This window comes from Oryctolagus cuniculus, chromosome 16, assembly GCF_051225735.1.
Source record: "Oryctolagus cuniculus isolate XC-2025 breed Fujian yellow rabbit chromosome 16, ASM5122573v1, whole genome shotgun sequence".
Lineage (NCBI taxonomy): Eukaryota > Metazoa > Chordata > Mammalia > Lagomorpha > Leporidae > Oryctolagus > Oryctolagus cuniculus.
Genome location: NC_142882.1, coordinates 26,716,720 through 26,788,808, shown reverse-complemented (window position 1 = coordinate 26,788,808; position 72,089 = coordinate 26,716,720). Strand labels below are relative to the sequence as shown.

At 41.3% G+C, this 72,089-nt stretch overlaps 1 protein-coding gene across 1 annotated transcript; it reads left to right on the top strand.

The window, feature by feature from the left end:
• The first annotated feature begins 25,967 nt into the window (after positions 1–25,967).
• On the top strand, positions 25,968–57,375 carry LOC149121629 (uncharacterized). The gene is made up of 4 exons (XM_089315061.1): positions 25,968–26,406; positions 50,005–50,131; positions 50,375–50,467; positions 53,531–57,375. The coding sequence occupies exons 1-4, from the start codon at positions 26,074–26,076 to the stop codon at positions 55,738–55,740; spliced, it is 2,763 nt and encodes a 920-aa protein (XP_089171187.1). The 5' UTR covers positions 25,968–26,073; the 3' UTR covers positions 55,741–57,375.
• The last annotated feature ends 14,714 nt before the right edge of the window (positions 57,376–72,089 follow it).

Sequence of the window (72,089 nt, the reverse complement as noted above, 5' to 3'; positions counted from 1 at the left end):
AAGTGCACAGTGACTCCTGTTGTTGACTTTACAAATTGACACTCCTGTTTATGGCATCAGTAATCTCCCTATGCACCAGTCATGAGTTTCCAAGGCTATGGAAGCCCCTTGAGTTCTCCGACTCTTATCTTGTTTAGACAAGGTCATAGTCAAAGTGGAGGTTCTCTCCTCCCTTCAGAGAAAGGCACCTCCCTCTTTGAAGACCTGTTCTTTCCACTGGGATCTCACTCACAGAGATCTTTTTGCCAGAGTGTCTTGGCTTTCCATGCCTGAAATACTCTCATGGGCTTTTCAGCCAGATCCGAGTGCCTTTTGGACTGATTCTGAGGCCAGAGTGCTATTTAGGACATCCGCCATTCTATGAGTCTGCTGAGTATCTCACTTCCCATGTTGGATCACTCTCCCCTTTATTTATTCTATCGGTTAGTGTTAGCAGATACTAGACTTGTTTATGTGCTCCCTTTGACTCTTAGTCCTTTCATTATGATCAATTGTGAACTGAAATTGATCACTTGGAATAGTGAGATGGCATTGGCACATGCCACCTTGATGGGATTGAATTGGAATCCCCTGGTATGTTTCCAACTCTACCAATTGGGGCAAGTCAGCCTGAGCATGCCCCAAATTATACATCTCTTCCCTCTCTTATTCCCACTTTTATGTTTAGCAGGGATCACATTTCAGTTAATTTTCAACACTTAAGAATAACTGTGTGATAATTACAGAATTAAACCAGTCATATTAAGTAGAACAGACAAAAAAAATACTAAGAGGGATAATGTATTAAGTTGTCCATTAGCAGTCAGGGCTATGCTGATCAAGTCACCATTTCTCATAGTGTCCATTTCACTTCAGGAGGTTTCCTTTTTGGTGTTCAGTCAGTTGTCACCGATCAGGGAGAACATATGGTATTTGTCCCTTTGGGACTGGCTTACTTCACTCAGCATGATGTGTTCCAGATTCCTCCATTTTGTTGCAAATGACTGGATTTCGTTGTTTCTTACTGCGGTATAGTATTCTAAAGAATACATATCCCATAATTTCTTTATCCAGTCTACCATTGATGGGCATTTAGGTTGGTTCCAGGTCTTGGCTATTGTGAATTGTGCTGCAATAAACATTAGGGTGCAGACCACTTTTTTCTTTATCCATTTAAACTCCTTTGGGTAAATTCCAAGGAGTGGGATGGCTGGGTCGAACGGTAGGGTTATATTCAGGTTTCTGAGGAATCTCCAGACTGATTTCCATAGTGGCTTGACCAGTTTGCATTCCCACCAACAGTGGGTAAGTGTCCCTTTTTCCCCACATCCTCGCCAGCATCTGTTGTTGGTAGATTTCTGTATGTGAGCCATTCTAACTGGGGTGAGGTGAAACCTCATTGTGCTTTTGATTTGCATTTCCCTGATTGCTAGTGACCTTGAACATTTTTTCATGTGCCTGTTGGCAATTTGGATTTCCTCTTTTGAAAAATGTCTATTGAAGTCCTTGGCCCATCTCTTAAGTGGGTTGTTGGTTTTGTTTTTGTGGAGTTTCTTGATCTCTTTGTAGATTCTGGTTATTAACCCTTTATCTGTTGCATAGTTTGCAAATATTTTTTCCCATTCTGTTGGTTGTCTCTTCACTCTCCTGACTGTTTCTTTTGCAGTACAGAAACTTCTCAATTTGATGCAATCCCAATAGTTGATTTTGGCTTTGACTGTCTGTGCCTCCCGGGTCTTTTCCAGAAATTCTTTGCCTGTGCCAATATCTTGAAGGGTTTCTCCAATGTTCTCTAATAACTTAATGGTGTCAGGACGTAGATTTAGGTCTTTAATCCACGTTGAGTGTATTTTTGTGTAAGGTGTAAGGTAGGGGTCTTGCTTCATGCTTCTGCACGTGGAAATCCAGTTTTCCCAGCACCATTTATTGAATAGACTGTCCTTGCTCCAGGAATTAGTTTTAGATCCTTGATCAAATATAAGTTGGCTGTAGATGTTTGGATTGATTTCTGGTGTTTCAATTCTGTTCCATTGGTCTATCCATCTGTTTCTGTACCAGTACCATGCTGTTTTGATTACAACTGCCCTGTAGTATGTCCTGAAGTCTGGTATTGTGATGCCTCCGGCTTTGTTTTTGTTGTACAAGATTGCTTTAGCTATTCGAGGTCTCTTGTGCCTCCATATGAATTTCAGCATCATTTTTTCTAGATCTGCGAAGAATGTCTTTGGTATCTTGATTGGGATTGCATTGAATCTATAAATTGCTTTTGGGAGAATGGACATTTTGATGATGTTGATTCTTCCAATCCATGAGCATGGAAGATTTTTCCATTTTTTGGTATCCTCTTCTATTTCTTTCTTTAAGATTTTCTAATTCTCATCGTAGAGATCTTTTACGTCCTTGGTTAAGTTTATTCCAAGGTATTTGATTGTTTTTGTAGCTATTGTGAATGGGATTGATCTTAGCAGTTCTTTCTCAGTCATGGCATTACTTGTGTATACAAAGGCTGTTGATTTTTGTGCATTGATTTTATATCCTGCCACTTTGCCAAACTCCTCTATGAGTTCCAATAGTCTCTTAGTAGAGTTCTTTGGATCCTCTAAGTACAGAATCATATCGTCTGCAAAGAGGGATAGTTTGACTTCTTCCTTCTTGATTTGTATTCCTTTGATTTCTTTTTCTTGTCTGATGGCTCTGGCTAAAACTTCCAGAACTATGTTAAATAGCAGTGGTGAGAGTGGGCATCCCTGCCTGGTGCCAGATTTCAGTGGAAATGCTTCCAACTTTTCCCCATTCAATAGGATGCTGGCTGTGGGTTTTTTATAAATTGCTTTGATTATATTGAGGAATGTTCCTTCTATACCCAATTTGCTTAGAGTTTTCATCATGAAAGGGTGTTGAATTTTATCAAATGCTTTCTCTGCATCAATTGAGATAACCATATGGTTTTTCTTCTGCAGTCTGTTAATGTGGTGAATCACATTGATTGATTTGCGAATGTTGAACCATCCCTGCATACCAGGGATGAATCCCACTTGGTCTGGGTGGATGATTTTCCTGATGTGTTGTTGTATTCTATTGGCCAGAATTTTATTGAGGATTTTTGCATCTATGTTCATCGGGGATATTGGTCTGTAATTTTCTTTCAGTGCTGCATCTTTCTCTGGCTTAGGGATTAAGGTGATGCTGGCTTCATAGAAAGAATTTGGGAGGATTCCCTCTTCTTCGATTGTTCTGAATAGTTTGAGAAGAATTGGAGTTAGTTCTTCTTTAAACGTCTGGTAGAATTCAGCATTGAATCCATCTGGTCCTGGGCTTTTCTTTGTTGGGAGGGCCTTTATTACTGTTTCAATTTCTGTTTCAGTTATGGGTCTGTTTAGGTTTTCGATGTCTTCCTGGTTCAATTTAGGTAGGTTGCATGTGTCCAGGAATCTATCCATTTCTGATAGGTTTTCCTGTTTGCTGGCATACAGGTCCTTGTAGTAATTTCTGATGATTCTTTTTATTTCTGTGGTGTCTGTTGTTACGTTTCCTTTTTCATCTCTGATTTTATTGATTTGGGTCTTTTCTCTTCTTTTTTTAGTTAGTTGGGCCAATGGGGTGTCAATTTTGTTTATTTTTTCAAAAAACCAGCTTCTCGCTTGGCTGATTTTTTGTAATGTTTTTTTTGGTTTCAATCCTGTTAATTTCTTCTCTGGTTTTAATAATTTCTCTTCTCCTACTAGATTTGGGTTTGGTTTGCTGCAGTTTTTCTAGGTCCTTGAGGTGCGCTGAAAGCTCATTTATTTGGTACCTTTCCAATTTCTTGATATAGGCACCTATTGCTATAAATTTGCCTCTCAATACTGCTTTTGCTGTATCCCATAAGTTTTGATATGTTGTGTTGTTGTCTTCATTTACTTCCAGAAAGTTTTTGATTTCTCTTTTGATTTCTTGAATGACCCAGTGTTCATTCAGGAGCATGTTGTTCAGTCTCCATGTGTTTGCATACTTTCTGGGGTTTCCTGAGTTGCTAATTTCCAGCTTCATTCCTCTATGGTCTGAGAAGCTGCATGGTATGATTCTAATTCTTTTAAATTTGCTGAGACTTGCTTTATGGCCTAGTATGTGATCAATCCTAGAGAAGGTTCCATGCACTGCTGAGAAGAATGTGAAGTCTGTAGATGTAGGGTTGAAAGTTCTGTAGATATCTGTTAGATCCATTTGGGCAATAGTGTCAATTAAATCTGCTGTTTCCTTGTTGATCTTCTGTCCGGATGATCTGTCTATTTCTGAGAGTGGAGTATTGAAGTCCCCCAGTACTATTGTATTGGAATCTAAATCTCCCTTTAAGTCCCTTAACATATCTTTTAAATAGACCGGTGCCCTGTAATTAGGTGCATATACATTTATAATAGTTACATCTTCCTGTTGAATTGAACCCTTAATCATTATATAGTGTCCCTCTTTGTCTCTCTTAACAGTTTTTGTATTAAAGTTTATTTTGTCTGATATTAATATGGCTACACCTGCTTTTTTTTGGTTTCTGTTGGCATGGAATATCTTTTTCCAATCTTTCACTTTCAGTTTGCATGCCTCTTTGTTAGAGAGATGTGTTTCTTGTAGGCAACAAATAGTTGGGTTGTGTTCTGTGAGCCAGTCAGCCAAACGGTGTCTTTTAACTGAAGAATTCAGACCATTAATGTTCAATGTGACAATTGATACGTAGTGACTTTGCCCTGCCATTTTCCTGGAAATATTTTCTAGTATATGCTTTGAGCTTCCCATGCTCTTTTACTGGTAGGTGTTCTTCCTTTCCCTTCTTTCATATTGATGGCCGTGTTTCTGTGTTTCTGAGTGTAGCACATCTTTAAGTATCTTTTGCAGGGCCGGACGAGTGGCCACAAAGTCTTTCAATTTCTGTTTGCTATGAAAGGTCTTTATTTCACCTTCATTCACAAATGAGAGCTTACCAAGCATTTTTTAATGTAGGTTTTAGTGACAGCATTATATTTCTTTCCATGGTGTACTGAAAATGATTTGAACAATAATCTTTAAAAATATAAATTAGTTCTCTTCAGCTCATTGCTTTTATTTCTCAGCTCATTCTGTATTCCTTGTTCAACACAGTATGATCTTGCTTAGTGCAGTAGAATGTAAGAGCAAGCCAGATCAGCTCGCTCACAACTCCCTCCATTCACCTTCCTTTACAGATGCAGTTCTAGAGACCTCTACATGTCTCTGAGATAATGAAGACATCGCCAGTAAGTTCTTTATTAACTTATTCCTCCATTGTTTTATGTTGTATTTTAGGAGATTTAAGAGGTTGTGATAATTAAAATGGAAATGTAAAAGTAATTAAAACTCACTGTTACAGAATATACATAAACAAGATAAAGTTATGTTTACAACACACTAGAACCATGTATTCTAATTGCAAATTGCCCTCTGGTTTTTCTGATTACATAACAAAAAGACCATTCATTACATAATTCAAGCTGATACTTAGAGCACTCTTGTGGGATGTAAAACCTGAAATAGTCTTTTTTGGTCCTGTAGGTGATATAGTGGACAGTGGTTTTCTTAAAGAACTCTCTTATACATTTCTTCCAGCCATGCTGGAGCTAGTGTAAATTTATATATTTGGGCAATCATTCTATTCTTCATTTGGAGTTTAACCTACTCAAAATTGTCAAAATTCATTTCTTCAAGTACTTACCAAGAATATACGGTCAAAGCCTATATATATATTTGAGAGGTTGACAGAGAGAGGGGGAGATCAAGACAGAAAAAAAGAGACAGAACTCAATTGACTCAGTTCTGAAATACCCAGTGCAGCCAGGACTGGCCTAAGGCTACAGCTGAGAGGCAGGAATGGAGTCCTTACCCACATTGTCCAGTTACTTGAGTTATCACTACTGCCTCACAGCATCTGCATTAGCAAGCTGCTGGAATCAGGAATCGGGGTTGGGAATCAAACCACGGCACTCTGAATTTGGATTAGGGTTTCTCAGCTGACATCCTAGACACTAGTCTAAATGCCTACCCTCTTCTTTAATTTTTTCTCTGCAATATTTGAAACCAATGTGAGTGATCTGCTCCTGAAATTTTTGTTTCTTTTTTCTTTCTAACATGACCTCACTGGTGATTTCTCATCTTTCTCTTTGAACTCTTCTATTTTCTTCTCCTTAACAACACTCATCCAGGAACCCATGTGGTCTCCCAGTCAACGCTCACTGCATGTCCCATCACTAATATGCCCCAGATGTCACTGTTATGGGATCATTTGTTCAAAATACTTTCTGATTTACCTTGTGAGTTCTTCTCTCACTCATAGATTATTTGGAATTACATTTTTTCATGTTTAAATATTGGAGATTCTTCTGGTTTTCATTTTTCTTATTGACTTCTACCTTGAAAGTATGATCAGACAGAATGTTTTATTATTTTAGTCCTTAATTATGACTCATCATATGTTTTGTTTGGTGATTATTTTTCACAGAGTGGCCTATGGATATTAATTAGGTCAATATGCTGTCATTCACATGTATAGTTGACTGGTTTTATGTTTTAGTACTAGAAGAGATATATTAATTGTCTAATATTGTGTTTTTTTTTTAATTTCTTGTTAAAATGTGTGAATTTTGTTTTCTGCCTTTTGAGGCTTTGTTTATTGTACATTAACATTTATAATTGTTATATCATCCTAATATATAATCCATTTATTATGATGTAAAGCCTTTCTATATCTGTGGTAATATATTTTTTGTTGAAGATATTTTGTTTGCTGCTAACTAAGTTGTCAACTTGAGCTTTTTCTTTTTAGAGACATTTTATTTATGTGAAAGCAGAGTTGCAGAGAGATGTAGAAGCAGAGAGAGGTCATGTATATGCTGGTTCACTTCTCAAATGACCACAATGTTCAGAGCTGAGCTAATCTGAAGCTGGGAGCCAGGAGCTTCTTCTGGTCTCCCATGTGGGTGTGTAGGCCCAAGGACTTGGGCCATCTTCTGCTTTCTCAGGCCATAGTAGAGAGCTGGAATGGAAGTCAAACAACAGGACTCTAATGGTGCCCATATGGTATGCCAGCACTGCAGGCTAGGGCTTTAACCCACTGTGCCACAGTGCTGGCTCGAGCTTTTTTTATTTTATTTATTTATTTGAAAGGCAGAGTTACAGGTAGGTAGAAAGAGAGTGAAAGAGGTCTTCCATTTGTTAGTTCACACCTCACATGGCCACAATGTCGAGCTGCTCTGATCTGAAGCTAGGAGACATAAACTTCTTCTAGGTCTCCCACATGGGTACAGGGGCCCAAGGGCTAGGGCCAGCTTGTACTAATTTCCCAGGCCATAGCAGGGAGCTGGATCAGAAGTGGAGCAGCTGAGACTTGAACCAACGCCTACATGGAATGCTGGCACTGCAGCTTCTACCTGCTGCACCACAGCGCTGGCCCCAAGAGCATTTTATAATTAGTTCTTAAGTCAACAACAGGAGTCACTGTGTACTTACTCCTCATGTAAGATCTCTGTACTTAATGTGTTGTTCAATGTGAATTCATGCTATAACTAGTACTGAAACAGTATTTTACACTTTATGTTCTGTGTGGGTGCAAACTGATGAAATCTTGACTTAATATATACTAAATTGATCTTCTCTATATAAAGATAATTGAAACTGAATCTTGATATGAATGGAATGGAAGGGGGGCAGAGATGGGGGGTTGTGGGTGGGAGGAAAGTTGGGGGTGGGGAAGCCATTGTAATCCATAAACTGTACTTTGGAAATGTATATTAACTAAATAAAAGTTTAAAAAAAAGACCTCTGTCTCTGTCTCTTCCTCTCTCTGTAACTCTTTCAATAAAATAAATCTTTGACAAAAAAATAAACCTTATTTTATAGAACAAAAGATTATGAGTTATAGAAACATTTCATCACTATTCCAAGGATGTATCATCCACTATATAATAAATTTCACTTGCCCACCTGTGCCAGAAAATTTTATAAGGATGTTAAGATGCTTGGAGAAAGATCAATTTCCTTGCTGTTGGGACCTACTAGACCCATTTTAAGAAGAGAGTGAAGAGCTAGCACTGTGGCATAGTGGGTAAATCACCAAATGCAGTGCTGGCATCCCATATGAGTGCTGGTTCGAGTCCCAGCTGCTCCACTTCTGATCCAGGTCTCTGCTATAGCCTGGGAAAGCAGTGGAATATGCCCAAAGTCCTTGGGCCCCTGCACCTGCAGAGGAGACCTGGAAGAACTCTGGGCTCCTGGCTTTGGACCAGCCCAGTTCCTGATATTGTGGCCATTTGGAGAGTGAACCAGTGGATGGAAGACATCTCTCTCTCTCTCTCTGCCTCTGCCATTCTGTCACTCTGCCTTTCAAATAAATCAATACAACTTCAAAAAGAATATAAGAGAGTGAATGAACCATTAAATGGAGAGACCTTGGAGTCTTTCCACTGCAAGATTAGCTCTTCCAGGTTGTGTCATCTTGTGATTCAGTTTTCCCTCCATCAAATGGAGGAAGTGTGATTCTACCTGTCCTTATGTCACCTTGTGAAAGTGGTAATAGGGAACATTGGTGTACCAGATATTCTCAATAAGGGACTTCTCTAGTCCTCCAGTCCAGACTAAAGTTATTTCTCCCATACTCCCATTGTATATTGACACAGAATGTTTTTACTATTCAAGTTATAGAGAAGGACTGAATTCACATTTCATGACAAATATTCTACACATGCTTTTTACTCAACTTAAACAGGAAGATATCTACTTTCAACACATAAAATATGCCATGCAGTAGGGTTGACATTAAATTCTTCACAGTGAGAAGAAGGGTAATTGTGGGGAACAACCCGGACTGGACTGAGTTACTGGAATTAAGACTTATTCTATGCATCTGCTCTCCCACAATATGGCGCTGGGAGAGAAGAAAACAGCTTCTACGCAGCTGCCTCTTGCCAACTTGAGTGATGACCTCCAGGAGCTGATCCTGCTCCTGATTGGAGGAGAGCAGCGTACTCGGCGTGTGGGCAGCCGAGTTAGGATTGGCAGAGGAGGACTATAAAGGAGGAGAGAGACGGCATGCACCAGGAACATCTAAGGGGAACATCTATCTGAAGGAACACCTGTGCAGCCCCCGAGAGAGCCGGCCAGAGGTGTGCTGCTCCCCCGCGGAAGTGGGGAATGTGGCAGGGGGAACCGCCCTTCCACGGAGGTGGAAGGGACGGTAGCCAACCCGGGAAGAACCAGCAGCAAACCTGGGGAGGGCCGAGCAGACAAAAGAACAGTGCAGGGTCCTGTGTCATTCCTCCATGAAGAGGGGGAGCGACAGTAATCATTAAGCTGTGTGACTCTGGATCAACTTTCATTCTGGGCTGTGAATTCATTGTCCTTTCCAACAGAGTTTGGTTCCTTCATGACCTTTGTGCTCTCACATTTTCAGACATAGCAGTTGATCCTTCACAGTGGAATTTTTTCCATTAACCAACTGTGAAGACATCTTTCATTTGAAATGCCAAGGTTCCCTTGAATTCTTTGGAGTTGAGTCTATTGTCTGTATCTTCTATCATATGCATCTGTGCAATGCTGAAATTAAGGATGCTTTGCTCCTCTCTGCTGTAATCTGGAGTATTCTTTTGCACTCTCACACAATATGAGTTGTGGCTACTTGGTGTTGTCAGGTAGAAAGTGGGGCATGAAGTCTTTTATCTTTTTCCTTTGTGGTTATGTATTGTTGGCAGTAGTAGATGGCCTTGAGTTTCAGGAGGAGGGAAAGAGATTCCAGGTTTCTAACTAATTGAGAATGTGTCCTGCTGCAGGTAGAAATAATAAAGTATTATTTTCTGGGTTATTATTTAATATATTCCTATTTTCCAAATAAATCTCTCATATTGAAAATTCACATGAAACATTAGGTGGGTAATGAACAGAAGGAGGAAAACCAAAAGTCCATATCTGCAGATGACATGATTAGACCCTCAGAAACAGCTCCACAGCCCATCAAAAACCTGTGACAATGGATGAACTATTGCAGGAGGAGGTAGGTCAGGTAGTCCATACCTAAGGTGGACTCGGGCCGCTCCACCCACACTGACAGACCCCGGACTGGGATTTCATCCTACCCACCATTTTCACACCTGATCCTGCTTCCCAAACGAGAAGGAGTAGGCCTTCTTCCGGGCCGAGGCTGGCGGCCACCTCTCACAGACTCCGAGGCCTGAGGAACCCGTGGCAGCTGTTGCAGCCACAAGCCAGGGGCTCAGGGCTCTTCTCTGAGCTCACAGTAACTGTTGCCAAGCAACACCTAATACACAAGTGTGCAGGCGTGCCTTGCTCTGGAGCTCTGTGGGCTGCACATGCGCACAGAAGCCTGGTGGCCAGAAGTGCTCAGTGTGCATGTGCAGGGGGAATCGGAGCATTTGGGTTGCTTTCCAAGATCAGTGGGACTTGCTAAGCCTTGGTGATGTTTTGGAAAAGCAGTCCCTGCAATCCGGCATGACCAAGCTGGCGCAGGGTGTCAGGCGCTGAAGGCCTCATGCAGAGTCAACTCCCTGGAAACCCCTCTCCCAGAATCAACTGATCCCAAAGTGGATTCCCCCTCCAGATCCCCCAGGGTCCTAGTCGGTTTCCATGGGAATGCAAGAAAGGAAGCCATGATTTCACACACACACACACATAGTACACATACCACAGAGGGAGTCACACATTTCATTTCTAGAAACGGTTTCTACTGCTGATACACTACTAAACTAAACTTTTGTTCCTGTCTACCTTTCATTTCACATTGGGAGAATGATTGTTCAAACTCTAACCAGGGTTAGTCAGTTCCTCAGAGTCCTGGGTTGATAACATTCTCCTCCTCTTCTCCTAACCCTCCTCTGGATGTCATGTCTATAAAATGTTGCTACTGATCCATTCGTGATAACATTGATTCCTGTGAATGTGAAATCGATGCACACACCTATCCTCTATTCATGAATATTCCAATACAGAAAAGCAGTCCCAAGAAAGACATCCAGAAGTATAAAGCAGTTAAAGAAGTAGAAGTTGCAGCAGGCATGAAGGTGCAGCAGGTGAAGCTGCCAAGAGAGACAATGGCATCCATATGCAAGTGCCATTGGGAGTCCTGGAGACTCTGTGTCTAATCCAACTTCTTGATAATGCACATGAGAATGAGGTGGATCCTGATCCTAGTCCATGAGTCCCTGCCACCGCCACCCAAGTTGGAGACCTGGATAGAGCTCCAGGATCCTGGATCCCACCTGGCCCAGCCCAAGTTCTTGAAGGAATCTGAGAGAGGGAACCTCAGATGTGAGATCTCTCATTCACTCCTCCATTGAAGCAAATACATGTCTGAGAAAATGAGAAAAATGTTACAAAGAATAATTTCTAAGAATAATATAAAAAAGCAATGAACATCCTATTGGGATCTGCCCACTCTAGTTTTTTGATCCTTTAAGCATAGAGAAAAAATGTATAGATATCTAATGAATTGCACCCAGATTATCTTTGCAGGTTTAATCAACTGAAGTCAATTTATCATTCTTTCCTTTTCTCACAGACAATTTTCATGAACGTCCACATTTTCCCAATGACTGGCCACTCGTTCCCATAATAGGGCAATAATACGACTTCAGGAAGCATTGTTTTGATTCACTCGTTTACCCACTCACTCAGGAAAGCAACACTTCCCGGGACTATCAAGTCACAGTCACAATCCTGAGAGAAGCCTAAAGGATGAAAGCTTGATTTTACCCTATATTCATGTAGAGGAACAGAGGGAGGAAAAGTAGAAGAGCAAAGTCATCTGTCAGTACCCCTCAGACCTGGAACCAGACAAAGATATCAACTCCCACCACTCTTATTTCATGAAGTATTGGAAGCCTCATCAAGAGCAGTCAGAAAAAGAGAAAGCCAGCAGGAGTCAGACATAGGGCTGTCACTCAGAGGGGGGCAGGACAAGAAGGGCTGTCACTCTCCGGGATCAGGACAAAGTAGGGTGGTCACTCCCAGAGGGGTGGAACAAAGCAGTACTGTCAATCCCAGGTGTTGGGAAAAAGCAGGGCTGCCAAGCCCAGAGGGGCGGGACAAAGCAAGACTGCCACAGCCATAGGGCCAGGACAAAGCAGGGCTGTCACTCTGAGAGGGGCTGGACAATGCAGGGCTGTCACTCCCAGGTGGCAGGACAAAGCAGGGCTGTCACTACCAGGGGTGGGACAAAGCAGTGCTGACACTTCCAGAGGGGTGGAATGAAGCAGTCCTGTAAATCCCAGGCATGGGGAAAAGCAGGGCTGCCAAGCCCAGGGGGGCGGTACAAAGTAGGGCTGCAAGAGTCCAGAGGGGCAGGACAAAGCAAGACTGCCACAGCCATAGGGCCCAGACAAAGCAGGGCTGTCACTCCCAGGTGGCAGGACAAAGCAGGGTTGTAACTCCCAGGGGGCGGTACAAAGCTGGGCTATCACTCCTAGAGGGCCTGGACAAAGTAGGGCTCTCACTCCCAAAGGGGCAGGATAAAGCAGCACTGTCATTCCCAGGGGTCAGGACAAAGCAGGGCTGTCACACCAAGAGGGGCATAACAAAGTATTACTGTCAATCCCAGGGGGTGGTACAAAGCAGGGCTGTCACTCTCAGGGAGCAGGACAAGGCAAGGCTGTCAGTCCCAGGGGGCAGGGCAAAGCAGGGTTGTCACACCAAGAGGGGCGGGACAAAGCAGGGCTGTCACACCAAGAGGGGCAGGACAAAGCAAGGCTGTCACTCCCTGAGGGGTTGGACAAAGCAGGGCTGCCAATATCAGGAAGCAGGACAAAGCAGGGCTGTCATTCCCAGGGGTCAGTACAAAGCAGGGATGTCACTCCCACAGGGGCGGGATAAAGCAAGGCTGTCACATCCAGGGGCTGGGAAAAAGCAAGCCTGTCACTTCTGGAGGGGCAGGACAAAGCAGGCTGCCACGCCCAGAGGGGCAGGACAAAGCAAGTCTGCCACAGCCATAGGACTGGGACAAGGCAAGGCTGTCAGTCCCAGGGGGTGGTACAAAGCAGGGATGCCACACCCAGAGGGGCAGGACAAAGCAAGACTGCCACAGCCAGAGGGCCTGGACAAACCAGGTCTGTCACTCTGACAGGGGCTGGACAAAGCAAGGCTGTCAGTCCCTGGTATGTGTAACTGCTCCAGTCTGTAAAGATGGAAGAATTTAACAGCCAGATTTATCTAAATCTTAGGGGAGTATAGTTAACATTAAAAAAGAAGAAGAAGAAAAAGCAGAGCCAGGGCCATGGCATAGTAAGCTAATCTTCTACCTGCAGCACCAGCATCCCAATATGTGTGCAGTTCATATCCCAGCTGCTGCACTTCTAATCCAGTCTCTGTTATGGCATGTGTAAGCAGTGGAAGATGGTCCAAGTGCTTGGACCTCTGCACCCATATGAAGACCAAGAAGAAGCTCCTGGTTCCTGCCTTTGGATCAGCTAAGCTCCAGACATTGTGCCCACTGGGCAATGAACAAGGAGACAGAAGACATTTCTCTCTGTCTCTCCCTCTGTCTGTAAGTCTGCCTCTCAAGTAAATAAATAAAATCTTAAGTAAGATTTGTTACTCTCCTCCTATTGAATCCACTCTCACCTGTTCTAACACTGGATAGCAATCTTTAGTAATATTCATGAAGCACCTGACTCTCCCGTGTCTTTGGTCCCCTCTTCTTAACCATAGTACTCATTACTGAAGCTCAGGGCCCTAATATCAGTACCTGGTATATTATTACAGCTCTGAGTCACCCAAATCATTCAAAACAACATGCAACACTGACCTTCACCTGTAGATGGAGCTCTGAAGGTCAAAAGAGAGAAGGGAGCAAAACCTGTGGACACATTTTGGGTGGCAATGGTTCACATTAAAGCTCAGGGGAAATGTCTAAGACTCTCCTCAGCCCTATTACCAATCACTCACCACTGGCTTTCCTATCTTGATCTGATAACCTCTTCACAGCTGTGGGCAGCCACAGGCAGTCACTCCCTTTGTTTACACTTAACCATATGGATGGAGACTTCCTGGCACAGACAATTAGACTAAGGAGATTCTGGGAAGAGGCAGAAGAACCTTATCTCACTGCTAAGCCTCTCACAAGAGATGATATAGATAATCAGTCACACCTGAAACCTGCATTAATCACCTAAGTGTAATCAATAATTAAGAACCTTATCTGGAACTCTTTGTAACCTTAAAAGCCTTTTTGATATGTAAATCTTTTGTGCTCCTTCTTGTAAACAACTGGTCATGTTTAAATACTACTGGATTTGTTGAATAAACAAACAAACAAAAAAAGCCTTGTTCAGGACTTGTCTTGGCTCCATTCTTTTTCTCCTTGTCCCTGCATTCCCACTCTCTGTTTCAGGAAACCAGGTTCTTTGTGCTGCAGGCCTGCACGCACAGAGTCTTCCCTTCTCCAAATGTGAAAGCAATGTCCACCAGAGCAGAGTTTGCTCAGGACATTCTGGCAATTTCTCAACCCCCTATACTATAAGATAGCACTTTGGGAGACCGAACAAGGCCTAAAGATGTCAAGTAAACACAGTCTTAGGACTTTTCTTTTGCCAGCTCCAGACACACACTCCCATAGAGGCCCTGAATGACTGTAGGACTTTTTAAATGCAGCAAGGAAAAGAAAACACAAATGCAGTAGTAACAGGAACATTGATAAAAGTCTAGAAAAGTTTTCTGAATGTGTGAAAAAAGTTATTTTCTCTTTACATTTTTGTTTGAAATTTGCATGATGTCTAGTCCTCAGAGGCCTAACCAAAGTTTTAGTTATAAATAATGCAAGTTTCCTAAAATAGAAACAAATAAAGGTAAGGCAGAAAGTTTGCCTTTCCTCCTTTTAAATCCAGCTCCTAAATTTCTCACTACTTTAGTCTTTAAATAAAAACCTCACTGCTCAGAACAGAAGTGGTCTCATTCCAACAAACACAAAGGCTTGTCTCTGAATGGCTGCCAGCTGGCACCTGGCTACTCCCATCCAAGGTAGAGGAGATAACACCCAGTGAAGTCCACAGAATGCTTCAAAGGCAAACAGCCCACTACCACATGCATGGAATGGACAATGCCAAGTGTTACTTTTTTTTCCAGCTTTCTTCTTTCTCATTGAATTAGCCACACTCACCTACATCTTGATAAAGCTATGTGCTAATGTAGGTCTTCAAAGTACCTGAATTTCTAGTGAGAGCTCATGGTGATTCAGTAGTGGTAAGGCTGAAAGCTATGTTAAATTGTTTCTGGGTCCTACAGAAGCACAGCACTTGTTTATCCCACTGTGTTATAGCTCTCTAAAAATACAGCCAAAATCCCTTTGCCTGGGTGTGCAAAGGTTGCCTTGTGTTTCACTCTTGAATCCCTAGGAGAGACAAAAGGGCCACATCCCTTTGGAAAACAGAAAGCGAATTAACTCTTTACATCACCCTCTTTTGAAGGTTAGCTGAGATGGGAGACACTCAGGTTTCTCATTCAAGGTGTGATGCAAAGTCCCTTAGTGCCTCAAACTCTTCTCTACTCTCATCAGCTTAGGTCATATATAAGGCCTTTTGAAAGACTTAACCTTAGGCTAGTGCTATGGCATAGCAAGTAAAGCTATTGCCAGCAGCTCTGGCAACCTTATGGGCTCTGGTGGGAGTCCCAGATGCTCAATTTATGATCCAGATCCTGCTGATATGCCTGGGAAAACAGTGCAGGGTGATCCAAGTTCTTGAATCTCTGAATCCAAGTAGAAGATCCAGAAGAAACCCCTGGCTTTGGATCAGCCCACCTCTGGCCATTGCAGCCATTTGGGGAGTAAACCCATGGATGGAAGTTTTCTCTCTCTCTCTCTCTCTCTCTCTGCCTTTCAAATAAAATAAATAAATCTTTTAATTTTTGACAGGCTGAGTGGACAGTGAGAGGGAGAGACAGAGTAAAAGGTCTTTCTTTTGTCATTGGTTCACGCTCCAATGGCCACCACAGCCGGCGCGCTGTGGCCAGTGTACCACACTGATCCGATGGTAGGAGCAAGGTACTTATCCTGGTCTCCCATGGGGTGCAGGGCCCAAGCACTTGGGCCATCCACCACTACACTCCCTGGACACAACAGAGAGCAGGCCTGGGAGAGGGGCAACCGGGACAGAATCCGGCGCCCCGACCAGGACTAGAACCCGGTGTGCCATCACCCCAAGGTGGAGGATTATCCTAGTGAGCCACAGTGCCGGCCAAATAAATAAATCTTTTTAAAGGAAAACCTTTTGGAATCTGTAGACAGTATATATATATATATATATATAGTATATACAATCAACTAGACTGACAAATCCAAACAAAAATTAACCATCGTCATTAAGAAATGCTTCCAGGTTTGAATGCTGACTTTGTCATGCTTAGCAATAGCATCTTGGGTAATCTCTGTTCCTCTTCATCTGGAAAATGATAACAATAGTTATATCTAGTGCTTAAGCAAAAATGAAATGGGACAACACATTTAGAATGCTAATAGTCATGTCTGGCATATAATGACTCATTAAATACTGGTTAACCACTATTACTATTATGTCCTAACAGGCTATTTCCAATGGGCTACCCTTGAGTTCCCATACTCTGAATTTATAAGCTCAATCAACACATCATGTAGCTGCAGAGGGATCAATGTCTCCCATATTCCTCCCTAGAGTGCTCTAGACTACACATAGGGCAAACTATATCCAAGGAGACTCTTAAGAATACACAAGATGAATGGAATTAAAGGGCCAGTGCAGTGGTGCAGTGGGTTAATCCTCCACTTGCAGTGCCCGCATCCCATATGGGTGCCGCCAGTTCTAGTCCTGGCTGCTCCTCTTTGAATCTAGCTCTCTGCTGTGGCCTGGGAAAGCAATAGAAGATGGCCCAAGTGCTTGGGTCCCTGCACCCATATGGGAGACCAGGAAGAAACACCTGGTTCCTGGCTTCAGATTGGTGCAGCTCTGGCTGTTCTAGCTATTTGGGGAGTGAACCAACGGAGGGAAGGACTTTCTCTCTGTCTCTACCTCTCAATGTCTGTAAATAAATAAAATCTTTTTTAAAAAAAGAAAATGGAATTAAAAGGTAAGTTAACTTTATTACAATTAAAAAATTGATACCTAGTTTTTCTCTGACACACATTTTTAATGAAATTTCTGAAGATTCCTCATGTACCCTCGTCTCTATCATGGGCAACGTATTGATTTTCAGAGTCCTTTTGCTTGCACACTATATTTTCTCACTTGATTTAACTCACATATAAAAGCTTTAGGAAATCATGGGAGTATCCATTAATAGGTCAGGCCTCCCAATATCAGTAGTCACTGGGTTCCACACTCCCCTTCCTTCTCAGAGCTAAGTTCAGCTAAGTCAAAGAAAAAAGGGTAGTTCTTTGTATTTTATTCCTGAAAACATCAATCTTAAGACATTTTAAGTCCTCTTTTAAAGCTTCAAGTTGGAGAGAGAACATTTATCCAAGGTCCATGATCTAGGTAGCTGATTATTTTTAGCATCTTTGAGCAAGAATTGGTAATGAGCTTTTAATTTGAAGGGCTTAAATCACCAAAGTGTTCCAAGTTTCAGGGAAGCACCACAGAATTCAAAGGAAATCTCATCAATTGCTTTCTGTCAGTTCACTTCCTGACACTCACCTTCCAATAAAAGCAGCCAAAAGACTTTCTAAGATCACAGATACACTTTAGTGGAGCCACATTCCATGTCCTTGTTTATAAATTGGTTTTTAAATGGTCAGGGATTGAGGTAATATACTTATTCTCCATTACACAAGTCCACAAAACAATACAAACTTTGTGCCAAGAAAGAGGAGACAGAGCATGAAGCCACAGGCAGTCCAGGTTTATTCAGAAGGTTTATTCACTCCAAGGTGAATGCATGGCAGAGAGTTCCCAGCAAGCACACAGCAAAGAGAGAACCCCCTGTCTTACAGACTAGTGCTTTATATAGTACAAAGTAGTGGGAAGGAGCTTGGAGGTCTGAGTTAAAGCAGAGCTGCTGAGATAGAGAAGTGCTTGGGCTAGATTTAAAGGTCCTTTGAGGTCACAGTGTGAGCTGGGAGGGGTTTGGAATGAGGCTGGATTCTGAGGCTGAGCTGCTGAGATAGAGGGAGACAGCTTGGGAAGAGTGAAGGAGATCTCAGGCTGATAGCAGGAGCTTTCATATATTGTTGTGTCCAAAAGTTGAGGCAGGGCAAGGATGGTCAAGGTGGGGGTGGGGGGAAGAGGCTGTATTAGCAAGACAAAGAAACAGGAGTCTGCTTGTTGTGTAGGTGAGAGGTCATCATGGATGTAAGATTTTTTCTTCCTCCATCACTGTGTATGATACATCCAGAATAAAGGATACTTTGGTGGCAAATTTCTGATATAAATTCTATAATAAAAATGTAGCCAATCACAATCTTTTGCAGTTAAGATAGATTTCTGTGGGTGATCCCATGGGACTGCCTGCCCTGCCCCATGCAGAAAGTTGAGAGGGCATGGTGAACCATGCTTGCTGGGAGGGACCCCACAGCCTGGCTGCTGGCAAGTTGCAGGAGCTCCAGGCCCATTTCCTCCATTCCCCGCTTCCTGTTGGAAGCCTTGTGGCTGTGCTTTTGTGGTTCATAAACAGAGAACTGATAAGCAACACCCAGATGTGGGCTGGTTGCACAAAGGAGCCCAGGAGCCTATGAGTCCTATGTGAGCTATAAGTCGATTAGTTAGAAGCCTTTTGGCATGCTGCCCCTTCTGCCCTATAGAATTACTATTACCACCCCAGGCTTTTTTCTTCCCCTCTTACCCTACACAAATCTGTGCCTGATTGCTAATAAACAGACATGCTCATCAGGTCTGTCTCCGGTGCTTCTTGTTGAGTGACGCTTTCACTCTTCCAGCCTAACAAATGAGAGTCTCACACAAAGAGACCACAGATGTCAGCCTTTCGATAATGGGATTCACGTTTGGCTGCCTTTCAGCTGGGAATCTGAGGAAATGTCTAGCAAGGGTAAATGCCATAGGAGTTGTCAGAGACCTAGTAGAGAAAATGATGTGCACCACCAATGGCAAAATCCAGCTCTAATGACAGAACTCCAAACCCCCAATATGGAGCCACACATTTAGCATCTTTCAAGTCAGCAAAGAGTACTTATATTTTGCAAGAACTCTCAGTCAAGTCTCAAGCTATATGCATGCCTATATTTGTTTTAAGAAAATATTATTTGTTGGGTCATTTTAGGAAAGACCAGCAGAATATTAGCCACATTGGGCCCTTTATTCACAAGTTCCTACATCATTACTAGCACCAATTCAGATTTAAGAGGAGGGCAATTGCTAACCTTGAATGTGCATCTTGGGGAAGGGGCTAAGGGGATGTAGTATTTCCTATCTCTTTGCTCATTTTCTAGCTTGCAAACCTCCCTTCCCCTTCTCTAGTAGCCCCAGGTAAGAAATCAGCCTGCTTCACTTGCTCACAGGTCCTTCTTGAAAATCCCATGGCCCACTCTCCCTCTGTCAGACCCTCATTCATATCAGGCATGTCGGTGAACGCATGGGACAGCACCTAACATTGCATATACGGTTGTCATTATGACCTGCATACAATAACCAGAATTTCATCTGGTGGTCTCTCAGCATCACCAAACCAGGTTGTTGCACTCGACTCAGGCTCATCTAAGTTCAGAGGAGCATTAGGGGAAGGACATGTATTTAGGAGACCACCCTGCCTTGCAGGGTTAACCCTGCCACATCATCCCCTGAAAATATTGTTGCTATGGCAACTTTCCAACCTTGAGGCCAGTGCTTCATACTTCCTCTGACTGTAGGTCTACACACATCCCTTGGCCTCATCAGGCACTCCAGGAGCAGACTCCATGCATACTGCAGTGCTGGTCAGGCAGAGACAGGATTAGCTCAAACCACTGCCACCAGTCATCCCTGATGTGTCAACAGCTGCAGGCAGTACCACGAGGCCACAACTCACAAAATGTCTTCAGGCCTTCTGTGATCATCCTACTCTGTGGGCTGATGTGTGATGCAGCAAGCCTCTGAGTCTTCTGCTGTATCCTTTGACCAATGGGCTCTAGTGGGGCAGGGCTTTTCCTCCCCAAATGCTTTCTACACTGTCAAGATAGTGCCTGTCCAATTCTGGTCTTCAGGGATTTGTCATTGTTCCAGGAGCATGTACTCAGGAGGTGGGTGGCTGGGCACTTCTGAAGTGTGCATAGGATTTTCTTTGTTTTCTTTTTCCCTCCCTCCCTTCCTCCCTCCCTCTCTCCCTCTTTCTTTATTCCTTCCTTCCTTCCTTCCTTCCTTCCTTCCTTCCTTCCTTCCTTCCTTTCTTCTTCTTTCTCCTCTTTCTTTCTTATTTTCTCCTCTTTCTTTCTTTCTTGCTTGCTTTGTAAGGAGGACTCTGTGGTTGAGCCTGACCAATGTCCCCTGCCTCAGTTTTCTTACCTTCAAGTATACCTATAAGCTGAGAATAGATTCATGAGTCTTCCATTTACATGATACCTCAAGATTCTGTTCATTCAGCCATACGTTATCATGTGCCCTGTGATGTGGGTCTATGGGAGGTCTGGTGGCATGAGAGGTTTATGCTAAGAAGACAAGGCCAGAAAAGCCTTCCTATGAAAGAGGGAATCTCAGGGTTAAAAAGATTCTGGCTTCAAATGTGGGGAGCTCCCATAGTCCTCTCAGCCAAAGCCAGAGGTGATTTTATCTTTCTTGGTTATGCCTCTCTGCCAAGACATGGGCACTAGGATAGATATTGGGAGATCCCAGCCTTGTCCAGGTTGATGAGTGGTTTGACAGCCTCCCAGTCAAGATCCATGTTCTGATCCCAGCTTCAGTTACCAAGCTTCTACCTATCATCTGTCTATTTTCATTTCATACAATGCTGTCATTTCTAGGCTCTGCTTCCTCTGAGATCTCTTTTTTAAAAAAAGATTGATTTATTTATTTGAAATTCAGAATTACACAGAGATAGAAGGAGGGGCAGAGAGAGAAAGAGGTCTTCCATACCCTGTTTCACTCCCCAGTTGGCCACAAAGGCAGGAGCTGCCCTGCTCAGGAGCCAGGAGCCAGGAGATTCCTCCAGGTCTTCCCATGAGAGTGCAGGGGCCCAAGGACTTGTGCCATCTGCTTTCCCAGGCAATAGCAGAGAGCTGGATCAGGAGTGGAGCAGCTGGGAATTGAACTGGTGCCCATATGGGATGCTCACACTGCTGGGGGTGGCTTTACCCTCCACACCACAATGCCAGCCCTGAAATCTGACCTTAACCTGATGGTTCCTGCCTGATAGGCATGGCATCCAAAAATGATGTAGGAGATTGTATTGTGCACCTACAACTTTTGTCACATTGTTTTTAATTATCTATGTCCTTGTCATCTGTCCACCAGGACTCAAATTGCCTTTAGAGTAATCATGATACTCACATTATTCATGTTGCATCAATTATACCCAGGAGAGTACCAGGCATAATGCATACAAGTCATCCTGTCTCCATTCACCCTCTGCTCCTCATTCCCACAGTGCTAGGGGCTCTTGCTCTTCTCCTCCTCCTCCTCCACCCCTCCCTCTGCACAGCTACCACCACCATGAGACCCACACACCATGCTCCTCTACTCCCTCTGACCCCATACACTCTCCAGTTCCAGTGGATCCTAACAGAATGGCATATCAAGTGTGTGAGGTTTAGTTGTACTCATGAAACAAAGCTACAGTACTCCACTATCACTAAGTGAATTGTGGATGTTGGACTTGAAAGCTCTGATTTTTGTGCTCAGTTCTATGGTCCTAGAACAACTCAGAGCATGGCAGAAATTAAGGAGATGCCTGCCTGCATATTACATTCATTTAGGAGCCACAGAGCTCTACAGCATTGTTGTTGGAGCCGTTTCCATTTATTCACTGCTCAAACCTATTGCTTTCTTTTCTGCTTTGTGTCCATCCACTCATATCAGAGTAGCCAAAGCAGAGTGAGTTTTTTATGAGTCATGATGGTGACCCAGTGGCTAGACACCTTACTTGGACTTTATAATGTGCATTTTGGTTATTACAGGAAATTTTTTTAGAGATTTACTTATATTTGAAATAGTTCCACAGGGAGAGAAGGAGAGGAAGAAAGAAAGGGCAAGGCCCTCCATCTATTGGTTCATTCCCAACTGGCTGCAATGGCCAGAGCTGCGTCATTCTGAAGCCAGGAGCCATGACCCAGGAGCCAGGAGCCTCTTCTGGGTCTCCCATGTGGGTGCAGGGGACCAAGGCCTTAAACCATCTTCTACTGTTTTCCCAGGTCATAGCAGAGAGCTGTAGTAGAAGTGGAGAAGCTGGGACTTGAACCGATGCCCATATTGGATGCTGGCACTGCAGGTGGCAGCTGTACCGACTGCACCATAGTGCCAACCCTACCCCGCGGAAAATTTTTCACTTCTTTCCTGCTTGATTGTGCTTTAGTTACCTAAGGTTGATGAATATATAAATTGTGAATTACTGAAGTATTCCAAATTTAGCTTTGAATTATATGATTTTGAGGTGTTTTTAATTTAACTTTTTTATAAATATTGACCATTACTATACTTTTTAAAAATATTTATTTATTTATTTATTTGAAAATCAGAGTTACACAGAGAGAGGAGAGGCACGTCGTGTTCTACTACTGGCCAGGGAACCAGATTCTTTCTCAGTTGCCCCTCTTCCAGGCCAGCTCTCAGTTGTGGACTGAGAGTGCAGTGGAGGATGGCCCAAGTCCTTGGGCCCTGCAGCCACGTGGGAGACCAGGAGAAGCACCTGGCTCCTGGCTTCGGATCAGTGCGATGTGCTGGCCACAGTGCACTGGCTGTAGTGGCCATTGGAGGGTGAACCAATGGTAAAGGAAGACCTTTCTCTCTGTCTCTCTCTCACTGTCCACTCTGTCTGTCAAAAAAAAAAAAAGTGGAGCATCCAGGTCTCAAACAGGTGCCTGTATGGGATGCCAGCACTTCGGGCCAGGGTGTTAACTTGCTGTGCCACAGCGCCAGCCCCTGAATTTTACTTTTTTATTTAGATTGTTCTTATAGACCCTGACTATGTCTTCTAGTTTCTAAGTAACTGCATCATAAGAAGGACCATTGTATATTGTAGCAGTTAAAAATATTTGGCATGATGATCAACATAAGGCTTATAGATTGTAGCTACCCATGAGACTGTGTCCTGGATTTAGGGGCAGTTTATAAGTCGGTTGGAGGTAGCCTTTTGTTACTGATGAACATTAATGTACTGAGAACTCCTTGCCTATTAAATAATAAAATCTAAATGAAGACTTACACATGAGTTCCCTCCTGCCTTCATCTACCATTAAAATCCTGTTGTTTCTGCATTTTAGATCTCCCTGTAATCTGTTGCTTCTTCTTCATTCCCACTACCACCATACCTTGGTTTAGATCCTACTAAATTACCTTTGATATACTTTTTAATTGACCTCTCTGCTTTTTGTTTTTCTTACCTTTGTGTAAATCCTCTTAGTTCATCCAAACCTTTTTCTGATTGCTCAGGTTCTCTTACTCCAATAACTAGGGAAATCATGTGGCTGGTAATTCTTTCAACACACCACACAAAAGAATGCTCAGTAAATGCTTACTAAATAATGAATGGAATGCCTTACAAAGCTAGGGTGAACATTTAACCTGCTTGGCCATGGATGGTTTCTGTTTATACATTTCAACCCTGTGTCATTATTAATATGTCTCTTTTATGATCAAATTTATCTCTGAGCAACAAATTATACAGTCATCTAATTGTGGCAGTTATCAAATATATATCTATTTCATTGTCTCTTCAACTAGGTAGTTCTTGGGATCAGAAATTGTATTTGTTTAATTTTTATAGCCTCATTTATTCATTCAACTAAAAGAATGACTCTATCAAGATGCTGAGTTTTAATGTCAAAGCAAACATGTTTCTTGCCCTCCTGAATTTTCAATCTGGCAAGAAAAAGCAGTCTACACAAATAATATTGCCTGACATGATAAACATTAGTGTGAAATGAATGGATACATTTAAGCATTCCTAATCCAGCAATTCTAATCCCATGGATTATAATTGCCAGAAGTAATCACAAACAGCACTCCATGTCATCCTGCTTCCATTTACATTCCTACTTAAATCTTAAAAATCAGACACCACACATATACCTAAGAATGCATAATATTTATATGCTATCTTGATGTTAAACATGAGAAAATTAACCATACAGCAATAGCAACTTTGAATCTCCTTTCTTTTTTAGATAAGTTGTAATCATATGTGTTTCTCTATAGTGAAGATTAGCATTGTAGATACTCTTCCTCTCCTTCACTTTTTATTTTAGAGATGAGAAATCTGGGGTTTAGAAACTGAGCCCCAAATTAAAAGAAATATTTCCTTTTAAAGATTTATTTTTTTATTTGAAAGGCAGAGTTACAAAGAGGCAGAGGTAGAGAGAGAGAGAGACATCTTCCATCCACTGGTTCACTCCCCCAAATGGCTGCAATGGCCATAGTTAAGCTGATTCAAAGTCAGGAGCCAGGAAGTTCTGGGTCTCCAGTATGGATGCAGGGTCCCAAGCATTTGGGCCATCTTCTACTGCTTTCCCAGGCTAGACCAGAAAGCTGGATTGGAAGTGGAGCAGCAGGGACTTGAACCTGCACCCATGTAGAATGTCAGTGTTGAAGGCAGAGGCTTAGCCCACTATGCCACAGTGCTGGTCCAAAAATATTTCTTTTTTTAAATTTTATTTAATAAATATAATTTTCCAAAGTACAGTTTTTGGATGTTAATAGTTCCCCCCCTATAACTTTCCTCTCACCCGCAACCCTCCCATCTCCCACTCCCTCTCCCATTCCATTCGCATGAAAATTCATTTTCAATTATCTTTATATACAGAAGATTAACTTAGTATATATTAAGTAAAGATTTCAACAGTTTGCACCCACACCGAAACACAAAGTGAAAAATACTGTTTGAGTACTAGTTATAGCATTAATTCACCTTGTACAACACATTAAGGATAGAGATCCTACATGAGGAGTAAGTGCACAGCGACTCCTGTTGTTGACTTAACAAATTGACACTCTTGTTTATGGCGTCAGAAATCTCCCTAGGCTCTAGTCATCAGTTGCCAAGGCTATGAAAGCCTTTTGAGTTTGTTGACTTCAATCTTATTTAGACAATGTCATAGTCAAAGTGGAAGTTCTCTCCTCCCTTAAGAGAAAAGTACCCTTCTTTGATGGCCCATTCTTTCCACTGGGATCTCACTCACAGAGATCTTTCATTTATGTTTTTTTTTTGAGAGTGTCTTGACTTTCCATGCCTAAAATAATTTCATGGGCTCTTCAGCCAGATCCGAATGCCTATATTTAACTTTAGTTGGCTTTTAACCTAGACTTTTTAACCATATTTCCGTGGGCAAATTCAATTCTGAACTCTTTCCACCTCGGCTTTCTCTTTGTAAATTGATAATACTGTCTCCAGAATTGACGTAAGGTATAAATGATACAAAGTAAGGCATTTACTCTGTTAATCTGGCCCCTAGAAGATACTTGGCAATGTTAGTCCTGTATCCAGCTCTCCTGGTTTTTTTTTTTTTTTTTTTTTTTTTTTTTTGTACTTGGTGAATTAGAGGGTGGTGTGAAATGCTTTGAAAAGAACAACAAACATCAACAAGACACAAATAAAAATTGTATTCTGAAATCTATATGTTAAACTATGCTGTCTACACCTGTGCTAAGAGTTACATTGAAATCATTGTCATTTATTACTTGAGAGAAGCTGCCCAGGAATAAAGCAGCAGGGGGATTTTTCTGAGGGAAACAGCATGTGTGAGGGAACTGGCATTTGGGACTCAGCAGCAGTGGCTGTCAGTTCTTAAGATTTTGTTCAAGAAAGGAAGAACAGCACCTGACCCTTGAGATTTGGGGTGGGAAGGAAGGGAAGGAGGGATGTAAACAAAAGCAAACGCCCTCTGGTTCCCAGCCTGTCTCCACCCACCCCACACTGAAGCCCTAGGAGAGGGCCAGTAAGTCTATCTAGGAATGCCCTGGCCTGGACTCCATTTCCCAGAGTCACCCGGTGCTCTAACGTTTTCCTCTCTGAATGCCTGTGCGTGTGAATGTGGGAGAACGTGCGCATGCGCGTGCCTTTCCCTGTGGCTCAGGGTTGGGAACAGATGAAGTTCATTTACTGGTCAGAGTGTTCCCTGAGAGGCTGCTTTGCTCTTTCTCCCACATTCACTGGGGCGTCTTGCTCTGCAAGTGCAATTGCAGGCATTTGGGGAGCACACACCCCAGACCTACCACCCACTGCTTCTGTGCTTCTGCATCTGCCATCCGTGGGTCCCAAATTCCAGTGACTTCTCCTGTCCCACACTCTCCACTTTGCCCTCCAGGTGTCCTGAAGAAAGGGGACGTGCTCCTAAGATTTTCCACGGCAAGTATGGAGAATAGGAAGGGGCATCTATGCATGTGTGGGAGAGGGGTGGGTGTGATGGTGGATGTCGGCTCCCAGGCATTGATCACTAGCTTCTCAGTGATTCTGGGAGCTTCTCCAGCAGAGTCAAGGCTGGGGCCCAGGTGTTGTGTCTCCCACCGCCGCTTCCCAGTCTCCCAATGCTCGGCCAGTCCCATGGGCTGCCTCACTCAAATTCTTAAAGTACACAGGACGAGTAACAGCACAAGCAGGGCAGTTGAGAGCAAGGCGAAGGACGGAGTCCCATTCCCTATATTTAAATAAGCCCAGTTCTCACTTTGGGTGGGTCAAAGAATGTTTTCTGGCTGGGCCTCCTGTTATATCCCATGGTAGTTCCAGCTGGGCAGGCTTGGTGGCCTTCAGCTGGGAGCCTGAGGCAGCAGAGAGGTGGAGAGAGAAGATCAGAGTAGGATCTGGCTCATGGCCCCCATGCTGGACCCCGTGGACACATCTGACAGCTGGGGCACCTTGTGTTTGGATGTATTTCCCAGCGGCAATGTGAAGCTTGTGCAGTAGCTATGTGCATTGATCTCTCCTCTGTGTTTAATTAACAGACCCTTTTTCAATCTGGAGCTTGAGGCCATGGAAACATAGCTGATTTATTTTCCTGCTATTCAATTTCTGTCTTCACCCCTTCTTGCTTATGTTATTAGGGATGTCAACTATTATTACCTGCTGCTAATCTCTTTGCAAAGTGAGAAGTGAACTGATTTTTTTTTTCAGGCAGAATGGACAGTGAGAGAGAGAGAGAGAGAGAGAGAGAGAAAGTTCTTCCTTTGCCATTGGTTCACCCTCCAATGGCTGCCGCAGTGGGCATGCTGAGGCCAGTGCACCCCGACCAGGACTAGAACCCGGTGTGCTGGTGCCGCTAGGTGGAGGATTAGCCTATTGAGCCGCGGCACTGGCGTGAACTGAAATTAATGCAAGTCTACTGTGTGTGTTAATAATGAGCTACTTTAATATGGATATTCATAAAGTGGAGAGCTATGAAAACATAAATACAGAAAAGTGCAATTTTTCTCTTCTGGTTCTTTACAGTCACTCAATGCTCCACCAAGCTGGTTATCTTACAGTCCATACAGTTTTAATTAAGAGGGCCAATTACTTTTTAAAAAGAAAACATTTATTTATTTGAAAGGCAGAGTTACAGAGAGGCAAAGGCACAGAGAGAGAGAGAGAGAGGTCTCCCATCTGCTGGTTCACTCCCCAGATGTTCACAATGGCCAGACCTGCATGGATCTGAAGTCAGGAGCCAGGAACTTCTTCCAGGTCTCCTACACAGATGCAGGGGACCAAGCACTTGGGCTATCTTCCACTGTTTTCCCAGGCCATAGCAGAGAGCTGGATCACAAGTGGAGCAGCCAGGTCTCGAACCAGCACCCTTATGGTTTTACCCGCTCAGCCAGAACACCAGCTTCCAATTACTTTTCTTATTCTGGGTTCTGTGTTTAACCCCATGACATTTTCAACATGGGAGGATATTAGTGATAGATTTTCATAATGACTGTGTTCTGTGTAAGCCTTTGTACAAGGTGTTAACATGAGGAGGAGTAAGGAAGAAAAGAGAAAATATGCCCCTTCCTTCCAAGAGATGCACAAACAGTACAGTAAAAGATGTGGCTTTGGGCTGGCACTGTGATTCAGCAGGTTAATCCTCTGCCTGTGGTACCAGCATCCTATATGGGTAGGCACTGGTCAAGTACCAGCTGCTCCTCCTCTGATCCAGCTCTCTGTTGTGGCCTGGGAAGGCAGTATAAGATGGCCCAAGGGTTTTGGCCTCTGCACCCATGTGGGAGACCCAGAAGAAGCTCCTGGCTCCTGGCTTTAGATCAGTGCATTTCTTCTGGCCATTTTAGCCAACTGGGGAGTGAACTAGCAGAAGGAAGACCTTTCTCTCTGTCTATCTGTCTCAGTATCTGTAATTCTACCTCTCAAATAAATAAATAAATCATTTTTACAAAAAGAGAGATGTGGCCCTAAAAACTATTGCTATAGACTTTCAGTATAATGAAGTTTTCACTTGATTAACTGAGTGATTCATAGATTCTGTTAGAGTCCTGTTGTCACAAGATTAATAACCTGTAAAACTCATTTACCATAGTAAAAACAGGAAGTAAAAATAGAAAGGGAATCCTGGATAGAGGTTGTTAGAGTAACAGCATTCTTCCTGTCAAACCCAGTGTGTTTTGACCTTTTCCCCCATGTACTCCCTATCACAGTGCTTGTGAGTGGACAAGCAGTTATGTGTTTCTGCTGAAAAGAGTTTCTTCACACCCAGGAAACAGCTGTAAGACACTTTCTCAGCAACTATGTTGTGTGTACATTAATACAAACTTGAAAACAGCCAAGAACAGGATTCCTAGACTACTCAGGCTAACTGACTGTTCTTAGCACATCATTCCCTGCTCTGCTCTAGGTTTCTGGCAAGTTCTTTCAAATTTTTAGGAGAGATATGTTTCACATGAGAGACATAATCTGTTAATGTAGCAGTGATGTCTTTAAGAAAATGTGCCATGTGAGGAAGCAGTCTGATGGTATCCATTCATCTTCCCATTTTTTTTCTGACAGGCAGAGCTAGACAGAGAGAGAGACAGAAAGGTCTTCCTTCCATTGGTTCACCCCTCAAATGGTCACCACATCCGGAGTGCTGCACTGATCTGAAGCCAGGAGCCAGGTGCTTCCTCCTGGTCTCACATGTGGGGGCAGGTCCCAAGCACTTGCGCCATCCTCCATTGCCTTCCTGGGCCACAGCAGAGAGCTGGACTGGAAGAGGAGCAACTAGGACAGGACTGGTGCCCCAATTGGGATTAGAACCCAGAGTACCAGTGCTGCAGGTGGAGGATTAGCCTAGGGAGCTTTGGCACTGGCCCATTCATCTTCCCACTAATAACTTTCATTGATGTCTACCACAGGGTGGCAGAAGGCAATCATCCTCTGAATTGCATCAAGCCAGGAGAATTCATCTACAGTTTATCTGAGCTTTCTTTGTATGAGAGAATAACCAAAATATACATTGTATACAGTGTATTTTTTAGATTCATTTTATTTACTTGAAAGGCAGATTTACAGAGAGATTGAAAGAGAGGTCTTCCATCTGTTGGTTCACTCCTCAGATGGCCACAATGACTTGGGCTGGGCCAGGTGAACCCAGGAGCTAGGAGCTTCTTCTGGTTCTCACACTTGATTTCAGGGGCCCAAACACTTGGGCCACCACCCTCTGCTTTCCTAGGTGAATTAGTAGGGAGCTATATTGGAAATGGAGCAGCCAGGTCTTGAACCAGTGCTCATGTGAGTGCTGGCACTGCCAGGGTCTGCTTAACCTACAACACCAGCCCCATGTGCATTTTTTCAAAGTGTGGGAGGGGTTAATTTTTTTCTAACATGACTCAAAGATTATAATTTGTAGTAGATTATTTTGGTTATATTTTGAGTTTCATTAAATTTCTATATTTTTGAAGTTAATGAGTACTAGTAGCTATTTTTTTAAAGATTTATTTATTTTACTTGAAAGTCAGAGTTACACACAGAGAGAAGGAGAGGTAGAGAGAGAGAAGTCTTCCATCTGCTGGTTCACTCCCCAATTGGCTACAGTGGTCGGAGCTGTGCCGATCCAAAGCCAGGAGCCAGGAGCTTCTTCTGTGTGGTATTATCTTGTTATCCTTGCTTTGGATAAACAAACTCTCTCCCATCCCTCATTTAAAATGCTTTTTAAAATAGGTTTATTTTGAGGACTGGCACAGTGGCATGGCAGGTGAGGCTGCCACCTATAGTGCTGGCATCCCATATGGGTGCTTTTTTGAGATCCAGCTTTCTGCTGTGGCCTGGGAAAGCGGTGGAAGATGGCTCAAGTTCTTGGGTTCTGCACCTGCATGGGATATCTGACAGAAGATTCTGGCTCCTGGCTTCAGATAGATCCAGCTCTGGCTATTGCAGCCATTTTCAGAATGAATCAGTGCATGGAAGACCACTCTCTGTGCCTCTGCCTCTCTGTATTTCTGCCTTTTAAATAAACAAATAAAATTTTACATGCTACACCACTGCACTGGACCCAAGACCTAACAGGTTTTCTGGGTGCTTATTCTGGGGTTCACTTTGAGCACTAAGCACAGTTATTCTGTGTGCCTGAATATTTCATGTTCCTTCATATGGTAAAGTTTTTCTCATGTTCTGAGTGATTGGGCTACATGTGCCCATAGTGGAAACTAAAACTTAATTTGGCATTTGAACACCCAGAGTGCTGATTCCTGTAATCTTCTGAATTTAATCAGAAAATGGGTTTTGAAACATTTGGTCTATGGATAGGCAGGGCAGTTTTCCTGGATCCCTGTGAGAATTGATGAACTGATGGTGTTTTTCTACTCCACATTATATTCTGAAATTGACTTCATTTCATTTTCTTAAAATAACTATATTTGAAATTTGCTCCCCCCTTCTGAAATGTTTGTGCTTCTGTCCTCCTTATAACCATGCACATGAGTAGCTCTTTTCATTCTCTTTATGATGCTACAAGAGCAATGAGACAATGCAGCTCTCTCCCCTGGCAGCACATCTTCCTCAGTATGTCTCTTTGATTTAGACCCTGGGTTAACTTGGCTGCACAAAAGGCTTATATCTAAACCCAGTGTACCTATTGAATGAAAGTTATCATAAAACAAATATGCTTTGTAAACCTCTCATCTGTTGTTTTGAAGTATCTTGTGAATGTGTCTTTTATGTCAGTGTCTGTAAGCTGGAGACTTCCCACTTAAGGCAGAAGGCTGCTGAGGGACAGCACAACTGTAGCTTTGCTCTATTACTTTACTATGGCTACTCTTTCACCCTTTCCCTTTATTTTATTAAGATTTAAAAATTTTAGTTTAAAGGCAGAGTTACAGAGAAAGAAGCAGAGACAGAAGGATGGGGATCTTGCATCTGCTGGTTCATTCAAGAGACTGAAATGAATAATGCTGACCCAGCCTGGAAGTCCAACCAAGTGTTGCATGTTGGTGCAAGGACCCAAGTACTTGTGCCATCTGTTTCTGCTTCCCCAGTTGCATTAGCAGGGAGCTGGACCAGAAGTGGAACAGCTGTGACTCAAACTGACACTTGTGAGGCTGACATTGTGGCACAATGGGGGAAGCCACCATCTGCATTGCCAGCTTCCCAGATGAGCAGCAGTTCATGTCCCAGTTGCTCCACTTCTAACCTAGCTCCCTTCTGATGGCCTGAGAAAAGCAGCAAAGGATGACTTAAGTGTTTGGGCCATTGTAAGCCATGTGAGAGACCCAGATGAAGTGCCTGGCTCCTGGTTTCTGTGTGGTTCAGCTCTGGCCATGGCAGCCATCTAAGATGGAAGATCTCTCTCTCTTTTAGCATTTATTTGCAAGGCAAAGATAGAGAAAGGGAGAGAATGAGAAAGAGATTTTCCATCTGCTGGTCTACTTCCTAGATGGCTGCAATGGCCAGAACTGGGCCAGGCCCAAGCCAGGTGCCAAGAGCTTCATTCAGGTCTCCCACTTGGGTGTCAAGAACCCAGGTATTGGACCATCTTCTACTTTTCCAGGGCCACTAGCAGAGAAGTGGATCAGAAGTGGAGCAGCCAGGACATGAACTGGTGCCTATATGGGATGCCAGCATTGCAGGGAACAGCTGTACCTGCTAATCCACAATGCCATCCCATCTGACTCTCCCTCCTCTCCATAACTGATTTTTTTAAGAATGATTTTATTTATTTGACAGTTACCGATAGAGATAGAGACAGATAGAGAGGTCTTCAGTCTGCTGGTTCACTCCCCAAATGACCGCAGTGGCCAGATCTGAGCTAATCTGAAGCCAGGAGCCAGTAGCTTCTTCTGGATCTCCCATGTGGATATAGGGGGCCAAGGACTTGGGCCATGCTGTGCCACTTTCCCAAGCACATTAGCAGGCAGCTGGATTGGAAGTGGAGCAGCCAAGACCCAAACCGGTGACCATATGGGATGCCGGCCAGGGCCTCAACCAGCTGTGCCACAGCACCAGCCCCCAAAACTCTGACTTTCAAATAAATCAATCTTTTTTAAAGGGTGGACACACATATTGGATCCCAGCATTTTATTTGGTGGTGGCTTAACCCACTGTGCCACAAAGCCAGCCCCACCCTTTATCTTTCTGATGACTTGTGTGTCAAGATCTTGGTAATATCTGCTGAACAAATGTTGGTATTATGTTAGACTGTTCTGTTTTATTTTGGTTCTCATTTGTTGAGTTTATTTTGGCTGTCCCTTTTGGGTAGCAAGCTGTGATGTCATCAGTGGCTAAAGCTGCCATGTGTTAGGCTGGCACTGATTCTACCTTTCTATCTCTTCAAATAGAAGTGGAATATGAAATCGTCTCAAAACTAACATGCTACAAAGTAACAACTGGAAATCAAGCTTCCTTCCTTCTCACCTAACAGACTCAACTGGTCTCTGTGGTCCTCATTTTAGCCCAAATCTATATCCGATTTCTAGAGCAGAAGGAAGCTTATTTTTTAAGGCAGAATTCATAGATGTGGTTGTCCATTCACCTCTGAGAATTAAAGCCATCACTCTGCTTTTTGACTGGTTTTCAGTTTGTGGTGGTGCCATCTCTCACAGGAAGACAGATTCCTCACAGAAGAATACACCTAGGTGGAGAAAAGTTTATGGAGTGGGTTTTCCAAAGTGAAATGGAATTCTGGCCTGGACATCTTTGAGATCGTGATTAGCAGAGTGGGGAAATTCTTAGCTATCTCCATTCACACCTTTTCCTTTTGTGTTCAATGTATTCCTCCCTTACATAGTGCTCTGTGCTCTCCTTCTGTTGCACACACACAAGGCGTGTCTGTGATTGAGGCTGTTTGTGTACCACTGCAGTATCTGGAGTTGCCTTTGTCTCCCTCTCTAATCAGAAACTCAGATGCAAAGTGGGGAGGGGACTGTCACCCTGCCACACAGGGTTTGGGCCCCTTGCTCCTTTACTTTTCCTCAGTGCAGGAGCAGCCTTAAACAGAGCTGTACTGGGTAGTATTATTTCTTTTGGATTTGAATGTTTGGATAGCAAAAGAAATAAATATTTTTTTCTTATAGAATGGATTGAGGAGACACTACATAAAGTCAGCAGCAACTTTCTTGGCTCCTGTTACATGTCAAGATGAGTCAGAATATTTAGGGCCATTTGTTAATTTTTTAAAAAAATTAAAAATATTATTTATTTCAAAGGCAGAGTTAGAGAGAGAGAGAGAGAGAGAGAGAGAGAGAGAGAGATGTAAATCATTTATCCACTATTTCACACCCCTAATGGCCACAACAGCTGGGGTTGGAGCTGGATTAAAGTCAGGAGCCAGTATCTTCTTCCACATTTCCCATGTGGGAGTAGGAGCACAAGCACCATCCTTTGTGGTTTTCCTAGGCACATGGAGGAGCTGGATCAGAAATAGAGCAACTGGGACATGAACTCATGCACAGTATGGAATACCAGCATCACAGGCAATGGCTTTCCCACTATGCTCTACTGTCTGTTTTTAAAATTATTTTTATTATTATTATTATTATTTATTTTGTTTTGTTTTCTTTGAGTTAGAGAGATGCAGAGGCAGAGAGAGAGGGAGAAAGATGGAAGCATCTTCTGGTTTACTCCCCAGATGGCTGCAATGGCTGGAGCTACCCCAAACTGAAGCCAAGAGCTGGGAGACTCTTCCAGTTTTCCCACATGGGTTCAGGGGCCCACGGACTTGGGTCATCTTCTACTGCTTCCCAAGACCTTAGAAGAGAGCTGGATCAGAAATGGAGCAGCCGAGACTCAAAGCAGCACCCATAAGGGATGCCAGCAATGCAGGCAGCAGCTTTTCCTGCTAGGACACAGTACCAGCCCCTCTATTGCCTGTTTTATGGAAATATATATTTAAGGGATATTAGAAGGCCATTCAGGCCCTTCCTACAAAACATTTTGAAATAATGATTGACAGTCTACAAGACTGGTTTGAAAGGGAGAGAACTGCAGGGACAGAGAGGCAGTGATATTGAAAGGGTATGAGGAACAAGGGAAGGCAGGAAGGCCAGAAGAAATCTGGAAAAGTACTCCAAAGAATAAAGTAATAGGACACAGGTTATTTGTGCAGATTGCCAAAATGAACCATTTCTATTTTAGGGTTTTCCTTTTTTCAAATTAGAGATAATTTCTAACATAATTTGTGATATACTTGACTCACTTTTCAGTTTTCTTCTTACAGATAAGATGTGTTTATAAGATGTAGAGGGGATGGTACTGTGGCACTGGCACCCCATATGGGCATCAGTTCTAGCCCCAGCTGCTAATCTTCTGATCAAGCTCTCAGCTATGGACTGGGAAAATAGTAGAAGATGGCTCAAGTACTTAGGCCCCTTTACCCAAGGGGGGACAGAGAAGAAGCTCCTGGCTCCTGGTTTCAGACCAGTGCAGCTCCATCTGTGAGAGCCATTTGGGGAGTGAACCAGCAGATGGAAGACTTTTATCTCTGTCTCTTCCTCTCACTGTCTATAATTTGACCTCTCAAATAAATAAAATGTGAAAAAATAAGATATAGAAAAGTACTGTAATTCAATGCAATAGAACACTCCTAAATATGCAGTTAGCATTAAATTTTTGTTGAGAAAGGGATGAGATTGGCTTTATGTGTGTCTTGCTTAGAGCAGAATTTTTATGACTAATGATAGGATTAAGAGTCAAAGGTCTGTACTAGTTGATAGAATTAAAAAGGCGAGAATATTCCAACATGGGAAGTGGGATACACAGCAGACTCATAGAATGGCGGATGTCCTAAACAGCACTCTGGCCTCAGAATCAGCCCTTAAGGCATTCAGATATGGCTGAAAAGCCTGTGAGAGTATTTCAGGCATGGAAAGCCAAGACACTCTGTCAAAAAAAAAAAAATGAAAGATCTCCACGAGTGAGATCCCATTTGAAAGAACAGGTCATCAAAGAAGGAGGTACTTTTCTCTGAAGGGAGGAGAGAACTTCCACTTTGACTATGATCTTGTCTAAATATGATCAGAGTCAGTGAACTCAAAAGGCTTCCATAGCCTTGGCAACTCATGACTAGAGCCTAGGGTGATTACTGATGCCATAAACAAGAGTGTCAAATTGTTAAGTCAACAACAGGAGTCACTGTGCACTTACTCCTCATGTAGGATCTCTGTCCTTAGTGTGCTGTACATTGAGATTTAATGCTATAACTAGTACTCAAACAGTATTTTTCACTTTGTGTTTCTATGTGGGTGCAAACGGTTGAAATATTTACTTAATATATGCTAAACTGATATTCTGTATATAAAGAGAATCAAAAATGAATCTTGATGTGAATGGAAGGGGAGAGGGAGCGGGGGATGGGAGGGTTGTGGGTGGGAGGGAAGATATGGGGGGAAGCCATTGTAATCCTTTGGAAATTTATATTCATTATATAAAAGTTAAAAAAATAAATAAAAAAAGAAATGAAAATGTCCTTAAGACAGTAAAAGTCATCATGACTGAGCACTGAGGAATCTATTGAAATGATTACATTTTAAAAGATTTATTTATATATTTGAAAAGTAGTGTTAGAGTGAGAAAGGGAGAGACTAATCTCTCTGCTTTGTTCTCCTCCAGAATGGCTACAATGACTGGGGCTAGACCAGGCTGATCTCATAAGATAGGAGCTTCTTCCAGATATCACATGGGTTCAGGGGCCCAAGCATTTGGGCAAGCCTTTGCTGCTTTCCCAGACACATTAGCAGGGAGCTGGATAAGTTTGGATCATCAATATCTATGACATCTTCCTTGCAGTACAAGGATATAGAACCCATCTGGCACAATTAGCATCCTATTTATGTATGGGCCAACTATAACAGCTTCCAACTCTCAACACATGGACTAGATGGGTTCTGAGATATTGTGTTATAATAGATATTAATCCATAACTCTTGGTTTAAGCTTTTGTTAGCAGATAATGGCTGTGACTACTTTGGGTCTCTGCTTTGTCACCAGTGAAGGCATTCCGATTAACAGTAATGAGATCAACAGTCAGCAGAATGGTGTCCAGCTGAACTTAAATGGTTTTTCTATTTTATTGTTAGAATAGTGACCTCCTGCAGTACCCTGGCATCTGGATGTAGACAGTAGACATTGGAAGCCATCCCCTTTGCCAAATGGAGTATGTCAAGTTTGGGTCCATCATATATTAAGGAGGCCATAGTAGCCATTCTCTTGTTTTACTGTTCTATATCCATGGCCAAAGTCCTACTAGACAACAAGGTTTGGAGAATCACAGGCTCAAGGTGTGTAGGTGACTGTTTTTCCAGTAGAGCACAGTTAATAGCCATCTAATTTAATTTTACTGGCACATAGCAAGGTTCCAAGAGAGGCTATTCCTTGCATCACAGCCCTTGAGAAGTAATGGATATCATAACTGATCCAAAGAATTTAGAAGGCATATGAGCTCCACAAGTGAAGAAGTCACTGAGAGCACTAATGAGAGTGCCTACAGAATTCAATTTGACTGATTTTAGTACTTTTCATTGGAAGGGGGGCCATATAAGCTGGGCTGATTTGTAGCATCCATGACAAATAATTTTTTAAAGGAGGCATGCATTGCACCAAAACCCAGGAAGGACTAAAAGGCATTAGCATTGTATGTTCTTCAAAGGCATGTCAAATAGTCTCATTCAGGGAGGAAGTCATCAATGTGATGACTTCTTGCTCTCCTGATAAAAGCTGGGTACAGTTAAATTCTTTGCAAAGATTATGTTTGATGGAAAAGTCAATGAAATGCTCATGTATACCCTAGAAAAAGTATCTTTTCAAAGTGAAGGCAAACTAGACTGAGGAGCTGTTGGAAAAGCTTTGAGCAAAACACATTTTCCACTTTTGTAATAATTAAGACAGGTCCTGAAATCTGGTATTGTGATGTCTCCAGCTTTGTTTTTGTTGTACAAGATTGCTTTAGGTATTCAAGGTCTCCTGTGTCTCCATTTGAATTTCAGCATAATTTTTTCCAAATCTGAGAAGAATGTCTTCAGTATTTTGATTGGTATTGCATTGAATCTATAAATTGCTTTCAGAAGTATGGACATTTTGATGATATTAATTCTTCCAATCCATGAGCATGGAAGATTTTTCCATTTTTTGGTATCCTCTTCTATTTGTTCCTGTAAGGTTTTGTAATTCTCATCGTAGAGATCTTTAATGTCCTTGGTTAAGTTTATTCCAAGGTATTTGATTGTTTTTGTGGCTATTTTGAATGGGATTGATCTTACCAGTTCATTCTCAGCTGTGGCATTGCCTGTGTATACAAAGGCTGTTGATTTCTGTGCATTGATTTTATATCATGCTACTTTGCCAAACTTTTCTATGAGTTCCAATAGTCTCTCAGTAGAGTTCTTTGGATCCCCTTAATAAAGAACCATATCATCTGCAAAGAGGGATAGTTTGACTTCTTCCTTCCCAATTTGTATCCATTTAATTACTTTTTCTTGCCTAATGGCTCTGGCTAAAACTTTCAAACTATATTGACTAGCAGTGGTGAGAGTGGGCATCACTGTCTGGTGCCAGATCTCAGTGGAAATGCTTTCAACTTTTCCCCATTCAATAGGATGCTGGCCATGGGTTTTTCATAAAATGCTTTGATTGTATTGAGGAATGTTCCTCATATAACCAGTTTGTTTGGAGTTTTCATCATGAAAGGGTATTGTATTTATCGAATGCTTACTCTGCATCTTTTGAGATAATCGTATGGTTTTTCTTCTGCAATCTGTTAATGTGGTGTATCACACTTATTGATTTGCAAACACTGAATCATCCCTGCATACCAGGGATGAATCCCACCTGGTGTGGGTGGATGATCTTTCTGATGTGTTGTTGCATTCTATTGGCCAGAATTTTATTGAGGATTTTTGTGTCTATGTTGATCAGGGGTATTGGTCTGTAATTGTCTTTCAGTGCTGCATCTTTTTCCGGCTTAGGAATTAAGGTGATGCTGGCTTCATAGAAAGAATTTGGGAGGATTCCCACTTTTTCTATTGTTCTAACTAGTTTGAGAAGAATTGCAGTCAGTTCTTCTTTAAATGTCTGGTAGAATTCAGCAGTGAATTCATCTGGTCCTGGGTTTTTCTTTGTTGGGAGGGCCTTTATTTCAATTTCTGTCTCAGTTATGGGTCTGTTTAGGTTTTCGATGTCTTCCTGGTTCAATTTAGGTAGGTTGCATGTGTCCAGGAATCTATCCATTTCTGATAGGTTTCCCTGTTTGCTGGCATACCAGGTCTTGTAGTAATTTCTGATGATTCTTTTTATTTCTGTGGTATCTGTTGTTACATTTCCCTTTTCATTTCTGATTTTATTGATTTGGGTCTTTTCCCTTCATTTTTAGTTAGTTGGGCCAACGAGGTGTCAATTTTGTTTATTTTTTAAAAAAACGAGCTCCTCATCGTTTGGCTGATTTTTTGTAATTTTTTTTTTTTGGATTCAATGCTATTCATTTCCTCTCTGATTTTAATAATTTCTCTTCTCCTACTAGTTTTGGGTCTGGTTTGCTTCAGTTTTTCTAGATCCTGGAGATGCATTGAAAGCTCATTTATTTGGTTCCTTTCCAATTTCTTGATGTAGGCACCCGTTGATATAAACTTTCCTCTTAACACTGCTTTTGCTGTATCCCATAAGTTTTGGTGTGTTGTGTTATCCTCATTTACTTCCAGAAAGTTTTTGATTTCTCTTTTGATTTCTTCTATGACCCATTGTTCATTCAGGAGCATGTTGTTCAATCTCCATGTGTTTGCATATGCTCTAGGGATTCCTGAGTTGCTAATTTCCAACTTCATACCTCTATGGTCTGAGAAGCTGCATGGTATGATTCTACTTCTTTTGAATTTGCTGAGACTTGCTTTATGGCCTAGTATGTGGTCAGTCCTAGAGTAGGTTCCATGCACTGCTGAGAAAAATGTATATTCTGGAACTGTAAGATGAAAAGTTCTGTAGATATCTGTTAGATCCACTTGGGCTATAGTGCCAATTAAATATGCTGTTTCCTTTTTGATCTTCTGTACAGTTTATCTGTCTATTTCTGAGAGTGGAGTATTTTTTTATCTTTTATTTAATGAATATAAATTTCCAAAGTACGACTTATGGATTACAATGGCTTCCCCCCCATACCGTCCCTCCCACCCACAAACCTCCCCTTTCCCACTCCCTCTCCCCTTCCATTCACATCAAAATTCATTTTTGATTATCTTAATAGACAGAAGATCAGCTTAGTATACATTAAGTAAGGATTTCAACAGTTTGCTCCCACACAGAAACATAAATTGAAAAATCATAGATGAGTTTTTTTTTTAAATGATGATGAAATCAGATCAGACCTATTGTCATGTTTAATCCCAGTGAGAGTCAAGTTGGGAATTGATAATTTCTTTTTTTTTATAGAAGATCAGTTTAGTATACATTAAGTAAAGATTTCAACCATTTGCACGCCCATAGAAACACAAAGTGAAATATATTGTTTGAGTACTCGTTATAGCATTAAATCTCAATGCACAGCACATTAAGGACAGAGATCGTACATGAGGAGTAAGTGCACAGTGACTCCTGTTGTTGACTTTACCAATTGACACTCCTGTCTATGGCATCAGTAATCTCCCTATGCACCAGTCATGAGTTTCCAAGGATATGGAAGCCCCTTGAGTTCTCCGACTCTTATCTTGTTTAGACAAGGTCATAGTCAAAGTGGAGGTTCTCTCCTCCCTTCAGAGAAAGGCACCTCCCTCTTTGAAGACCTGTTCTTTCCACTGGGATCTCACTCGCAGAGATCTTTTTGCCAGAGTGTCTTGGCTTTCCATGCCTGAAGTACTCTCATGGGCTTTTCAGCCAGATCCGAATGGCTTTAGGGCTGATTCTGAGGCCAGAGTGCTATTTAGGACATCTGCCATTCTATGAGTCTGCTGAGTATCTCACTTCCCATGTTGGATCACTCTCCCCTTTATTTATTCCATCAGTTAGTGTTAGCAGGTACTAGACTTGTTTATGTGGTCCCTTTGACTCTTAGTCCTTTCATTATGATCAATTGTGAACTAAAATTGATCACTTGGAATAGTGAGATGGCATTGGTACATGCCACCTTGATGGGATTGAATTGGAATCCCCTGGTATATTTCTAACTCTACCAATTGGGGCAAGTCAGCTTGAGCATGTCCCAAATTATGCATCTCTTCCCTCTCTTATTCCCACTCTTATGTTTAACAGGGATCACATTTCAGTTAATTTTCAACACTTAAGAATAACTGTGTGATAATTACAGAATTAAACCAGTCATATTAAGTAGAACAGACAAAAAAAATACTAAGAGGGATAATGTATTAAGTTGTTCATTAACAGTCAGGGCTATGCTGAACAATTAAGTCTGCGTTTCCTTTTTGATCTTCTGTACAGTTTATCTGTCTATTTCTGAGAGTGGAGTATTGAAGTCCCCCATACTATTGTATTGGGGTCTAAGTCTCCCTTTAAGTCCCATAACAAATTTTTAAATAAACCAGTACCCTGTAATAAGGTGCATACACATTTATAATAGTTACATCTTCCTGTTGAATTGATCTGTTATCATTTTATAAAGCCCCTCTTTGTCTCTCTTAACAGTTTTTTGTTAAAGTTTATTTTATCTGATATTACAATGGCTACACCAGCTCTTTTTTCATTTCTGTTAGCATGGAATATCTTTTTCAAACCTTCCACTTTCAATCTGCATGCATCTTTGTTGGAAAGATGTGTTTCTTTTAAGCAGTAAATAGATGGGTTTTATTCCTTAATCCACTCAGCCAGTCTGTCTTTTATCTGGACAGTTGAGGCCATTAACATTCAATGTGACTACTGATAAGTAGTAACTTTGCCCTGCCATTTGCCAAAGATATTTTCTAATATGTGCTTTGAACTTCCTATGATCTTTTACTGTGAGGTTTTCTTCCTTTACCTTCTTTCATATTGATGACTGTGTTTCTGTGTTTCTGTGTGTAACACAGCTTAAACATCTTTTGCAGGGCTGGATGAGTGATGACAATTTCTTTCAATTTCTGTTTGCTATGAAAGGTCTTTATTTCACCTTCATTCACAAATGAGAGCTTTGCAGGATGTAATATTCTGGGGTGGCAGTTTTTCTCTCTTAGTACTTGGGCTATATCTTGTCATTCCCTGCTATGCTGTAGGGTTTCTGATGAGAAGTCTGCTGTGAGTCTAATTGGAGATCCTCTGAGAGTAATCTGACGTTTCTCTCTTGCCCATTTTAGGATCTTTTCTTTGTATTTCACTGTGGTGAGTTTGATTACAACGTGTTGTGATGAGATCTCTTCTTGTCATATTTACTAGGAATTCTATGAGCTTCCTGTGCTAGGATGTCTCTGTTCTCCAAACCCTGGAAGTTTTCTGCTAGTATCTCACTGAAAAGGCCTTCTAATCCTTTCTCTCTCTCCATGCCTTCAGGAACTCCTAGAACGCGAATTTTTTTTTTTTTAAATAGTATTCTGTAGATTCCCAACAATATTTGTTAGATTTCTAATTTCCTCTTCTTTTCTTTGGTTTGACTGTATACTTTCTTGTGCTCTGTCTTTGAAGTCTGAAATTTTCTCTTCTGCTTCACTCATTCTGCTTTTAAGGCTCTCTAATATGTTTGTCATTTGATGTATTGAATTGTTCATTTCATTATGATTTCTCATCACTATCACAGTTTCATGTTCTACTAGTTTTTCATTTCATTTTGATTCCTCCTTAAGATTTCATTTTCATGAGAGAGAAAATGTCCATTAAGGATTTCTGAAGTTCAAGAATTTGTTTTTGAGAACTTCTAAATGTTGTTTTCATAAATTTTTTGAATCCGTATCTTGCGTTTCTTCTATCTCATCATCTTCACAATCTTGAATTGGGGTGTCTTGTTCATTTGGGGGTGTTATGATGTCTTCTTTTTTCTTCTTTCCTCAGTTTCTTCATTCATTGCTTGGCATTGTGAAGATATTCTTTGGTTTCTCTCTCTATTTTTTTTTTTTTTGCTTTGGTGGTTTTTCTCTTATACATTGACTCTAGATTAAGTGGACTGTCTGCTTTTGATGGATCCTTAGAGGCTTGTGATGGGTGTGGCCACAGAGCTCTGTTCGGTTCTTCAGGGTTAATGGTGACACACCCAGGTTAGGCATGCTAGATATTCTCTTTCTCTCTCTTTTTTTTTAATTCAGAAGGGAATTAATTCCACACAGCTGAGTGTAATTGGAGGCAGTCATTGTCTGAGCTCTGGCCCCTGTGGGTATAATATTTGTCTGCTCTGTCACAAGGACCACCCAAAGGATCTGTGCAGTCCTCAGTGTAAGCTCACATTTCCCTGCAATCTCTCATAAGGTTGCCAAGTTTACCAAGTTTGTGGCATCTCCCGAGAGTACTCACGTCTCAGGCACTCCATGAGTTCTCTCACACACCCTCATCTTTGTTATTATTTTTCACAGTCTCAGTTCATAAGCTCCACACATTCACTAGGTCCTAACCTCCTGTTATTTCTCCCCACCAGAGTCAGGTTTTTCTGTTTGGCTTAGGGCAGGCACAGCCCTGAGGTGGCATAGCTTTTATGTATATCCAGAATGGTGCCTGCTCTTTGTCTTGCTCACCTTTGTAAGGTGAGTGAGAAAAAGAATTGTGTCCATACTGGTCCATTTTATTTTATTTTACTTTATTTTATTTATTTTTCTCTCTCCTCTAGTTAGACTGGTGGACTTTCCCCCATGGGGCTTCAAACCTCATTCCCTCTAGGCTCTTCCTGCTGCTTCCCCACCAGTGTCTCAGGCTACTGAGGTTTCACCTCACCTCCCTTTCCAGAGCTGGTGCATAGACTTGGCAGCTGGGGTCCTGAGCCGTGGGCACCTGTGTCCTCCACATAGGTTCACCATGTCCTACTACTTCTGGAAGAGTTTCCTCTGAGTTTTTCCTGTAACTCTTCCCTGAAACTACAGTATCTCCACTTTTATTAAACTATCTTTTCCTGGATTATCAGTGTGCTCCCTCCCTATTCCACCATCTTGGAGGACTCCTTCCCCCTGTATTCTAATATTCCTCCCTGGTAGCTCAAGGAAGTTTTGCCAGGATCTTTGTAAAAAAGATGAAACATATTGTATTTCAGGAGAAAAGTGCTTTGTGTAGTGTCACATGATTTGTAAATACCTGGCACCCTAACTTCTGTCTAATGTTCTCCACTTTGCCACACTTAATTAAAAAACATTTATTTTTCAGATCCATTTCAGAAATTGTCACCAGTTCACATAGTATTGCTTTAGAAAATTTTCCTGAGCATGTCTTCCCTTTTGCTACTAATGCTATGTTTGGAGTGTGTGACTTCAAAAAGCATATCATGAGGCCGGTGCTGTGGCACAGTGGGATAATGCCCTGTCCTGAAGCACCGACATCCCATATGGGTATGGGCTCAAGGCTTGGATGTTCCACTTCTGCTATGGCCTGGGAAAGCAGTAGAATATGGCTGAAGTACTTGGGTCCTTGCACTCATGTGGGAGACCTGGAAGAAGCTCCTGGCTTTGGATTGGTTCAGCTCCAGCCACTGCAGCCATTTGCAGAGTGAGTCATTGGATGGGAGACCTCTCTCTCTCTCTCTCTCTCTGTGCCTCTCCTCTCTCTGTGTAACTTTGACTTTCAAATAAATAAATAAATCTTTAAAAAAAACAAAAAGCATATCATAAAAATTTTCCCCCTTTCAGTTATTTCTTCTTGAACAATATGCAGTATACATGCAGCTACAGAAAACTACTCTGAACCTTTATCCTGCTTTCTGAAATAGTAAAATTATATTAAACTAAATTTCATGCAATAATAAGCTTATTAAAATATAAACCAAAAGAACACAATGACCATATATAAGCCGAAATGTGAAGCACAACCATATGATCTCCAGATAATTTATTTGTATGAATCCCAGGAATTTTTTTTTTAGTGTCAGCAGCTTTCCTAAGTTCTAACTGATAGACAAAGATCGTGTTTATAGGAGCTTTTTTCTAAGCTTTTAAAAAATTTATTTGAAAATATTGTGTATAGAGGAGAGACCCAGAGAGATCTTCCTTCTGCTTTTTCACGTCAGAGATGGCCTCATTGAGCAGGGCTGGGACAGAATGAGGCCAGGAACCAAGATCTTCATCTGGATTTCCCACATTGGTAGCATTTGCCCAAGTATTTGGATCATCTTTCATTGCTTTGCTCAGGCCATCAGCAGGAAGCTAGATCAAAAGCAGAACAGCCAGAACATGAACCTGTGCTCATATGAGGGGCTTGCATTGCAGACAGCAGGTTTACTTGCTATGTGACAATGCTGGCCTTGTTTTAATGCAACTTCTAAATGAAATTTTGAAGTTGTATGCATTGTAGTTTGCATGTAATTCAACTTTCTGCCATACTTACTGATATGTATCAGCATTTGAAGTAAGACAAATCAGAAAACACAATGGCTTAACAAATAGCCATTTGATTTGCAGTTCTTTTATTTATTTATTTTTTGACAGGCAGAGTGGACAGTGAGAGAGAGAGAGAGAGAAATTCTGTTGGTTCACTCCCCAGTGGCTGCTGCGGCAGGTGTGCTGTGGCCCTCTTAGTATTTTTTTTGTTTGTTCTACTTAATACTTTTGGTTGAATACTGTAATCAATACACAATTCTTCTTAAGTGCTGAAACTTAACTGAAAAGTGATCGCTGTTAAATATAAGAGTGGGAATAAGAGAGGGAAGAGATGTGCAATTCGGGACATGCTCAAGCTGACTTACCTCAAACAGTAGAGTTAGAAACAAACCAGGGGATTCGAATTCAATCCCATCGAAGTGGCATGTACCAATGCCATTTCACTAGTCCCAGTGATCAATTTCTGTTCACAATTGATCGTAATGGTAGGACTAAGAACCAAAGGGATCACATAAACAAGAATAGTGTCTGCAAATACTAGCTGACACTGCAAATACTAGCTGATAGAATCAAAAAGGGAGAGAATGATCCAACATGGGAAGTGAGATACACAGCAGACCCATAGAATGGCAAATGTCCTAACAGCACTCTGGCTTCATAATCAGCCCTTAAGGCATGCGGATCTGGCTGAAATGCCCATGAGAGTATTTCAGGCATGGAAAGTCAAGACACTCTGGAGGGGAAAAAAAAACCTAAATGAAAGATCTCCACGAGTGAGATCCCAGTGGAAAGAATGGGTCACCATCTTCTACTGTTTTCCCAGGCCATAGCAAAGAGCTGGATCGGAAGTGGAGCAGCCGAATCTTGAACTGACACCCATATGGGATGCTGGCACTGCAGGTGGTGGCCTTACCTGGTATGCCACAGAACCAGCACCAGAAATAGACAATTTCTAAAGTATTGGCCTTTTCAGATTTTCTTTTTCTGACTGTTGTTATCTTCTGAAAAACCCTGGGGCCTGCCTGTTGAAGAGATAGTATGTAGGCTGGCGTTGCAGCTCACTAGGCTAATCCTCCACTTGTGGCACCAGTACTCCAGGTTCTAGTCCCAGTTGGGGTGCTGGTTCTGTTCTGGTTGCTCCTCTTCCAGTCCAGCTCTCTGCTGTGGCCTGGGAAGGCAGTGGAGGATGACCCAAGTGCTTGGGCCCCTGCACACACATGGGAGATCAGGAGGAAGCATGTGGCCCTGGCTTTGGATTGGCACAGCATGCTAGCCATAGTGGCCATTTAGGGATGAACCAACAGAAGGAAGACCTTTCTCTCTCACTAACTCTGCCTGTCAAAAAAAATGATAATATGTAGCCAAGATTCACCACAAACCCAAGACACTTAAGTGAAGCCTCAATAAGTTCTCCAAGTGACTAAACTCTCATTTCTGCTCCTGGAGTGATCACAGGAACTGCCCAGCTGAGTGCAGCCCATAACATGGGGTCAGAACTGCAAATCAGGGCCGGCACCATGGCTCAATAGGCTAATCCTCTGCCTGAGGTGCTGGCACCCCTGGTTCTAGTCCAGGTTGGGGTGCCAGATTCTGTCCCAGTTGCTCCTCTTCCAGTCCAGCTCTCTGCTGTGGCCCAGGAGTGCAGTGGAGAATGGCCCAAGACCTTGAGCCCTGCACCCGCATGGGAGGCCAGGAGAAGCACTTGGTTCCTGGCTTCAGATCAGCACAGTGCGCCAGCCCAGCCCTCATCCTGACTGTTGATAAGCAGCTTAATATGTTATCCCTCTTATTCTTTATTCATTCTATCATATTCTTTTTTCCCACTGTTCAGTGCAGAAGGAAACCAGAGGGTTTTTTTAAAGTTTCATTTATTTATTGAAAGAGTTGCAGTGAGAGAGAGAGAAAGAAAGCCTTCTATCTGCTGTCTCACCCTCCAAATTACTGCAAAGGCCAAAAGCTGAGCTGATCCAAAGCCAAGACCCAAGAGCTTCTGGGTCTCCCATGCAGGTGTAGTGGCCCAAGGACTTGGACCATGTTCCACTGCTTTGTCAGGACATAGCCGGGAGCTAGATTGTACATTCAGCAGGAAGGATTTGAACCAGCCCCCATATGGAATGCTGGCACTGCAGGCAGCAACTTTACCCGTTATGCCACAGCGTTGGCCTCCCGAGTTTTCTTTGAACTCCTGCCATTCACCTTCTCTCCCAGGTATGATTCTAGGCCCTCCACATGATTCTAGGAGGAAGGAAAATTAATATATCACTTGTAAGTGTTTTTTCTTCTCAAATTATTCCCCAGCTTGGCAGTACTCATTTTAGGTGTTTAATGCTAGTTTTTTTTTTTTTAGATTTTTTTTATTTGTTTGAAAGTCAGAGTTACAGAGAAGCAGAGGGAGAGAGAGAGTCTTCCATCCACTGGTTCACCCCCCAGTTTGCCACAATGGCCGAAGTTGCACTGATCCAAAGCTAGAAGTGAAGAGCTTCTTCTGGGTGTCCCACATGGGTACAGGGTCCCAAGGATTTAGGTCATCTTCTACTGCTTTTCCAGGCCGTTGCAGAGAGCTGGATTGGAAGCAAAGCCACTGGGACTTGAACTGGCACCAATATGGGATGCCAGCATTGCAGATAGTGGCTTTACCTGCTATGCCACAGTGCTGGTCCCAGTATACTAGTTAATTAAAATGGAAAAATACAGGGCTGGCTCTGTGGCTCAGTGGATTAACACCCTGGTCTGAAGTATCGGCATCCCATATGGGCAACAGTTTGCAATCGGCTGCCCCACTTCTGCTCCAGCTCTCTACTATGGCCTGGGAAAGCAGTGGAAGATGGCCCAGGTCCTTGTGCCCCTTCACCCATGTGGGAGACCCAGAGGAAGCTCCTGGTTCCTGGCTTCAGATTGGTGCAGCTCCAGCCACTGCAGCCAATTGGGGACTGAACCAGCAGATGGAAGACCCACCCCTCTCTCTGTAACTCTTCCTTTCAAATAAATAAATAAATCTTTAAAAATTTTTAAAATAGAAAAATAGAAAAATAGACATAAAATTTGTTCTCATGAAATATGCAGAAATGAATGATGAATTTGGCATGACTGTGAAACATTACCATCATCTTTAATAATGCAGTTTGGTCTCTTGTTTTTCTGTTGCTATAGCAAAATATATATTTGTTACACGAATTGAGTTGAAACTAAGCACAATATGCTACATTTTGGGGGTCATGTGGTCTGAATCAGTCTTTATTGTCACATAGATGATGTACTGAGGAGTGTTTTAGTGCTATCTATGAAGTTAACACTTAGCATTCTGCAAGAGGAAGAGTTACCGAGTGCTAAAGCACAAATCAGTTAAGTTTGTTTTTGAATTTTTAGAGTAATGGAGTCCTTAATATCTTTGAGAAGCTTAATTGGATTTGGGAATAGGATAAGGAATGTGTGGAGAAGAGAATCTACTAGAGGCTCATTTATTTTTTAAGATTATTTAGTTGAAAGGCAGACTTACAGAGATTGGGAGAGACAGGGAGACAAAAGGAGATATCTTCTATCTACTGTTTCCTTCCCCTAATGCCTGCAATGGCTGGGACTGGACCAGGCCAAAGCCAGCAGCCTGGAACTCCATCTAGGTCTCCCATATTGGTGGAAGGGTCCAAATACTCAGGCCATTTTCACTTCTCTTTCAGTCAGATTAGCAGGGAACTGGATTGGAAGTGGAGCAGCCAGGACTCAAATCCTCTGTTTACATGGGATGCCAGCAGTGATGGTGGAGGCTTAGGCTGCTGCATCACAATTCTGGTGACTATTGCAGGTTCTTAAACAAATCTCTAAGCATTTTTCTCAGTGAGTCACAAGTGCAGATTGTACTGCAGACATTCCCAGGTTCTCTTTTGGGGCAAATAATTCCATTGCTTTCACCTTAATTATGTATAATGTTATTTCAAATGTTTATCATTTGAATGTTTTGGGCAAGTAATTCCATTGCTTTCTTTCTTTCTTTCTTTTTTTTTTTTTTTGACAGGCAGAGTGGACAGTGAGAGAGAGAGACAGAAAGGTCTTCCTTTTTTCCATTGGTTCACCCTTCAATGGCCGCCATGGCTGGCATGCTGTGGCAGGCGCACCACACTGATCTTAAGCAGGAGCCAGGTGCTTCTCCTGGTCTCCCATGGGGTGCAGGGCCCAAGTACTTGGGCCATCCTCCACTGCAATCCCGGGCCACAGCAGAGAGCTGGCCTGGAAGAGGGGTAACCGGGAAAGAATCCGGCATCTCGAATGGGACTAGAACCCGGTGTGCCAGCGCCGCAAGGCAGAGTATTAAGCTAGTGAGCCATGGAGCTGGCCACCATTGCTTTCACTTTAATTAGGTATAATGTTATTTCAATTGTTTATCAGTAGAAGAATCATAGACAAGGGCAAAAGCTAATTTGTATTCTTTGTCTTACCTGTATTTTCTCTCTTACTTAAAAATATTTAATAGCTTGATATTGAAAGAAGTTGATGGACTGAGAGATAGAGAGCTTTGACACATTAATTCACTCCCTAGATAACCATACCAAACATAGTTGGGGCAGGACTGAAGCCAGAATTAAGAAATGGAATCTAGGCCTCCTTCATTGGTGACATCACAACTGCTTCCCCAGGTCTGCATTATCTGTGAGCTAAAAACTGCCACTGGCATTGGAAATCAAACATAGACACTCTGAGGTGGCACCAGAAACACTAAGCTAAATGTCTGCCCTGTCTTTTAATGTATTTTTTCTCTGACATATTGGAAATGATAGGCATGGTGTTTTCCTGGAAATTATCTTCTGTTCATTCCTATCATAGTTTCACTGATGCTTTCTTGCCTTTTTTCCTCAATGCTTCTACATACTTCTCCTTAACCCTGCCCATTCATGAGTCAATATTGCCCCTCTGTTAGCCTGCTGTGCAATTCCCCTTGACAGATGTGGCCTTTGTGATTTGAACCTCCTGTTTCCCTCCAGCTTAGGCATTTCTCACAGCCTGTAGATCATGGGTTTGACTCTGTTGAATGCTTCTGTGTGGATTTCTTAACACTCAACAAGTTTAATGAGAAACCATATCCTTTCTTTTTTCCTTTGTATCCACACACAACTGTGGGTGTTTATTTTGTGACAGAATTAATATGTTGACTGGAAATGTAATATTACAGGTGATGATAGCATTTGAAGACCTGGCTGTGTACTTTACTTGGGAGGAATGGCAGAAAATGAACAATGCTCAGAAAATCCTGTACAGAGATGTGATGCTGGAGACCTACAGCAGCCTGTTCTCCTTGGGTGAGTAACACCCATCACATACCCAGTGATAATATTTTCTTGCTATTTGACAAATAAGGGAACACTTTATAATGTTTAATATTGGGCTGGTGTAGAATTTGAGTCCAGGAATGATCTGAATATCTACCCTCTAATAAAAGATTCAAATTGGAACATTTGTTGCATAGCTCCTGGACCAAGCTATAGTCCTTTAAATAACCCAAGATAGTGATTTCACAAAGTCTTACATGTTTCCATTAATAGGGCACTGCATTACCAAACCTGACTTGATCTTCAAGTTGGAGCAAGGAGCAGAGCCATGGATAGTGGAAGAATGCCTGAATCAGAGCCTTCCAGGTCAGTCTGCACATAAGAGAGAGGGAGACCAAGGCAGAAATTGTGCAGATGGTGACTGGTGCTCTTTCCATGAATTTTTCTCAAGCCTTACTCCTGATGACAGCTGGTTTTGTGCATCAGACACAGGCATTCTAGAGTATTTAGTGATACCAGTGTCTTTCTAACTTTTGTTCTTAGTGAAGATGTTCTTTGAATAAAAAAAATCCAATCATTTTCTGATGTTACTAAGGCTTTTATCTAGGTTTGATAATTCCCCAAATTCTAACTTGTCCTTCTCTAAACTTTCATACCTTTTCCTTCATGCACTTATTAGTTCCTTCAGTGCTTGTTAATTAGGCAATGTTCAGAAACTTTTTTTTTAAGATTAATGTTTCTTTTTTTTAAAAGATTTATTTATTTGAAAGTCAGAGAAGAAGGAGAGGGAGAGAGAGAGGTTTTCCATCCACTGGTTCACTTCCCAATTGGCTGTCATGGCTGGAGCTGCACTGATCCAAAGCCAGGAGCCAGGAGCTTCTTCCAGGTCTCCCACATGGGTACAGGGGTCCAAGGATGTGGGCCATTTTCTACTGCTTTCCCAGGCCATAGCAGAGTGCTGGATCAGAAGTGGATCAGCTAGGACTTGAACTGGTGCCCATAAGTGATGTTGGCACTGCAGGTGGTGGCTTTACCTGCTATGCTACAACGCTGCCCCCCCCCAGAAACTTATTTCTAACTCATTGCTCAAATTGAGTACCCACTCATGATTTTGCCCAGGAATAGAACTTTCTCAGGATGGAATCAATAAATGTGAACTCTCTCTCTGTCTTAGTCTCTTTCCTTTTTTTTCCTCTGTGCCTCTCAAATAAATAAGAAAATTATAGTTTGTTGGAAACATTTGAGGAGTGAGCCTATAGCTGGCAAACCTCTGTTCAGTCTTTATCTCTCATTCTGTGTCTCTGACTCTCAAGTAAGTAAATAAGTAAATGCTAAAATATGGTCACGGGTCCAGTGCTGTGGTGCAATGAGTTAACACCCTGGCCTGAAGTGCCAGCATCCCATATGGGCACCAGTTCAAGACCCAGTTGCTCCACTTCCAATCCACCTCTCTGCTATAACCTGGGAAAGCAGTAGAAGATGGTCCAAGTCCTTGGACCCCTGCACCCAAGGGAGACCCAGAAGAAGCTACTGGCTCCTGGCTTCAGATCAGCACAATTCTGGCCATTGAGGCCAATTGGGGAGTGAACCATTGGATGGAAGACCGTACTCTCTCTTTGCCTCTCCTCTCTCTGTGTAACTCTGACTTTCAAATATATAATCTTTCAAAAAAGATGGTCATGAGTAAGCCTCTGTGCTGTGACATCAGAAATTAGGAAGCTAGGAATGACACTGTGGTGCAGTGTGTTAAAGCTCCAGCCTGTAGCACTAGCATTGCATATGGGTGCCAGCTCAAGTCCCAGCTGGTCCTCTTCTAATCCAGCTCTCTGCTAATGCACATGAGAAAGGAGTAGAGGTTGGCCCAAGTCCTTGGCTCCCTGTACCCATGTGGGAGACAAGAAAGACACTCCTGGCTCCTAACTTCATCTTGGCCCAGTATTGGTTGTTGTGTCCATATAGGGAGTGAACCACTTCTCTCTGTCTCTACCTCTCTCTATAATTCTAGCTTTCAAATAAATAAAGTAAATCTTTGAAAAAAGAAATCATAAACTAAGCATGAATTTATATAAAACATGAAAATAAGTGATCCTAGACTAACCAAAAAAGTAATGAGATTTTGAGACCAAGGTCAAGTAGCCTCGTGGGTTTATGTTGAGTGGTTCAGATTTCTTTAAGGGTGGAGTTTGAAGTATGCTTTCTCTCCTATTTTTCAGTATCATTGAAAAATATGCAAACAAAAAGATGAGAAATGCATAGGAAATGAATCTTTCTGTGCAAATAGGAGGCAATTGATCAAAAGCCTCCAGAAATAATTCAAATTATCACACAGGAATGTTTATAGAAAGAATTTAGAGGAGGTAACCAGCACTGATGATTTCAGAATGAGCTAGAAAACACTTTTAAAGAAGATGAGCACATCCCAGTTTGCAGAAACACATTCTTCAAACTGATTGGAAGTGTTTAACCACAGTGGTATATTGTGACTATTTTCTACCTGTTGTACTTCTGAGAAGCTGAAGGTGTTGGGTGTCCTTAGGAATTTGGGGAAGCTGTCCTAGAGTAGAGACAAAGTATTTTTTCATTTGAAAAATCCCACAAATGATGTTTACCTAGGAAGATTGAATGTAAGACAATCATAGATTCCAATCATACTCCTTAAATGTTGTCTTGCTGAAAGTACAGGAACATTTCACTCTTCTCCACCTACAAGTAAGTGATCAGTAAAACTTTTTCATGTTTATATTTGAAATATCAGAGAAGCACAAAACACACAGATTTTATAAAAAATAAACTGGAGAAAAAGGACAGGGAAAAATGGTTGCTAGTTAGTGGATGAATATTTTTATTAAACATTTGTCCATTCTTTAGAATACTTTATAGTTATTTCATCTTTGTGAAAGGCAGAGTGATAGTGAGAGGAGAAAGAGAGAGAAAGAGGTCCTCTCTTAGCTCACTTCCCAGATGCCTGCAACACTTAGGTCTAATTAGTCTGAAGCCAAAACTCTAGAATTCATCTAGTCTTCCCTGGTGTCTCACAGGTTCCCATGCACATGACCCATTATCTACTTCCTCCCTGTTTACATGGGTAGAGAGCTGTACTGAAAGCAGAGTAGCCGGGGCTGAAACTGACACTGTTTTGAGATGCAGGGATCACACACATCATAGCACAAATGAAATTCTACCATCCTTGAAAAATTCTCATAGTAAAAAGAATCATGTTTCAACATTGGGAAACCTCATGGTACAATTTAATATATGAATGTATTAAGGAGAAAAGCCATATAATGGTCATAAATAAGTACCTCATACTGATTTTGTGAAAATATTATGCCACTTGGATAACAAGTGACTTCATTCCCTTTACATGAGTATGCCAGGAGAAATAGTTACATGCGATTCAGTAACATGATTGCTTTTTTCTCATTTCAGTGGTCATGAAAAGGGATGACCTGATTAGGATCAACCAGGAAAGTCATGACAAAAATCTGAATCAGGATTTTATGAAAAATAATAAGACATCAGCTCTCAAGAGAGTTGAATTAAGAAAAACACTTAGTTTAAAATCAAGCCATATTCCAACACTGATTATTAAAAAGGGAACCTATACAGGATTGAAGCCTGAGGAATACACTAAATGTCACACTGTGTATCCCCCCAGTGGGCCTGATCAACTACAGGCTGGAGAGAAATTTGATAACACCAAGATACCTGGAAATTCTCTCCAGTTCTGTGAGCCTCTTGGTCAGCATGACAATATTCATGTTATGAAGAAGCCATTTGGACCCACTGGACAAGCAAACGTCTGCACAAGAAAGATGTTTTATAAATCTGAGAGGATTCATATGGCAGAAAACTATAATAAATCAACTGTCACTTTTGGAAAAGCAACGCAAATAGAAAAAGCTAAACATGAAAATTTTAGCCTCAATATGTACCAACAAACCTACACAAGAGAGAAACTTTATAAGTACCTTAGGTATGTTGAACCTGTCATTCACCATTCACATCCTGCAATAAATCAAAGATTAAATACAAGGGAAAAACTCTACACATGTAAACCTTGTGGAAAATCAATCAGTTTTAATTCACCTTATGAATGTAATGACTGCGGAAAAGCTTTTGGACAAAAGTCAGTCCTCAGGAAACATCAGCAGATTCACACAGGGGAGAAACCTCATAAATGTAATGACTGTGGAAAAGCCTTTGGACGAAAGTCAGACCTCATCATACACCAGCGAATTCACACAGGGGAGAAACCTCATAAATGTAATGACTGTGGAAAAGAATTTGGACGAAAGTCAAACCTCATCATACATCAGCGAATTCACACAGGGGAGAAACCTCATAAATGTAATGACTGTGGAAAAGCCTTTGGACGAAAGTCATACCTCATAATGCACCAGAGAATTCACACAGGGGAGAAACCTCATAAATGTAATGACTGTGGAAAAGCCTTTGGGCAAAAGTCAAACCTCATAATGCACCAGCAAATTCACACAGGGGAGAAACCTCATAAATGTAATGACTGTGGAAAAGCCTTTGGGCAAAAGTCACACCTCATAATACACCAGCAAATTCACACAGGGGAGAAACCTCATAAATGTAATGACTGTGGGAAAGCCTTTGGACGAAAGTCAGCCCTCATCATACACCAGCGAATTCACACAGGGGAGAAACCTCATAAATGTAATGACTGTGGAAAAGCCTTTGGGCAAAAGTCAGACCTCATCATACACCAGCGAATTCACACAGGGGAGAAACCTCATAAATGTAATGACTGTGGAAAAGCCTTTGGGCAAAAGTCAGCCCTCATCATACACCAGCGAATTCACACAGGGGAGAAACCTCATAAATGTAATGACTGTGGAAAAGCCTTTGGACGAAAGTCAGCCCTCATCGTACACCAGCGACTTCACACAGGGGAGAAACCTCATAAATGTAATGACTGTGGAAAAGCCTTTGGACGAAAATCAGCCCTCCTCGTACACCAGCAAATTCACACAGGGGAGAAACCTCATAAATGTAATGACTGTGGAAAAGCCTTTGGGCAAAAGTCAGCCCTCATCATACACCAGCGAATTCACACAGGGGAGAAACCTCATAAATGTAATGACTGTGGAAAAGCCTTTGGGCAAAAGTCAGCCCTCATCATACACCAGCGAATTCACACAGGGGAGAAATCTCATGAATGTAATGACTGTGGAAAAGCCTTTGGACGAAAGTCAAACCTCATCATACACCAGCGAATTCACACAGGGGAGAAACCTCATAAATGTAATGACTGTGGAAAAGCCTTTGGGCAAAAGTCAGCCCTCATCATACACCAGCGAATTCACACAGGGGAGAAACCTCATAAATGTAATGACTGTGGAAAAGCCTTTGGACGAAAGTCAGACCTCATCATACACCAGCGAATTCACACAGGGGAGAAACCTCATAAATGTAATGACTGTGGAAAAGCCTTTGGACGAAAGTCAAACCTCATCATACATCAGCGAATTCACACAGGGGAGAAACCTCATAAATGTAATGACTGTGGAAAAGCCTTTGGACGAAAATCAGCCCTCATCAAACACCAGCAAATTCACATGGGACAGAAACCTCATGAATGTAATGACTGTGGAAAAGCCTTTGGATGATATTCAGACCTCATCATACACCAGACAATTCACACAGGGCAGAAACCTCATGAATGTAATGATTGTGGAAAAGCCTTTACAAAAAAGTCACACCTCATAAAGCACCAGAAAATTCACAAAGATGAGAAGTCCTATGAATATAATGACTATGGGAAAGCCGTTGTATGTAAGTCAGACCTCCTCATACATCAGTGAATTCACACAGGGCAGAAACCTCATAAGTGCAATGACTGTAGCAAAACCTTTTTATGACAGTCACACCTCATATCACACTAAAGAATTCACACAGGGGAGACCCATGAATGTAATGACCAGGGGAAAGCCTCTTGATATAAGTCAGTCCTTTGGAAACATCAGAGAATTCACACAGGGGAGAAACCTCATGAGTGTAATTACTGTGGAAAAGCCTTTGGACAAAAGACAAACCTCATATCATAGAAGAGAATTAACACAGGGTAGAAAACTCATGAATGGAATAACTGTGGAAAAGCATTTAGCCATAAGTCAACCCTCATCATGCATCAGAGAATTCACACAGGTCAGAAACCTTATGAATTTAATGACTGGAAAACCCTTTGGACAAAAGTCAACCCTCATAATGCACCAGAGAATGCACACAGTGTTGAAACTTCATGAGTATAATGACTGTGGAAAAACTTTTGGTTCCAACTCCAAATGCATCAGAGGATTCACCCAGGGAAATAATCTTATAAATGTAATGACTGCAGAAAAGCATTTTTCTATAAATTATACCTCATATCAAACAGAATTCACACAGGGCATAAACCTTATGAATCTAATGAGTGTGGAAAAGCCTTTAGAAATCATATGTTATAAATCATAGCTCATATCACACCAGAGACTTCACACCAGGGAGAAACTTCATGAATGCAATGACTGTAGAAAATTCCTTGGGAATAAGTCACATCTCAGAATGCATCAGAAAATTCACATGAAGAGAAACCTTTTGAACATAATGACTTGGAAAGCTTTTTCCCATAATTCAGCCCTCATTGCACATCATCTAATTCATATGGGGGAAAACACTTTGGATATAATGCATATGGAAAAGCTTTTATCCTCAAGTAACACCTCTTAAAACATCAGAATTCACATCGGGGAGAAACCTTATGAACAGAATGAGTGTTGGAAACTGCCAAAATCACACAATATAACAGCAGAGAATTTAGTACATGGTAGAAATCTTGTAATAAATGTGAGAAAGACTTTTTTCAGAAGGAATACCTCATAACACATGCAGTTCAAATGAGGGAGTGAACTTGAATATAATGAATGTGAAGGACTTTTTCCAAAATCAATATAACTATGTGACAGAGCCTTTTAATGGAAATCCCATAAGGAAGAAAGTTGGGGACCAGCGCTGTGGCACAGTAGGTTAAAGCCCTGGCCTGAAGTGCCAGCATGCCATGTGGGCACTGGTTCTGGTCCCAACTGCACCTCTTCTGATCCAGCTCTCTGCTATGGCCTGGGAAAGTAGTAGAAGATGGCCCTGCACCCAGGTGGGAAACCCAGAAGAAGCTCCTGACTCCTGGATTTGGATCTCTGTAGCTCCAGCCATTGCATCCATCTGGGGAGTGAACCAGTGGATGGAAGACCTCTTTATGCTTCCCTGTCTCTCTGTAACTATCTTTCAAATAAATAAAGTAAATCATTAAAAAATGAAGAAGTTCAGAAATATTATTAGTGTGACAAAAAGCCATTTGTCAGAAATCGATCATTATACATCAGAGAATTCACATAAGGGATTTCTTAGGAGTGTAATGAATGTGGAAGTATATTTTCATGGAATTCAGGCTTGAATAAATATGCAACTCAAAAAAGGTGATATCCTTCCAGTGCAGTAGATTTGAACAAACCATAGCCAGAAATTAGACATCAGGCTGGCACCGTAGAGCAGTAGGTTAATCCTCCCCCCACAATGCTGACATCCCATATGGGTGCCAGTTCTTATCCCAGCTGCCCCTCTTCCAGTACAGCTGTATGCTGTGGCCTGAGAAAGCAGTAGAAGATGGCCTAAGTGCTTGGGCCTCTGCACCCACATGGGAGACCAGGAAGAAGCCCCTGGCTCCTGGCTTTGGTTTAGTGCAGCTCTGGCCATTGCAGCCATTTGAGGAGTGAACCAACAGAAGGAAGACCTTTCTCTCTGTCTCTCTCACTGTCTGTAACTCTACCTGTCAAATAAATAAATAAAAATCTTAAAAAACAAGAAATTAAACATCAACAAACAAGAGAATTCAAATAGTAAAATGTCAGTTTAATGAATGTGAAAAATTCTTCTGCCATTAATCAATTCACATGAAGAGACTCAGAAATGAGAAAACATACATGCATAGGAAAGTCATGTACCATACATCATCTCTCAATGGTTACCTGACAACTCACAGAAAGAAAAAAGCCTATGACTGTATTGTGATGGGAAATACCTTTATTATTAGGTGACCTTCCACAAAACATAGCAAGATTACAGAGAGAAGTCCCTGAAATATAATTTGTCTGGAAGAATTCTTTGGTGGAATCACACCTTAGTAGGTATTGGGCAGTTTTCATGATGAATTGTGACAGAGAGTGCTTAACCATTCTTCAGACATTTTTCTCTTATACAACCTGCAGTTTTGGTTTCTCATTGAGAGTGGGATCAAGTATATGAATTGAACTGTGCTCTCCTGTGTAAATTTTGTTAATAAATATTTCAAAGTTGAGTAACAGTAATTGCAACAGTTATTTGGAATACCATCTTCATCAATTACAAAGTTATTTGTTTATAGCTGCTTTGTTGGCCACCCAGGATTCTTTCCCCACATTATTGTAGTGCAAATCATAGGCATATGAAGTGACACATGTTCCAGCCATAATAGTGTACCCTGACCCTGGATAATAAGTGTTGTGTGCAGCACAAGGGAATGCGTTTGTGGTGACCTATATACCCATGAGAAATTTCAACTTATCTGTGTGCACATCTGGATTAGACTCCAATATCCAAGGTCTATTTGAATATGCAAGTAGATGTTGTCCCACACATCACCCTCATTCTTTAAAGGGACAACCTCAAACACTATAACTTGCAACACTCATCTGAATTTTCCTGTATTACTGAGTGCAAAATACCTTTTTCATTCATGATCCCCCTATTCTACATGTCTTCATTCTATTCCTAATTGCCTTGAGAGAAGAACATGGAATGAAGTCTGTCCAGGTGGTACCCATTGCAACAGAGAAGCAGGAGCATAAATGTAGTACACTTTTTTAAAAAAAAAAAAAGATTTATTTATTTATTTGAAAGAGTTACACAGAAAGAGCAGAGGAAGTGAGAGAGGGAGATCTTCCATCCAATGGTTCACTCTCCAATTGGCCACAACGGCCAGAACTGTGCTGATACAAAGCCAGGAGCTTCCTCCGGATCTCCCATGTAGGTGCAGGGGCCCAAGGACTTGGGCCTTCTACTATTTCCCAGGCCATAGCAGAGAGCTTGATTGGAAGTGGAGCAGCCGGGTCTCGAGCCAGCACCCATATGGGATGGCGGTACTTCAGGTCAGGGCGATAACCTGCTGTGAGACAGCACTGGCCCCTGTAGTGTACTTTTGTATTAATTTAACTTTACTATAATTTTTATAAACTTTTATTGTTGTATTATTCCCTGCTCCTACAGGTGGCTCTCATTTTTACTGAAAATGTGTGTTTTTATCCCTTCCAATTGACAATGTCATTTCTTGATTTATATAAACCTGATGTACATTCAGTTAATTCCTCAGGATACCCTCAGGAGGAACAATTTTCCTAGGTTGCATGGCTATCCCATGATAACAGAGCTACACATACTATGATGCATCTAGTTGCAGTAGCTCTTTTATTTCCTATCTAGAGAATAGCTGTGCAAGTAATCCATTCCACCTCCATTACTACCCATTAGAAATAGCTCTTCATCCCTGTTTAAGTCCCCATGGCTTCTTACAAGTGTTCATCAAATTAAGTCTTATATAAACAGATTTAATAGAAAATGAATGGTGTGTCTGCTGGTAGTTTCAGTGAGGTTGAATGATTTGCTGGACTGCTGTTTTGTCTGGGTTATCTTTCATATTACTTAGAACTAATTTTTCACAATATTGCTTGCCTGAGCATTTTTTCTAGGCTCCCAGCTAAACAGGTGTTTGAAGACTAGATTTGCTATTAATTCTCATAGTACAACTCACTAAGGACAGAGGTCTCAATGGGGAGCATAGATCCTTATGTGGTCCTTGGGACAGAGTAAATATACACACTTGATTTAGTACTCAGGCACTGGGCTCCATCAAGGAGAAGAGCTCAGCTGAACAGAATATAACTCCCTTCTGATTAAAAAAAGAGAGATTTACCATGCCAAACCTGGATGTGTCACCTTAGGCATACCCTTTACCCTTGAGAACTGAACAGAGCTCTCTGGCCATACCCACTATAAGCCTCTGGAGATTCACTGAAAGCAGAAAGTCCATTTATCTACAGTGATAATACAATGATAAAAACCGTCACAGCAGAAAAAAAGATGAGTATCTAAAAAATGCTAAACAAGAAATGCAACAATATGAGAAAAATAAGGAAGACATCATGACACTCCCAAAAGAACATGACACTTCCATACTAGATCATGAAGGTGATGAGATAGAAGAAATGCAAGAAATAGAACTCAAAAATTTGATCATATGATTACATAGAAGTAATCAAAAGCAAATGCACAAACTACTGAAATCCATGAAGGTCATGAAAGAAAATCTCTCCCATGAAATTGAAATTATAAGGAGGAATCAAGATGAAAGGAAGAATTCAACAGAACACGAAACTGAGATATTAAGGAGAAATCAAAATGAAATGAAGAATTCAATAGAACAAATAAAAAATGCAGTGGAGAGCCTTAAAAATAGAATCAGTGAGGCAGAAGAGAGAATATCAGACTTAGTAGACAGAGCACAGGAAAGTATACAGTCAAACCAAACACAATTAGAGGAGATTAGAAAAAAGATTATTGGGAATCTACAGGATACTATAAAAAAGGCAACATTCTGATTCTAGGAGTTCCTGCAGGCATGGGGAGAGAGAAAGGATTAGAAGGCATTTTTAGTGAAATGCTAGCAGAAAACTTTCCAAGTTTGGAAAAAGAGATACATCCAAGTACAGGAAGCACACAGAACTTTCAATAGAAATGTCCAGAAAACATCCTTGCCATGACACATTGTAATCAAACTGCCACAGTGAAACATTGAGAGTGCTCAAAGTTCCAGCCACACCATGAGTCTTCCCACACATCCTCAGTTTTTTTTCATTTTTTTTCTCATTCCTGCTTCAGAAGCTTCACACAGTCACAAGTTCCTAATTCCATGTTATTTCTCCCCACCAGAGACAGGAGTCTCTTCTCAGCTACTTGCCAGGTGCAGACACAAGCTGGCATAGTTGTTATGCATGTCCATCATGGCTCTTGCTCTATCAGCTTGCACACCTTTCTGAGGTGATTGGAGAGAGAAAGATGTCTGTACTGTCCCTTTTTTCCTCTCCTCTAGTTTGGCTGGCACACTTTCTCCCATGGAGATTTAAGCCTCATTCCCTCTAGGTTCCTGCCACTTTTTGCCGGTGGCTCAGGCTACTGCAGTCTTGTCTCACCTCACTTTCCAGTGTTGGTGCATAGGCTCTAGCTGTTGGAGTCGTGAGCTGTGAACACCATGCCCTCCATGTGGGTCCACCATGTCCCTCTAATGTCTGAGAATTTCCTCTGTCATTTTTTTCCCTAACTCTTCCCTGAGTCTACTCTCTTTCCACTTTTTTAAAACTATCCTTTCCTTGTTTAGAGCAGTAAGCTCCCTGCCTACTCCACCATCCAATTATTGGCTCATCTCTATATGATTATGACTCTGTTTCTGCCAAATTACTAATTTATACACCATATAATCAAAATTAAATGCCTTCCATGGAATGCATATTTATTTTGTCATTTACTACTCTCACCTGCATGTGTAATGAGTAACCTGATTTGTGACAGTCCTAACACAGGGACATGATGGGTACCATGGTTTGGTTTATAATTGTGTGGTCATCAACTCACTCTAAATGCTGGGAGTTGTCCCAGCAACTGTCATGTGTATAGGATTTGAGTATATTGCAGTGCCAGCATCATCATGGTCATCAGCATGGGGTACATTCTTAATGTTTCTAGATGCTCCTGGAGCTTTAAATTATTTTCTGATTGTGGAAATTTCCTAAACTATAAGTCTGTATCATACTTTAACTTTTCCAGTTTATTCTGGACTGTTTTTCACCAAATATTCATCCACAAATTTGTTTTTTAATTATGGCTCACATTAAAATACACATTGTTACCAAGGGCAAAGCAAAGTTTTAACTTCCATGTGCATCAGGTTTCTATTTTTTATTTTGCCTTTCATTTTATTAATTTCAACTGAGTATGTCAATATCCACATGGAAACCAATCTTAGCACTGCCAAGGTATGATGATTCTTTTGGGCACTTGCATTTTCATGTCATAAATGCACTAAATAATGTTCAAGTTGTCTTAGCAACCTCCATTTTTATGGCCTATCAAATAATTTTAGAACGTTAGCATTCTTTTACACTTTCAAGGACACTTTTATATAGCTTCTTTATATTTAGAGAATCAAAATTGTCATTCTCTTTAAAATTTCCATGCATTAGATTGAGACAATTTTGTCTTGGTTTTAAAATTACTGAATTCAATGGCATAAGCTTTCTTTGATTTAAGAGAGCACAAATTTTCTGTATTTAAATGTGTACTTAGGGCTATTTTTATTAATATCTGTTACATCTCCTTGTAATCTTATTCCTGCTTCTACTAAATTTACCATTTGTACACACAACTGTCAATATACAACATATATTGAACTGAATACATTTCTTTTTCATGTTGATTCAAATTTATTATTACCACCTCAATAAATAGTCAATCACCTAATTTGTGCCAATTCTAGTGCAGGGAACTTCAGGCTACCATGATTTACTTTATCATTGTAAGGCCATCAACTATCTAAATTCTGGAAGATGTCCAAATTTCATTTTCACAGTATATGAGAACAATTTAGGGCCAGTTCCATCACCCATTAGCAGATTTAATTCTTAGCCTTAGAGACATTCATGGAACTTGAAGTTAACCTTTAATTATGAAAATTTAAGGTAATTTTTAAATTCACTGGAGTCACTCTTTTGCACAAATATTTTAGGCTAGGCCAATCCCAGCACTGTGAATCTGTAGCCAGGGTGATTTAACTTTTATTGTAAGATCATCACCCCCAACATTCTGTAAGTTGCCCTGGAAACTGTCAGGTACACAGTGTCTCAGGGCCATTTTAGCCAAGGGTAATATTTTTTTCTCCTCAGTGTAAAATATATATGAATATATGTAACATATATAACATATATATATATATATATATATATAAATTTACCACTGTGTCTAGATACTAGTATATTTCCTGAAAATTATGCGGGAAAATAGTGAGATCTTAATGTTATTTTTATCCTAAAATTGTGTATGTTTATTTAATTTTAGAGGTTGGTAGACTTGGAGACACAGAGAAACAGATTATGAGCTACAACTTGGTAGCTTACTCTTCATTCTTGTAATGATCAGAAACTGGTTTATTACAGAAATCTGAGCTATCCTTTGCTGATGATAAATACATTATAAAAATTTCAAAGTGTTGCTCTATATACATTTATATTACAAATTATATATACGTACATTTACATTATAATGTCATAAATCACACACACACATATGATTATATATAAACACCTTTAAAATTCTCCTGGTTATTGGTATAATTTTTTTGAATTTTAAATGTTTACTTCTTTTTAAAATTTTATTTAAGTAATATAAATTTGCTATATTTCATATATACAGATTAATGAATGTGACACTTCCCCCAATACCCTCCCTCCCACACACACTCCAACCCTTTCTCCTCTTCCCTCTCACATTCCCACTTAACTTTTACAAAATATGTTTTCAGTTTATTTAATGATTGTATAGTTAACCTTACACTAAGTAAGAGTTCAGCAAGTCAGCAAATAGTATGAAGAAAAAAATAAATTAAAAAAAAAAATCACTGTTCCTCAATGGAAGAGACAAGGGCTGTAAACAATCATCAAATCTCAAAATGTGTATCTAACTCCAATACATTACATTTGAGGTACTCTATTAGGTACCTCAGATCAGGGAAAACATATGATATCTGTCTTTTGGGGTCTGGCTTATTTCACTAAGTATAATGGTTTCCAGTTGCATCTATCTTGTTGCAAAAGACAGGGTTTCCTTTTCTTTCTTTCTTTTTTATAACTGAGTAGTATGCCATAGTGTGCACATACCATAATTTTCTTGTCAAGTCAACAATTGATTGATATCTGGATTGTTCCCAGATCTCAGCTATTGTGAATTGTGCTGCAATGAACATGGGGTTATAGATAACTCTTTCATATGCTAATTTCTTTTGGTTTGGGTAAATTCCAAGGAGTGGGATGGCTGGATCATACGATAGTTCTATAATCAGATTTGTAAGATATCTCCATACGGTCTTTCACAGTGGCTTGCACCAGTTTACATTCCCACCAATAGTGGACCAGGGTAACTTTTTCCCCACATCCTCATCAGTTTTGTCACTGTTGATTTTTTTTTTGGACAGAGAGTTAGTGAGAGAGAGAGAGACAGAGAGAAAGGTCTTCCTTCCATTGGTTCACCCCCAAATGGCCACTATGGCTGCTGCGCTGCAGCTGGCACACTGCAGCCAGCACACTGTGCGGATACGAAGCCAGGAGCCAGGTGCTTCCTCCTGGTCTCCCATGTGGGTGCTATTCTTTCTTCCCTAGTTCTGACTCTGTTAAAGCTGTTCCAAATTATGGGATTTGATTCAATGCACCAGGTCTTAAATTTAAGGTTTTATTTCTGACTTTTTAACAACCAAAGAGACAGATTCTGTGTTATTTTAAAGTAATCTATTATGTTCTCTTAATGCCTCTTAAGTTCTAATTGTTTAAAAAACTGAATTTTAAAGGAGTTATGATTTGATCAAATCAGTTCTATACTTTGTCATGATGTTAAGGGATCTTATTTCAACCAGATATTTTAAGCCTTCTTGTCATCTTTGACAGGCATTCAAAAAATCAAAGTTCCAAAGAATTTGGACTTTGATATTTCCAGTTGGGTCCCTGGAAATGTCAAAGGATATATGTCTCTCATCTTGGAGAAACACCAGCTAATCAATCAGGCCACTTGGGTTATATTACAGGTACTGTCAAAATGTGAAGTGCTAAATTTTAAGTTTCAATAATATAAAATGCCATTGATACAAATGTCTGAAAGTGAAAAAGTCTAATGATCTTGTGTTACTAGACATGATGGTTATCTTATGGAGAAAGGCCCAGGGACCTAAAAGAGTTAAATGTTTTATAAAATCCTACAGGTGCTTTTGAAAATACTGTGTGAAGTAAGCAAATGCCTCTTATTGGTTAATGAGTTTATCATTTTAAACATGGCTATAAGTCTTTTCTCATCCACAGTTTTGTATATCAAATTTGCTGCTCGTTAAACTAAAACATTGTTGCTTCTGTGTTTAGCTGCTCTCCTAGGTTCTGAAGGACTTTTTCCAGCCACTTCTATTGTATTCACTAGTTTTGAATGGCTCTGTAAACAGATGAAGTCAATAATGCACTACAGGTTTCAACTGTGTGGCTATCAGCCTGAAATGCAAAACCCTGGACACAGTCTCTGAAAGCTGACCCTCTGACAAACCAACTTCAGTGCCTTTCCTTGAAAAAGCCATTCCTAGAAAGATCCTCTTCAGATCAGCTATACCCAGGTGCTATTGAACATGACTACATCAGTAAAATTAGGATTAAATGTCTACCTCTCGAGTCCTCACAGGTGTGCTCAAAAAATGCCTGATTATTCCTATAAGCCAATCAGAGATCTTAAGCAAAAAGAAAAGTAAAGCCTTTGCTTTCCTCACATCAAGAGTGCTGCACATGAAGACAGGCATGGCGTACCTGCTGCTTTTGATTCTCTCTGTTATTAATAATAAAATTCCTAATGTGTTCTTCTATTATAATTCTCTATACTCAAGCTAAATGGTTTTATAATGCATCACCACCGACTATCTGGGAGTCTGTAGGATGTGGTCTTTTCATCTTAAAAGGACACTCCACTTACAAGTGGTTATGTTCCAGTTTTGCTCACACTGATTAACAAATTTATATGTTCCAGAACTCAACAACTTCTGGGAGTAACTGACCAGGCAGGGGACATAGACATTGGTGGTGACCAAGATTGCTCCAGCTCACAAAGAGAATTTGTTAGATGAGATAGGCAGAGACTTCCAGACCCAGGACCAGCAGGGCCTGCACTACATCCCTCGTAAACAGGAAGCAGCTATAGAAGATGTGATGATTCTACACCCTTCAATATCCCTTGGATTAAGGGAATGGAGTCTCTGAAGGGGGAATGATGTAGGCAGTCATATATCATTAGCCTTGAGAGCTGGAAGGCTATGCCTTCATCACACTTCCCCCATGCCCCCTGTGTGATCTCATGCCCCTGCTTTCCCATACCTGTGCACCCGCCTGCCTATTACAAAGGCCTGAAACATGGTGGGCCTGGCCTTTTTCCCTTTGCCCTTCTTTTCCTCCCTGCCCTTAATCCCTGTGCTAGGCATTCTTCAATTTCATTTAAAGCTTATTGTGGGTTGTGGCTTGTTGCCATGTCATGCTAAGCACAGTCATACTTGCCCTAAAACAAAGCGGGGAGATATGGGTGATCCTGTGAGACTTTCTGCCTAGCCCATGTGGCTAGCCTGACTGATGGTGGGAGGTGGGAGCCTCAGGCACATTCCTCCCACCCCCGCCTTCTGCCAATCAGGTAAACTGCTGCTGGGGGTGGTCCAGGCCCACCTGGAAAGCTACCCTAGCTATGAGACCTTCAAGCTAATTGGAGATGCATATTGGTGCCAGTGTCGGTTCTGTCCAATAGAGTTAGTGTTGCCCTGAATTAGTTACACCCCTTCTGCCTGCCCTTTAAAAATGTATGTAGTCATTAATAAAGGTGGACATGTCCACTGAAGCCTGTCCCCGGCACTTCCTATGGAAGAACACCATTGCCCCACTCTCCCTGATGGTTTGTGGGCCTCACAGGACAAGTCCACAACTCTTGGCCTGCTCCCTGCTTGATATGGCCCCTACTTAATTTCCAGACTTTCCTTTCTCCTTTAGATAGAGCTCTCACTCTCCTATGCATTTCTCTCACTGAATAAAAGCTTAAAGACTTAGCTTATCATCTGGTCTATTTGAGCCAGTATTCAGAATTTGTCTCTGAATTCATGGCAAGAACCTACACAGTTTATTAATTTCAGAAATATTAATAAGTGCTGAAGTCTCAGGGCCAACTTACGGAGTCTTTTATTTTTGAAAGCCGGCAGCTGCACAGGGGCATGTGCTCTCCAAATCAAACAGCCCTGATAGAGCCCTAGGGTGAGCTTATAAAGGCCCAAACCATATCTTGTTGAAGTTAATTACAAAGGCAAGCCTTTGCTACAGAAGCTAGAGCAAGCAACATTATGCTTATCTTGTGGGCATCAACAAGTTTCCTAGCAGTTAATGTAAATAAACTTACAGATCACCTCTCACAAGATTAGTTTTTGAGAAGCTAGCAGTTGTGGGACTGCTTAGAAAAAAATAGAGGACAATCAGGGGACAAAAAGGAGTGACTCTGGTCAGGGCATAGCTCATTTGAACTTGAAAATCAGTAAAATGTAGCCTGAGGATCTGCAGCACCTCCTGCATGGACCCAGAGGCCCCTCTGACTTTGACCACCTTGACCTCAGCATGACACTGGCACAGCTCCCCATACTCTGTTACAGGAAACTGGATTGCCAGCATCACTGAAGAGAACAAGGAGAGTCCCACAGTGACAGAGGTGGAGCCTGAGTCTCAATGAGGGGCAAGGACCCATGGCAATGTGGCCAGGTGTTCCCCATGTCTCACAGAAGACAGTGAGTGTGCCTCTGGTGGACTTCTTGTTGCAGGCAGAGGATTGCTCATCTGCAATCCCCACTTGAGGACTGGTTACTATGTGAATCATGCTGGCTGTGAGGCCTTAGCTCCAGGCAAAACTTTGCTCCTCCATTGGCTGCCCAGAATTAATCCAGATATGGCCAAGCAGGCCCTACAGCACTGCTCAGTGCATGGCGTGGCCTTTGTCAGTGAGCATAGTGTCAACAAAAAGAAGCTGCACCACTGCCCCTGAGCCAACCACCCAAAAGCAGTTGTCTGTCCCAGCATCTGAACATCAGCCTGTTTTCATAATCAATTTCATTGTGACAGTCAATAAAACTGGAGAAAAAGTGGGAAAAACTAATGTAATTCTATACACTTTTCAAAAGATGAAGAGGAGGAATACATCTGGACTAATTTATAATGCAAACATTATCCAACTTCAATGATTGAAGAAATCAAATTTCCACATGAGCAATAATAAAAAATCAAACTAAATTTTGAAACAGGATATTCTTCAATAGGTGAATGTATGAGTAAACTGTGTTGTATCTGAGAGACCTGAGCCGGGATCAAGGCACAGCTCTTTTAGAATAGGCCTCCATCTTTTAACTCAGGCCTGACAGGGCCCTGAACCCTACAGCTCATGAAAGAAAAAAGAAATAAATGAACTCCCTTGCAATAAACCCACCTAGCAACAGCCAATCGGCAGATAGCAGGGAAATACCTGAAGTTTCAGGTGTCTTTTCAGGCCGTTAAGGTGATTGATAACATCCCGAGACACTGCAGTTTGGCATGTACACCCTAGCGGCTTGGACCCTATACTTTAGCCAATAATTTTAAAAGGCATTGACCTCAAAAGCCATCCCACCACCTTTACTGGGTCCATTCCTGCCCCTGGATGCACTAACCAATTTTAAGAGATGTTCTTTGAATTTCCCGTGGAATGAGATGATTTGCTGAATGGTGCTATAATGTATAGATTGTCTCTGAAAACCCTATAAAAACCCTGTTAACTGAAGAGTTGGGGCTTTCAACCAGACCTGTGTCATCAATGATATTTGAGAGCCCAGGCCCAGACCTGCAAAAAAATTCTCGCGTGTTTTACAGCGGTATAGGCTCCTTGGTGGTCTTTGGGGACAATTGAACTGGGCATAATATATCAAACAAAAAAAATTAATTTCTAAAAGGAAATGAGCTCACAAATCATTTGGGCCATTAGCATTGAATACCACATCCTGTTTCAACAGCCTGAACATGCAGATGAACATCTGTGAGATGGGATAACTTCAAAGTAAAGTTAAGTTTCAAGATAAAGTCTGGGAGTCAGCACTGTGGTGTAGTGGCCTAAGCCTCTGCCTGCAGTGCCATCATCCCATATGGGCTCCAGTTCAAGTCCCAGCTGCTACACTTCTGATCCAGCTCTCTGCTTTGGCCTGGGAAGGCAGTGGAAGATGCCCCAAGGTGTTAGGCCCTTGCACCCATGTGAGAGACTTGGAATGAAGCTCATGGCTTTGGATTGGTCCAGCTCCAGCCATTTGGGGAGTGACCAGCAGATGGAAGATCTTTTTGTCTGTCTCTCTCTTTGTCTATAAATCTGTCCAATAAATAAATAAAATCTTTGAAAAGAAAAGATAAAGTCGGTCTGATTTTGTATCACTGTTTTCTGTTGTTGCTGAGACTTGAGGCAGCTTTCCTAGTTTATTTCTGCCTGCATTGGGGGGTTCATTCCCTATACTTTTTCAGTGGATAGGGATGTTTGACAAATTTAACATGGTCTCCTGACTTAAAAAATCTCAGGAAATTGAAAATACAATAATACTCCATCAATATGAAAAAGAGTATATACAATAAAACTCCAAAACATATTTAATGACAAAAAATAAAATACTTCACTGTTAATACCAGGAACAAGATAGTAATTTGTTTTCACTACTTTTATTCAACTTTGTAGTGAAGATTCTAGCAATAAAAATAAATAAAAGTAGTGAAATTGAAAGGAAGAAGGAAAGATGTCTATTCACAAATATGATCACAACATAGGGGTGAGAATTCTCCACCCTCAAACTCTCACTTGTAGGCAGCTTCAGGTTTTAGTGATAAAGTTTTATTGGAACACAGCTATGCTCATGGATTTATTTATCTATGACTACTGTCACACTAAAATGACAAAAAGTTGTCACAGAAAATGTATTGGTACAAATAAAAAATATTTACTATCATTAGTAAGAGAGTAGTTTGAGAAAGAAAACAACTGACAAGAATTGGTCTAGACAAAAATTCTGATGGCATAAACCAAAACATAATGCAGCAATAAGTGAGTTTAGTAAAATGAGAAGAAACAAAATCAATACAGAAGAATAAAATGCATTTAATGTAACACCAATGAAAATCAAAATTTTAGAATCACCACTAGTTCACTTAAAATATGAAATGCACATCTGATGAAATACTGACAGACCTACAAAAACAACTTAATTTTAAATGAAATTAATTATTCCTGTCTAAGTGGAAACATTTTATTCAAGAATCTCAGGATTCATCAATGTTAAAACATTAATTATCCTAACATTATTGTACAGACTCAACATTTCAATCTCTTTTCCAGCAAGCTACCTGGTTATTTTTAAAGTAACAAGCTGATATAAGCTCATATGAAAATGCAAAGAATCTAGGATAACCAAAATAACTCTGTAAAAATTATAAAATCAAAGCGATGATTTTAGGAGTTATACATTTATACTAACTAAAGTGTGCCGTTGACACACAGAAAGCCAAACAGATTAATGGAACACAAGAGGTTGCATAGAAGATCGAACACAAACAGTAAACAGTTTTCTACAGAGTCTCAATTGCAATGCAGTGGAGAAAGTATAGCCTTTTCAACACATAGTGTTAGCACAATAAGATATTTCCAATAAAATAGCTTCTACTTACAAAATTGAAAAAAAAAATGTGCCACAGATATAACTATAGTACTGAAAACTGCAATACTTCCAGAAAAAAATCATAGAAGAAAATTTTTTTTACTTTAAGTTAGGGAAAGATTTCCTAGATATGAGAAAAACTTAAGAGGACATCCATTCACTGGTTCACTCCCCAGATGGCCACAATGGCCAGAGCTGGGGTGATCTGAAGTCAGAAGCCAATAGCTTCTTCTGGATTTCCCAAGCAGTTGGGCCATCTTCTACTGCTTTCCCAGGCCATAACAGTGAGCTGGATCAGATGTGGAGCAGCCAGGACTCAAATTGGTACCCAGATGTGATGCCGGCACTGCAGGCAACAGTTTTATGCACTATGCCACAGCACTGGCCCCAAAAACTTCTTTTCAAAACACTGTTTAAAGAATGAAAGTCAAAGCAAAAAAAATCCTTGAAAAATATATCATGGGACCAGCTCTGTAGCATAGTGGGTAAAGCTTCTGCCTAGAGCGCCAGTATCTCATATGTGCTCCAGTTTGAGTCCCAGCTGCTCAACTTCTGATCCAGCTCTCTGCTATGGCCTGGGAAAACAGTAGTAGATGGCCTGAGTCCTTGGGCCCTTAAGTCCTCATGGGAGATTTGGAGGAAGTGCCTGACTCCTGGCTTTGGATCGGCACAGTTCCGGGCATTGCGGCCAACTGGGGAATGAACCAACAGATGGATGACCTATCTCTCCCTGCCTCTCCTTCTCCCTCTGTGTAACTCTGACTTTCAAGTAAATGAATAAATCTTAAAAAAAAGGAAAAGGAAAAATATACCTGATACATTAATGGTATCCATAATATATGAAGAAATTTTATAGCGCAACACATAAGATGCCAACAAAAAAACCCTTCATTCTAAAATAGCAAGCATGTTAGATATACTTAACCACAAAAGATGTGAGAGGGTGCTGTTGTTTAATAATAGGTTGTACCAACCCCTACAATACTAGCATTCTTTTTTTTCTTTTTTTTTCCTTTTTTTATTTAGTAAATATAAATTTCCAAAGTACAGTTTATGGATTACAATGGCTCCCCCCCATAATTTCCCTCCTACTCGCACCCCTCCCATCTCCCGTTCCCTCTCCCATTCCATTCGCATCAAAATTCATTTTCAATTATCTTTATATACAGAAGATCAATTTAGTATATATTAAGTAAAAATTTCATCAGTTTGCACCCACACAGAAACACAAAGTGTAAAATACTGTTTCAGTACTAGTTATAGCATTACTTCACATTGGACAACACATTAAGGATAGACGTTTCTCTCTTGCACATTTTAGGATCTTTTCTTTATGTTTCACTGTGGTAAGTTAAATTACCATGTGTC

Coding starts and splice junctions, on each gene's coding strand:
- LOC149121629 (XM_089315061.1), top strand. CDS start 26,074: ATGCCTGTGCGTGTGAATGTGGGAGAACGTGCGCATGCGCGTGCCTTT. Junction 26,407..50,004: donor TGCTCCTAAGATTTTCCACG/GCAAGTATGGAG, acceptor GTAATATTACAG/GTGATGATAGCATTTGAAGA. Junction 50,132..50,374: donor CAGCAGCCTGTTCTCCTTGG/GTGAGTAACACC, acceptor TTCCATTAATAG/GGCACTGCATTACCAAACCT.